The 72,089-nt window shown below is 31.9% G+C and overlaps 1 protein-coding gene across 1 annotated transcript; it reads right to left on the bottom strand.

Annotated features, from left to right (window-relative positions):
- Positions 1-29,074: 29,074 nt before the first annotated feature.
- On the bottom strand, positions 29,075-55,458 carry LOC139870572 (uncharacterized). The gene is made up of 2 exons (XM_071858354.1): positions 55,389-55,458; positions 29,075-29,502 (listed from the first exon to the last, which is right to left on the bottom strand). Exons 1-2 carry the CDS (start codon positions 55,456-55,458, stop codon positions 29,075-29,077), a joined length of 498 nt encoding a protein of 165 aa, XP_071714455.1.
- Positions 55,459-72,089: the final 16,631 nt, after the last annotated feature.

The raw sequence follows: 72,089 nt of genomic DNA, 5'->3' as shown, positions 1-72,089 counted from the left end.
GTGAAAGAACCTGTCGAAATTATGGATCATGAGATCAAAACTTTGAAACGCAACAAGATTCCGATCGTCCGAGTACGATGGAATGCCAAATGAGGACCTGAGTTTACTTGGGAACGAGAGGATCAAATGATGCTGAAGTATCCTCACCTTTTCCCAACTCCTCCATCTACCTCAACTTAAAATTTCGGGACGAAATTTTCTTTAACAGGTGGGTAATGTAACGACCCTGGATTTTCCAACGTTTATTTATTAATAATTGTTATTATTAATACTTGTGATTTAACGAATGTATGTTATTACATTTGCTTGATCATACTTAACTTTTGAATGCCCGAAACGTCTTTGTGACACGCGAAACTTACACGAATAATATTTTCAAGTATTATTTACATTCATGATTAAGTTTTATTAATCATTTTAATTAACTAAGGTTATTAGTTAATTACTTGGGCTTTAATTGGATTAATTTGTTAATTAATAGAACTTGGGCTTTTATTAGTGTTAGTGGACTTAAGAGCCCACCCTACTTTCTTTAATGGATTAATTAAGCCCATTACTTCATGTAAGTAATCCATTAAGGCATAACTAGTTAGTTTAAGACTTATGGAATCTAGTTACACACCATTCCCATGAAAACACCCTTAATAACCAACTTTTATGACACATACATGCAAGGACCTTGTGAGTAATCTCCTTCCCCCCCCCCCCCAATGCTTGGCCAAACCGTCAGCCATATTGGCCTTGGGGAGTGTTTTGGTTTTCAAATTTTGTTACTTACTCACTAGTAACCTTCACACTTCTCTCATTCCAAACACACACACAAAAAATACTTGCAACTTTTCTCTCATTTCTCTCTCAAGTGTGAGTTTCTCCAAGACTTCTTCTTCTTTTTCTTTGTGTTAAAACCGTAGCCTATAGCTACAAGATCATCATCATCTTTAGTTTTTTTGTTGTTGTTTAATCTCTAGTAGTTGTTAGTTGTTGTTGTTTACTTACTAATTATTAAGAATCAAACTTGTTAGTTTGATTCTTCATATCAACTTGTTCTTACAAGACATACAAGAACATAAAATTTCTAGTTATGTTCTACACTTATTGTTTTTTTAAAAGATTAAAGTTCATGTGTTGAAAGCATACTTGTGTTCATGAAGCAAACTTAAAGTTTACTTCCTTAAAGATCAAGACTTAGGCTTGAATCTTTAAAAGTATGAAACCCATGAACTTATTACTTGTTTATTTAGTTTGTTACTTCATTTCTTGCATCTTTAAATTTGTGATTTATGTTGTTCTTGGTCAAATGTTACTAGTTAACTTTGATCTCATTTTTCTTGAACAAAAGTTAACTTTAAAGGTTCAAGAACATGGAAGTGTAACTATTTAGTTATAACTTCATACACTTGTGTTAGATTTAACTTAATAACTTTAGATCTAGACCTTTGGGTCTTGGATCTTCAAGATCTAACTATGAACTATGTTCTACATCTTAAGATCTTGATTAGTTAGTTTACTTTCAAGTTTGTAGTTCAACATTACTTTTATAGTTCATATATGTGTTAAATCTAAGACTTTGATGTAACTTTGGTTCATCAAAACACTTGCAACACTTAAATGAGTTGTGCTACATGTCTTGGACTTACACAAGTGTTATGATGGTGAAACCTTAGTTAATATGATGCAAACACATCAACGAGTTGTACACTTGAAGCTATATGCATCAAGGATGAGAACCGTGATAAGCATCGAACACCAAGACCCACCGGAACCTACTGTTTTACTGTTATGGGTCTGATCAGTACTACCTGGGCTACTGTAAGGATGATTTTAAGTTAGCTCTGTTCGAGTAGATAACTTTTCATTTAGGACTCTTCTTAATCCGAGTTACGGTTTAGGATTTATGGCCCTCCGAGTGTCACTATGTCTTTTAACGTTGTGCTGAAAATTCTGACCTACTCGCACTTAGACCGTCGCCACGGTCAAACTAAGACGAGTTTGCTTCTGGGATTTTTACCACAATTAGAGGACTCATATACGGAGCCATGGCCACTGGTCTCACCTTATTTCAGTAGGTATAGAGGCCGTGGTGACTGACCGAAGTCAGCCTTTGTTTTAAACTTCTTTCATGAACGAAACTTACTTTACACCTTTTGTTTGATGATGAATGATGATGACCTTTAAGACCTAATTTACATACATTTAAACCTTTTGGGATGATTTACTGACTTAGTACTATTTGACTTAGGTTGAGGACTTTCTGGACCTACACACTTGCTTATTTCCCGAGTCATACTTTACCGCTACATTATCATTGTGAGTTATAGCATCCCTTTTTACTTTAACTATTTTGGGAACTAAGAATACATGTACATTTTACGTTTTACATACTAGGCACGAGTACTTAAACTTTATATATGTGTGGGTAATACAACGGCATAAACATTCCCTTTAGCCCGGTAATGTTTAGTCATTGGTTTTTGAACCGGTGAACGCGAATCTTAGATATGGATCCATAGGGTTTGACATTCCCACTCGGGCTAGTCGCGCTAGCATTTAACGAGTGTGTAATACTTCGTAAACATACGCACTTTCCAAGTGTACTTTCAGGGGGTATAAACGTTAAGTTAGTTACCAAGTGCCCACGGTTAAACATATACTTTATCATACTGTTTTGAAACGCTCTTTGTAGCACTGAAATCTCGTGGCCTACCTTACATTACTGTTATACTTAAACTATAGCTTACCAACCTTTGTGTTGACGTTTTTAAGCATGTTTTTCTTAGGTGCTTAAGGTTAGCTGCTTCCGCTGTGTACTAGTCTTGCCGTAGACACCCGCTGCTCTAGAGTTATCACCGCATGAACTGTTTATCTTGCATTCATAACTTTAATACTTTTGAACTATGATTTGTAACGACCTGAGGGTCACGTAACGTCACCTTTTATCATGAATGCAAACTTGTTTTGAAAACGCATATAGTGTTTGACCTTGTAATGATCCCGTTGTTGATGATTCGTACACGATGGTTTTGTACGGGGCATCACACCAGAACTCACATGCAAGCAGTGTGGATTTATCAAAAGTTAATTCAGTTTAATAGGTTTCATACTTTTTTCCGTTAAAATCGATAGCTAGCGTTAAAATCGCATAAACATTAGAGCATCAACGCGCGAACCCTCAATTCTTGTTTATACTAAATATGGTTGGCTCTGCCACCTAAATAATATATGGTCGGTTATACCGCCTAAATAATATATGGTCGGTTATACCACCTAAGTAATATATGGTTGACATTGTCTCCTAATTATCATTTATATTTATTAACATTTATTTCTGTATACTAACATTTACATTTATGTATACTAACATTTATATTTATGTTATCTAACATTTATTTATGCATATAACGATTATTTATTTATTCCATACTAATTTTTATTCTTAAAACTATTATTTATGCATAAAACGTTTATTTCTGTTAGTCATACCTTAATCTCCGTATTTATACTAAATACATTTATAGTAAACATATTTATATTAAATTCCTTTATTAAAATCATTTTTAATACAACGGTCATATATACATAAAGGTTGTTAACGTCAACTGACGACGTTACAACGACTATATTTTTTTAATATAAAATGAACATCTCCGTTCTCACATTTTCACAAATCAATCTTCATTTTCTTAGATTACCACTCTCAAAAGTTTTTGGAAAGATGATTCGCTCGAGGATGATTTTTCCTACTGTATTGGTAATACTAACTATCATCATTGTTGCTAATATACCACGGGGTGAACCTATATTCTATCATGCCCTTGTAGTTTTAATATTTGTAATCATACCATTATTCTGTTGTTTGATACTTATGAATTTAAACTGATTCTAATTTCATGTTATTATTTATCTATGAATAGAAATCGATTATGATTCTGATTTATGTTGTTCATCTTTCTAAAAGTATAAAATGTCGAACTTATCAAAGCTTGAGTTTGATGCCCTAGACGTATCGGGAACAAACTACACATCATGGGTCATGAATGTAGAAATAAATCTTGGATCATTGGGTATTCTAGAAACTTTAAAAGAAAACAATGTTGGAGGTTTTATTAAATTCTTTCGTGTAGGGTAAAATAATCGATAGCCGGATAAATCACTGAATCGTGGTATCACTTTCCGAAAGTAATTATTCGACCCTTATAGCCTGGGTTACACGAATATCACTTTGGGATAAGACAGAGATTAAATTCTTGTTTTGGCAGAAACAAGAATTCCTTTTGCAGAAGAATATTTTGGTGTTCATAACTTGTGTATATTTCTCATGCATATTGGTTAATATATTTATATACACCCTTAATCATGAAAGAGTCTTTTATTAAAATCAATTGGCCGATTGATTAATAAAAGTATCTTCTATAATATATTCAAAAGTGGTTACAGGAAGAATATTTCTATAAACAAATATTATCACTTCCATCATTAAAGTAAAAGTTGTTACTTTTACAATAAACAAATATTATATTTTACAACTATCAAAGCATGAGTGATCACTTTATAATAAACAAGTATTATTCCTTCAACCACTAAAGCAAAAGTGGGTGCAAGAATAATTCTTCCGTAATCACTCAAAATTGTGTTAAGTGTTTTCTTACTGCTGTCTCTTAAGAACCAGCACTGCAAAAGGACCAGCAGCGCAAAAATCAGCAAACAGGACCAGCAGCGCAAAAGTCAGCAAACAGGACCAGCAGCGCAAAAGTCAGCATACAGGACCAGCAGCGCAGAGGAACCAGCAAACAGGACCAGCTGCGCAGAACAACCAGCACAGGGACCAGCTGCGCAGAACAACCAGCACAGGGACCAGCTGCGCAGAACAACCAGCACAGGGACCAGCTGCGCAGAACAACCAGCACAGGGACCAGCAATGCAGAACAACCAGCACAAGGACCAGCAATGCAGAACAACCAGTACAAGGACCAGCAATGCAAAACAACCAGCACAAAACACTTAGCCAAATTTCAGCTTACTAAGAAAACTTAGTACTGAAAATACTTAGAAAAATTTCAGGTAGACCAAGTCATGATAGTAAATAATGGAAAACCACTTTTGGGTTCGGGTAATCTATCACTTAATGGGTGTACACTCCGTACCTCCAAACCCATTTACAAGTGTAGATTAAAACCCAAAATTACACTAAATTTATAACAATCCTCCCCAATTTAGTGCAATTCGTTTCATGAAAATTAAACAAATTAAAACAAAACTCATGCATAAATGAAAATATCTTGAAGATTGAATTTTCACCTTAGTACATTACACATTCCAAATATTCGAGAATCGGGGTGTTCTAAGAATTGAACCCTTCAACCCATTTGAATAACTGAAAATAATATACACATAAGTTTTCAAATACTCTAAAGCTATCCTGACACTTTACAAGCCATGTGTCCATATCCTTTCATGAATGTATCCAAAGCTAAAAGTCCAAGCTTTGTTGAAGCGGAAAAACTTCACATTCACATAGGTAGTTCACTTCAGTCATGCACCTGCTCTTGCACTTTTTCAAATGAACTGTTAAGAAGCTAGACTTCAACCTCACCTTCAGCAGGTCCGAGTACATTCCTTACCTTGGGATGATATAAAATTTATGTACTCCAAATTTCTAAATATAAGCCTTCCGCATTGAATTCAACTTCTAATTTTCATTGGAAGGGAATTGGGTATCTTATAATTAGAAATTTATGTGGACTTTAAACCCATCCCCACAGCAGACTTGTCAACCAAGTCTCTTGCCAATCCCTTCGTCAAGTGATCAGCTAAATTCTGTTGTGACCTCACGAACACTATAGAAATCACCCCATTCATGATGAGTTCACGAATCATGCTATGTCTGACACCTAAGTGTCTAGATTTTCCATTGTACATCTGGCTATAAGCCTTTGCCAATGTCGCGGCACTATCACAATGGATAGACATGGGTGCTATAGGTTTAAGCCATAATGGTATCTCATGGATCAAGTTTCTAAGCCATTCTGCTTCTTTACCAGCAGCAGCTAAAGCAACAAACTCAGATTCTATCGTTGAGTTGGTAATACATGTCTGCTTCTTAGAAGCCCATGAAATAGCACCTCCCCCAAGCAAGAACACCCAACCACTCGTTGAAGAATGATCTTCAATATTGGTTATCCAACTTGCATCAGAATATCCTTCTATTACCGAAGGAAATCCACTGTAAGATAAACTATATGCCATAGTTTTCTTTAAATACTTCAGTACCCGCCTAATTGCTTGCCAGTGATGAGTACTAGGATTACTATTATATCTACTCAGTTTTCCCACAGCAAAAGCAATATCCGGCCTTGTACAAGTCATGGCGTACATCAAACAGCCAATCACCTGAGAATACTCAAGTTGTGATACAGCTTCACCTTGATTAGGCATAAGCTTCTCACTTGGATCAACAGGGGTACTCACAGGATTACATTCAAAGCAATTGAACTTTTTCAACACCTTCTCAATATAATGAGATTGACAAATCGAAATTCCTTTACTTTCACGTTTGATCCTAATGCCAAGGATAACGTCAGCCTCCCCCATATCTTTCATGGAGAATTTTGATGACAAAAATTCTTTTGTTAAATCAACCTGACTTTGGTCAGTCCCAAAGATTAACATGTCATCAACATATAGACAAATTATAACTCCTTTACCAGAATCATCAAATTTACTATATACACATTTATCTGCTTGGCTTAATTTAAAACCACTAGATAAAATCACTTCATCAAACTTTTGATGCCATTGCTTAGGTGCTTGTTTCAAACCATATAAGGATTTCACAAGTTTGCACACCTTGCCTTCATTTCCTGGCATGACAAAGCCCTGAGGTTGGTTCATATAAACCTCCTCATCCAATTCACCATTCAAGAATGATGTCTTCACATCCATCTGGTGAATAACTAGATTGTGAATCGTAGCCAAAGCAATCAGCAGTCTAATGGTAGTGATACGTGCCACGAGAGCATAAGTATCAAAATAGTCAATTCCAGACTTTTGTCTAAAGCCTTGAATGACTAACCTTGCCTTGAACTTTTCAATAGTTCCATCCACCTTCATCTTCTTTTTGAAAATCCATTTGCAACCCAAAGGTTTGCAACCAGGAGGTAGATCAGCTAACACCCAAGTGTTATTGCCCATGATAGAATCTATCTCATCATTAATTGCCTCTTTCCAGAATGCAACATCCTGAGACCTCATTGCTTCATCATATGTTTTAGGATCATCATCAACATTGAAACAATACGAATATTGGGTAGAAACATCATCCCTAGAACCTTCAACTAAGTATAGTTGAAAATCTGGTCCAAATGATTTAGGTTTCCTTTTTCTTTTGCTTTTCCGAAGCTCAAGTGACTGATCAACAGCCTTTTCAGAGACTTCATCATTACAATCCTTATTGATTCCATTGTTACTTGGAATCATATCCTTTGGTCTAGGTATAGATGAAAATCGATTTTCATCAAAGATTGCATCCCTTGAATCAATCACAGAATTGATTGAGACAAACTCATTAGGCTCTATTACATAGAACCTATATGCCTTGGAATGTTCAACATATCCAACAAATATGCAATCTATACCTCTTTCACCTAAACTTTTCTTCTTGGGATCAGGTAGTCTTACAACCGCCCTATAGCCCCATACCCGAAGATAATTCAAGTTAGGTTTCCTTTTATTCCAAAGTTCATAAGGTGTAATCTTGTTTCTTTTGTTAGGAACTCTATTAAGCAAATAACAAGCTGTTAACATAGCTTCCCCCCAAAATCCTTCACTTAAACCCGAATAGGATAACATGGAATTAACCATTTCCTTAAGGACCCTATTCTTCCTTTCAGATATACCATTTTGTTGTGGAGTATAAGGAGCTGTGGTCTCATGGATAATACCAACGGATTGAAAATACGATTGGTCAATGTATTCACCTCCCCTATCTGTTCTAAGTCTTTTAATCAAAGCCTTTTGTTGTAATTCTACTTCAGTTTTAAATATTTTAAATTTATCTAATGCTTCATCCTTAGTATGTAACAAATAAACATAGCAAAATCTAGAAGCATCATCAATAAAAGTCACAAAATATTTCTTGTTCCCTAAAGTAGGAGTAGCATGCAAATCACATAAATCACTATGTATTAATTCCAAAATTTCAGTATCACGATGTACATTTTGAAATGGTTTCTTAGTGATCTTTGTTAAAATACACGTTTTACACTTTTCATTGTTCATGTCAAAAGCCGGTATTAATCCATCTTTAGACATATCTTGCATTCTTTTAAAGTGTATATGTCCTAGTCTAGCATGCCAAAGTGTAGAATTATTTATGCTAGAAGTAGATATAAAAGCAAAATTAACATTCAAGTGATTAATGTTAAGTCTAAACATTCTATTGCATAAATAACCAAAACCAACAAACATACCATGTTTTGACAAAACAAACTTATCAGATTCAATCACTTGTTTATAACCACAACAATTTAACACACTACTGGAAACCAAATTTTTTCTTATTTGTGGTACATGCAAAACATCAAACAAACAAATAGTTTTTCCAGAACTAAAACACAAATCCACACTTCCACGTCCATGAACAGAGGCTGTTGACTCATTTCCCATATGAAGAATTGATCCATCAGTCACGGACTCGTAAGTCTTGAACCAAAATCTATCCTTGCATACATGGGTGGTGGCTCCCGAGTCAACCCACCACGCGACATCATCATCCTGCACAAAATAAGCCTCAGATATATATGAAACATAATAATTCTCATTTGAATTATTAAATATATTCTGACCTTTCGAGTTGTGGTTGTTTAAACCATTTCCCGAACCGCTTGTGCTAGATCCTTTGGCATTATTATTACCAAAAATAACCTTGCAATCCTTTTTCATGTGTCCAGTTTTACCACACTTCCAACAAGTCAATTTAGACTTCTTGTTCGGATTAGCCTTGTTATAACCTTGATGTTTACGTTTGCCCTCTTTGTCATTATTACTAGTGAACTTTTTATGTTCCACCATATTGACAACAGACGTACCAGCAACTTCGTTGCTCTTTGGCTTGTCATTATCCTGCAACCTGAGGGATTCCTCAATACGCAGATGACTACCCAACTCAACAAGAGTTAACTCCTCCTTCTTATGTTTCAAAGAATGTTTAAATTCTTTCCAAGATGGAGGTAGTTTATCAATTATGCTTGAGACTTGAATAGACTCATCCATGTTCATCTTATGTTGTGTGAATTGACCAAGTATACGAATGAGCTCATTGTATTGTTCCAAGACTGGTCTAGAATCGACCATCTTGTAATTATTAAAATTACTCACAAGGAACTTTTTACTAGAAGCATCCTCAGACATATACTTGGTTTCTAAACAGTCCCATAGTTCTTTAGAAGATTCAACATTTAGGTAAATATCAAAAAGGGAATCAGCCATACCATTGAGGATTAAACCTCTAGCGATGTAGTCATCGTTCTCCCACTTGCACCTTTTCCGAATTTGTTCAATAGTGGCATCATCACCATGATCTTCAGGAATTGGTGTGCTGAGTACGTACACCACACTCATGCTGCTCAGAAAGAAGTGCATCTTCTTTTGCCATCTCCTAAAATCAATTCCCTCAAACTTATCAAGTTTGGAGAAATTCACCGTCATGTGTTTCATCGTAGCCGCCATCGAATATAAGGGTCGAATAATTACTTTCGATTGTTGGAGGTTTTATTAAATTCTTTCTTGTAGGGTAAAATAATCGATAGCCGGATAAATCACTGAATCGTGGTATCACTTTCCGAAAGTAATTATTCGACCCTTATAGCCTGGGTTACACGAATATCACTTTGGGATAAGACAGAGATTAAATTCTTGTTTTGGCAGAAACAAGAATTCCTTTTGCAGAAGAATATTTTGGTGTTCGTAACTTGTGTATATTTCTCATGCATATTGGTTAATATATTTATATACACCCTTAATCATGAAAGAGTCTTTTATTAAAATCAATTGGCTGATTGATTAATAAAAAAATCTTCTATAATATATTCAAAAGTGGTTACAGGAAGAATATTTCTATAAACAAATATTATCACTTCCATCATTAAAGTAAAAGTTGTTACTTTTACAATAAACAAATATTATATTTTACAACTATCAAAGCATGAGTGATCACTTTATAATAAACAAGTATTATTCCTTCAACCACTAAAGCAAAAGTGGGTGCAAGAATAATTCTTCCGTAATCACTCAAAATTGTGTTAAGTGTTTTCTTACTGCTGTCTCTTAAGAACCAGCACTGCAAAAGGACCAGCAGCGCAAAAATCAGCAAACAGGACCAGCAGCGCAAAAGTCAGCATACAGGACCAGCAGTACAAAAGTCAGCATACAGGACCAGCAGCGCAGAGGAACCAGCAAACAGGACCAGCTGCGCAGAACAACCAGCACAGGGACCAGCTGCGCAGAACAACCAGCACAGGGACCAGCTGCGCAGAACAACCAGCACAGGGACCAGCTGCGCAGAACAACCAGCACAGGGACCAGCAATGCAGAACAACCAGCACAAGGACCAGCAATGCAGAACAACCAGTACAAGGACCAGCAATGCAAAACAACCAGCACAAAACACTTAGCCAAATTTCAGCTTACTAAGAAAACTTAGTACTGAAAATACTTAGAAAAATTTCAGGTAAACCAAGTCATGATAGTAAATAATGGAAAACCACTTTTGGGTTAGGGTAATCTATCACTTAATGGGTGTACACTTCGTACCTCCAAACCCATTTACAAGTGTAGATTAAAACCCAAAATTACACTAAATTTACAACAAACAATGCTTGTTCTGATCAAGATAAATTAAAATTAATTACTTTTATTCGTAAACATATTGATATCACCTTAAAACATATGTATCTCACTATCAAAGATCCACATGTTTTATGGGAAAGTATTAAGAGTAGATTCGATAATCAAAAAGAAATATTACTCCCAGCTGCGAGGGAAGAATGGAGAAATCTAAGATTCCAAGACTTTAAAAAGGTAAGTGAATACAGCTCAGATATGTTCAAGATCCGTTCAAAGCTGCAATTTTGTGGTCAAGAAATAAGTGATGCTGATATGATGGAGAAAACTTTCTCCACAATGCATTCTGCAAACATAACTGTACAAGAAAATTTGATATTACAGAATTACAAAACTTTTTTCAAACTTTAAACTTATATCCTAATTGCAGAAGTGAATAAAGAATTACTGATGAAAAATCAAGAATCTCGTCCTGCGGGTGCACTAGCATTCCCTGAAGCTAATGCTTTTAACAATAATAATAATAAAATAAGAAATGCACATGGACGAGAACGTGGACGAGGTCATGGTCATATTGGCCAAAACCATCATCATGGAAATTACCATAACAAGAATAAAAATCATAACTATGTTCAAAATCACCCTTATGGTAATGGTCGTGGTGGTGGTCATGGTCGTAATAGTTATGGTAGTCGTGGTCGTGGACAAAGAAATAATAATCTACAAAATTATAAATCCCAACCACCATACAATCTCACAAACCACAATGTTGAAGGAGGCTCTTCAAAGAATATTGAAGATTCTTGTTATCGATGTGGTAAAATTGGCCACTGGTATAAAAACTATCGAACAAATCAATATTCTGTTAATCAATATCAAGAATCCCTAAAGGGAAAAGGAAAAGAGGTAAACCTTGTGGATGACCTTGATACAAAAATCACTGAGCCAACAAGTGACTACTTTAATGAATAAATTTCTAGAATATATATATATATATATATATATATATATATATATATATATATATATATATATATCCTATTATATGTCCTATCAAATAAATGGATGTAGATTTTCGATCTATACCATATCTACTCTACTATATGTTTCCTTATTATGTACTTTCATTTATAACATATTTTGAATGTAATATACTGATGAATTATGTACTCATTATTTGTTTCTCATATTTTGAAGTTCATGATGTACACTACTGGAGTGCAAAATCAGTCAAATGATGGGGATCTTTGTATTGCAGACAGTGGTACCACACACACTATACTCAAATCTAAAAAATACTTCACTGATTTTAAAGCAACAGAAGGAACTGTACATACTATATCAGGTCCTTCGGACTTAATAAAAGGAATGGGAAAGGTAAAATTAATGTTACCAAATGGTACAAATTTTTTGATAAATAATGCCTTATTTTCTCCCATGTCAAACAGAAATTTGTTAAGCTTCTCTGACATATACCAAAATGGATATGATTATCAGTCAGTGACAACAGAAAATGATAAATATTTAAGTATCACTGACAAGAATCATGTGATTGAAAAACTACCAAGACTTAGTTCTGGTTTACATTATACATATATAAATGTACCAGAAGCACACATGGTAGTTAATGAAAAGGCATGTGATCATGTAATGATCAATCTGTGGCATGAGAGATTAGGCCACCCAGGATCAACAACGATGAAAAGAATAATTCAAAATACACATGGACATCCATTGACGGATCAAAAGATCCCTCATGATGCACTTATCCCATGTACATCATGCTCACTTGAAAAATTGATAATAAGATCATCACCTCTTAAGGTTGAAAAGGAATCACCAATGTTTCTTAAAAGGATTCAAGGTGATATATGTGGACCAATTCATCCACCATGTGGACCATTTAGATATTTCATGGTCCTAATAGACACATCTAGTAGATGGTCTCATGTTTGTCTATTATCAAGTCGAAATGTGGCATTTGCAAAATTTCTTGCTCAAATTATTAAATTGAGAGCACATTTCCTTGATTATACTATTAAAAGGGTGAGGCTGGATAATGCTGGTGAGTTTACGCCTCAAGCATTTAATGATTTTTGCATGTCTATTGGGATTGTTGTTGAACATCATGTTGCCCATGTGCATAAACAAAATGGTTTAGCTGAATCATTAATTAAACGATTGCAGCTAATAGTTAGACCATTGATAATGAGAACAAAACTCCCAGTATCTGTATGGAGTCATGAAATTTTGCATGCTGCATCATTGATTCGCATTAGACCAAGTGCAAGCAATACATATTCTCCCTTGCTACTAGCTTTTGGCCATCAGCCAAATATTTCCCACCTTAGAACATTTGGTTGTGCGGTTTATGTTCCTATCGCACCACCACAACGCACTAAAATGGATCCTCAAAGAAGGATGGGAATATATGTTGGATATGAAACGTCTTCAATCATAAGATATATTGAACCCATGACGGGTGATGTTTTTACAGCACATTTTGCTGATTGTCACTTTAATGAAACATTGTTCCCTAAATTAGGGGGAGAAATAAAAAGTAAAGAAAATGATGTTTCATGGTGTGAACCTCAATTAATGTATCTTAATTCTCGCACAAAAGAATGCGAGACCGAAGTTCAAAAAATAATGCATATGCAAGAACTTGCGAATAAATTGCCTGATGCATTTACTAATACAAAAAGAGTGACTAAATTATATATACCAGCAGCAAATGCTCCAGCTCGAATTGAAATTCCAAAAGCTGGCAATAATGTCACTCTTGAGTCTTTGTCATGCCAGAAACGTGGAAGACCAATTGGTTCCAAAGATAAAAATCCTCGAAAAAGAAAATCAACTGATAATGAAGTAAAAGAAAGTGTTCAAAAAGAACCACAAATCAATACTCCTTTTGTAGAGGAGATTGATGACGTCAATACGGAAATTGCAATCAATTATGCACATTCAAAAATATTATGGAACCGAAATGAAATGAAAAATCTCGATGAGATATTTTCATATAATGTTGCATATGACATCATGAATGATGATGATGATCCAGAACCAAAGTCTGCCATGGAATGTCAAAATAGACATGATTGGGATCATTGGAAAGGAGCAATATGAGCTGAATTTGAATCGCTCAATAAAAGAAAAGTTTTCGGATCTATCATGCTCACACCTAAAGATGTGAAACCTGTGGGGTATAGATGGATTTTTGTGCGAAAAAGAAATGAGAAAAATGAAGTTACAAGGTATAAAGCTAGACTTATTACTCAAGGTTTTTCTCAGAGACCAGGAATTGATTATGAGAAAACTTATTCTCCTGTTACGGATGCAATTACTTTTAGATACTTAATCAGCCTGGTAGTTTCTAAAAATTTAGAAATGCATCTCATGGATGTTGTTACTGCTTATCTATATGGATCATTTGATAGTGATATATATATATAAAGATACCTGAGGGATTTAAGGTATCGGAAGCATCTACTGCAAAACCCAAAAAAATGTACTCAATTAAATTACAAAGGTCTTTATATGGATTGAAACAATCGGGTCGCATGTGGTATAACCGATTAAGTGATTACTTGATAAGCAAAGGGTATACAATTAATCTTATTTGCCCATGTGTTTTCATTAAGAAAACAACATCCGGATATGTGATCATAGCTGTTTATGTCGATGATCTAAACATCATAAGTACAAATAAAGAGATCCATGAAGTCATTCAACTTCTAAAGAAAGAATTTGAAATGAAAGATCTCGGAAAAACTAAGTATTGCCTTGGTTTACAAATTGAGCATATGCCCAATGGTTTACTTGTACATCAAACAACTTATACTGAAAAGGTTTTAAAACGTTTCTGTGATGACCCAGGAATTTCCGACTAAATTTAAACTTAATCTTTATATAAGCTCGACATGATAAGCGAAGTCTGTAATGTTAAAGTCTCAAAATCCTTTGAGCTGCGTTCATGTATACATTTGACCTTTGACCATGTCCGGCGATTCACGAACAATTGTTTGTAAATAAATATGTATATGTAAATATAAGTATACGTATATTAAATTGAAATTATAAAATATAATTTAAACATTTGAATTAAATACGTAAAATAGAATACAAAGAAATTGAGTGTAAATTTAAAATGAATCTATATATATAACTATAAATTCTATGATTAATTATTATTATATGTGTATTATAATATAAATAATAAATATTCATTAAAGGCTATCATATTATATCATGTAATTAATAATATAAAATACAATTTAAAACATAGTTGTTGTATTAAAATCAATATCTTCACTATCAATATAAATATTAATATTAATTTTAATATTAATAACAGTATCATTAATGTTATTATATGAAATCTGGTACATTTGATTTATGAATATTATTTAATAGTATTAATAGTATTATAAATATTATTGTTTTAATAAGAGATTTGATACATGTAACTTGATATGTCTTAATTATTATTTGTAGAATTATCAAATATTATTAACACCTAAATCATTAAAAATCATTATTTTTTAACATTAATAATATTATTATTATCATTTTATTATCATACTTACCATGATTTATTTTAATCATTATTATTAATATAATAATTATTAATATTAGTATTATTAATATTTATTATCACTATTTCTATTATTACCATTAGACTTAATTTGATTAATAATATTATTATTATTATTTTTTATTATACTTATCAGTATTTTATAACATTAATATATTTATATTTAATAACTATTAACCTTATTATTAATTATAAACAAAATAATATACAGCATGATTTTCGGGTAGGCATCATAATCAAACTGTTTTATATTTTTGTTTATATCTCAAACCAGTACGTAATACACGAATTTATCAGATAGGGTTAAAAATCGTTAGCAGTGTATCAAGCTTTATATCTTTTTATATTCTTATTTATTTTGTCTGATTGAGAAGAATTTTAATCACGGGCCTTCATATAAACGATCAATTATGTTAGAACTGAACCACTTCAATTCCTTTTCACTATCATTATCGATTACCAAATATAATAAACTCAAGTTATTGAATTAGAATAAAAACAGAAACCGTATACAGCTCGGTTCCCTGTTTTTATACAAATTTTTGAAAAATTTCAAAAACGATTTAATTCTCAAAATGTATAAATGCAATTATGTTGGAAACCTTCTACTCAAACTATCTGGAAAGATTCAACTCTCAATTTTTCATATCGAATCTCAATTTTGGAGTCAAAGTTCGAATTTCAAAAGTCAAAGAAATTGTTCTTGGTAAAATTCGAAATCCCTGTTATGTGTTAAGCTTAATTGATGATCTAGAAAGTTTATAGGAGTCATTTAAAATCTATTTCATGTTGAAATTGTTATCTAAAACAATCTAGAATTCGATATTTGATTTTGAGTTAGTGTTCTTGAATTTTTAAAAAACAAATACTCAAATTTTAATCATATTTCAAAATCTATTAATGTAGTCTTTTTAGGAATGTCTTACTCAATCTTTCTGCAAAATATCAAGTTCCAATTCCTAATATCGAGTTCTAATTTCGAAGTCAAAATCTTTGAAATAAAAAGTCAAATTTTGTTCTTCAAACGAATTCGAGTTACTTGTTATGTTTTTGTTAAAATTGAAGAGTCAGAAAGATTATACAAACCATTTAGAAACTAATTCGTGTTGTAACATTTCTCTAAAAAGCTTTCAAAATCGAAATCACAATATATTTTTTTGTTAAAAAAAAGCAACGGCAGTAGCAGTGCAGTTTTTTTTTTTATTTTCTCTGTTTTAATTAATTTTAATCCACCTATAATTAATTTAGTATCATTTATAACTCCTAAAACATATAATGGTTTAGCTGTTAGGATTATTGTTTGCTTTTTGGGTCGACTGGGTAATTGAAGTAGAAGAGGAACAAAGTATTACGGGTTATAATAAATAGAAGGTGTTATAAATCAGATAAATTGAAATGGTTCAATGGTGAGAGGATGTTTCGGGTTATCAGATGGTCTCGGGTTCAAACCCTGCGAGGGACATTTTTTTTAAAGGGCCTGCTTGAAGGTAGTTTTACATATTAAAGATCATTATTTTTGTTATTATAATTATTGTTATTATTGTTATTATTTGTATTATCATTATAAGTAGTATTATGACTATTAGTAGTATTATGTAACACATATTAATATTATTATGACTAAGTAAGTTACTCCTAATATTATTATTACTAACATTATTATTACAAAGTATTAACATTTAGTATTATTATTACTATTGTTATTATTAGTATTATAATTGTTATTATTATCATAATGATAATCATTATTTTGTATTAGTAATATAGGTATTATTAATAATATAAGTTATTATCGTTATTGTTAAAATCAACATTTTTAGAAGTATCGTTATCATTAATCAAACTAAAAGTATTATCATTATTGTTATTTCTAATATAAGAATTATAATCAATTAGGATCATTATTATTATTATTATTATTATTATTATTATTATTATTATTATTATTATTATTATTATTATTATTATTATTATTATTACTATTATTATGAAAGTAATATAAATTATTATCATTTTCTTAAATATTAGTATTAATATTATATATTTTTTTTATAAATAATAAGAGAGTTAATATTGACATAAGAAATATTAATATTATCACGTATATTTTATGTAAGTACTAAAATCATTATCATGACTATCATTAACAGTAAAATCAATATTATTACAAGTATTATTATTAATATCACTATTATCATTTCTATGATTCTCATTATAATTATTATTATTATATTATTATTATTATTATTATTATAATAATAATTATTATTATTATTATTATTATTATTATTATTATTATTATTATAAGTAATGTTATTATTAATATAAACATTATAACCAAATACAACTTTTAATTGCTATATTATTAAGTGCATGAAAATATACTATTAAGTAATAACACCTATTAGTATGAATATATTATATTATCAAATTTATATACATATTCATAGAAAACAAATTAGATATTTTTAATGTATATATATATCTATGTAAATAATATTCATTTTCAAATATATATACAAATTAAATAAATAATATATAAAATTATAATATATGAAATTGATTAATTACGATCATATGTATTAATGAATATACAAATGATAATAGGTTCGTGAATCTGAGGCCAACCCTATACTTGTTCAATGTCGTTCAATGTATTTTTACTACAAAATACATTAGGTGAGTTTCATTACTCCCTTTTTAAATGCTTTTGCAATATATATATTTGGGACTGAGAATACATGCGCTGCTTTTATAACTGTTTTACGAAATAGACACGAGTAAATGAAACTACATTCTATGGCTGGATTGTTAAACCGAATATGCCCCTTTTTAGTCTGGTAATCTAAGAATTAGGGAACAGACACCCTAATTGACGCGAATCCTAAAGATAGATCTATCGGGCCCAACAAGCCCCATCCAAAGTACCGGATGCTTTAGTACTTCGAAATTTATATCATGTCCGAAGGAGGATCCCGGAATGATGGGGATATTCTTATATGCATATTGTGAATGTCGGTTACCAGGTGTTCAATCCATATGAATGATTATTTTTGTCTCTATGCATGGGACGTATATTTATGAGAAATGGAAATAAAAATCTTGTGGTATATTAAAATGATGGAAATGTTTATTTATGTTAACTAATGAACTCACCAACCTTTTGGTTGACACTTGAAAGCATGTTCATTCACAGGTACGAAAGAAATCTTCCGCTGTGCATTTGCTCATTTTAGAAACATTACTTGGAGTCATTTATGGCATATTTCAAAAGACGTTGCATTCGAGTCGTCGAGTTCATCAAGATTATTATTAAGTCAATTATAGTTGAATATATTCTGAAATGGTATGCAGGCCGTCAATTTTCATTGTAAAGAAAGATTGTCTTTTAAATTTGAATGCAATGTTTGTAAAATGTATCATATAGAGGTCAAATACCTCGCGATGTAATCAACTGTTGTGAATCGTTTATAATCGATATGGACTTCGTCCGGATGGATTAGGACGGGTCTTGACAGGTGGTATCAGAGCGGTGGTCTTAGCGAACCAGGACATGCATTAGTGTGTCTAATCGATAGTCGTTAGAATGCATTAGTGAGTCTGGACTTCGACCGTGTCTGCATGTCAAAAGTTTTGTTTATCTTTTTTGTCAGAAATCATCTGCTTATCATCCTTAGGAAATTACCTGCTCATTATTCTTAGTCTAGACACGTTTTACTGAATTGACTGCATGAATAGTGTATAGACAGAATTCATATCTTAGCGTATCTGTTATTGTAGACCTTGCCTGATATCTCTCGTAAATTTCTCTGTAATTTAAGGGATCCTGGTACTATATATATCTATGCATATTATGCATTAAGAATACATTCAACTATCAATTACTGTCACTAAACTCTTCATATCAAAAATCTTTTCTGTGATCGCGTAAGATGGTCTCTACGAATCAACCACGTTCATCTGACTCCGAAGACAGCGTGACAGGAGCACATCAACCAATCAACTATCGTGATTACTGGATAAAATGGGGGTGGGTTCGCGACATACTCACCCTATGGAGAAGGGAAGAAGGTACTCCATATCATGAACCGAATCTACCACCTAACCTTGGAGTACTCGACCCGCTCACCGGCGAACCTGTTCGCAACACCGTTTATACCCTTTTTGCTAGAATTTTTTGTCTTGAGGCTACCATTAACGGAACTAGAGAAGATATCCGACCTCTACCTCACACTGATAACCAACCAGGGTTAGTAGAAGAAGTTAAAGAACTCCGAGCTCGAGTGTTAACTTTAGAGAGCACGATACACAATTTGCAAGCACAAGCAGTATTACCAACACCAGTAACATCACCAGCCTCAGCACCAACAGCACTAGTACCACCAATAACAACATCCGCGTCACCAGCTTCAACATTTCATTCTGTACCTCGAGTATAATCATCGTTCTATATGACGTTCTACATCATTTTTTCTTCGTTCGACATAGCGATTATGTAACCTCTAATGTTTTAGAGATTATATATTCTTGTTTTAACGGTAAATCAGATGAGTTAATATCATATTAACTCATTAAATCCATGATTGCATCTAAAGAAAATATATATGTATATATGTTTTCATAAAGATTGTAATTAAAAACTCTTTTGTACAAACTGTTAATGGTGAAAATATTTTAACGGGTAGATAATACCCGAGGAAATATTTAACTTTCATATTAACATGTTATACTGTACATTCTTCGAAGCTGATTCAATAGTCGTTTACTATCCTACTTACATCCACCGATATACAAATTCGTTCACCACAGAATAACCATATTCATCCAATTTCATATTGGGATTTTGATTTATCATAAATCCAACAAGTGGCATAATGAAGAAAACATTTGACGAAATAAAATTTGTTAGAAACAAACAAATTAACTATGAGGAATTTTGTTAAGAATCCACGCTAACTGTTCCTAGCTAATTGTTCCTAGCTAACTGATTACATTTTAATTATCGCAATTTATTTATCGCAATTTAATTATCGCAATTTATTTTATCGCAATTTTAATTCTCGCAATTTTATTTATCCTCATTTAATTTCTATTATTTACTTTACGCATTTTATTTATCGTCATTTAATTTCTGTATTTATTTTACGCACTTTAAATATCGGGACACGTATACAAGGTTTTGACATATCAGATCGATGCATATATATATATATATATATATATATTATTTGGAATAACCATAGACACTCTATATGCAGTAATGATCGAGTTCTCTATACAGGGTTGAGGTTGATTCTATAATAATATATATACTTTGAGTTGTCATCGAGTCTGAGATGAATACGGGTCACGATACGTATTAATTAATTCGAATATTATATATTAAACTATATATGAATTATTGGACTGTCAACTGTGGACTCTCGACTGTGGACTAATGATATTGGACAATTAAAATGAATTAAAATATTGATTATAACATATGAAACTAAACAATTCTTCAAGTTTGCCACTTGATTTCATCTTAAACCTCATTTGTATCTTGATGATTACAATCTGCGTTCAAACCTTTCATGATTCTTGAAAACACCTCAATCGAGAGGATGAACCAACCGCACTTCATATACGGAAGAAAAGATTGATGCATATAGTTATGCACCTGAAAAATTCTCTAAATCTGAGTAAACGTTTAACACGTATCTGTGCTAGCTCTTTTGGTATTGTTATCACCGAAAATAACTTTGCAATTCCTTTCTAAATTAGCCAATTTTGTCACAGCTTCAGCAATTCAACTTCGATTTTTTTCAATCGAATTAGCCTTATTATAATCTTGATATATAAGTTGTCTTTTCGCTTTCGTTACTGGGAAACCGTTTATATCTAACTACATTAGCAGTAAACTTACCAGCAACTTCATTGATCTTTGACTTCATGAAAAGTTATTATATTCATTGAAATCCTATCATCTACTCATCTACATCTGATAACGAGAATTGTCGTACCAAATACCGAGAATCAGTAATCAGTATTTTGAAATCTCGCAGCATGTCTACATCAACAGTTATATGTAAACATATAACATTTATCTCTTAGAATTATGATCTTCCATTCTGAAATTCTGAAAAGCACCCAGTCTACAAATCAATACCACAAATTCTGAAGAAGCTGAATACAGCAGCACAAACTGTACACGACCTTAACCATCGAAAGTTTGATAATAAAGAATGGAGTATTGGAAACACTCAATAGAAAATTTAGTACCGAAAAGCGGATTATGCGAAACTATGAAGGAAGCCGTTGACAAATCATAAAGAATAAGTTTGACTTCAAAGAAATCCAAATGATTCAATGCCTGCCGAAGTCTTTAGCGAATATCTTTCTCCTTACTATAAACCCTTGCGGACAATAGTTTCCATCATCCTCTGATCTTAGATATTCAAAGATATTATCGTATCTTTCATTATAAATATCCTCGATATTTCTGAATATATTTTCATAACTAATCTTATCTGAAATCATTTATCTCTTTGAGCTATCAGTGTTACATCATATAGAAACTGTTAGTTTCTATATTCTGTAAACTTTCGAGCTTAAAATATGAATGTTATTGAAGTAATGTTGGGAACTGATGCATGCGTTAGTATAATATAATGACACTTGATCAACGTGATTATATTACAGTAAGTCATGCTGAGTTTCTAATGAGACATGATGATTCACAGATCATAACGTCATCATGTGTCATGTTACAAAACCCTTTCATTCTGTTTAACTTCGGAACATATCAAGAAAATATATTCTTGATAGTTCTATTCTCAGTGATTCTGGTAATTTGACAAATCGAATCGTTCTAATATGTTCTTTCATGTTTAGAGCACTAAGTTTATTTGAAACTCCATACTTACGAATTCTGGACAATTACTCGCTTTACTAGAGGTCGAGAAGAGAATAAAAAGGTAAAGAACTCTAAAATATAAGAGAAAATATAAGCCCAATAACAACACAGAGGTCACAAACCGTAGATATTAATACGAATAGCAAAATAAAGACACGGTATAATTAAGAATATTATAATCCCAAGGGCAAAGTAGAAGAAAGCAGATTTCTCTGGTGGAAGTTGGAAAAGGAGAATGATTATTGCGATAGTAAGGATGAGAACAAGGGTCAGAACTGGATTAAGCATTTTCAGAATCTTTTGGATGTATGAAACAAGAAGGAAAGTATAGGAATAGTGAGAATAATGGAACGGAAGAGTTTAATTTATAATGGAAATATCAGACAGAGTAGTCGAAGCAGATCACCGTATTTAATTAGAGAGATCTTAATTTCCTTATTCACCGAAGAATTAAATCTTTTAGATTTCGAAGATTTTCTTCATATCCCTTGAATTCCGGAATTCAACCAAGACAACGTCAAAAGTTAAGACACACCTTATTATCCAAATTCAACCCTGTTTACGACAAAAGCTAAGGAAATCTTATTTTCTCCAATTCACTCTTTTGCGATAGCTTCACTCGTATTCTTAGAATAATCGAATTATTTTATCATTATTATTCAATAATGATAAACCTCTAATTATCAACTCATATTGATCATGAAAACATTTTTATTGTAAGCCATGACCACCTCACTCAAATTTTGGGACGAAATTTCTTTAACGGGTAGGTACTGTGATGACCCGGGAATTTCCGACTAAATTTAAACTTAATCTTTATATAAGCTCGACATGATAAGCGAAGTCTGTAATGTTAAAGTCTCAAAATCCTTTGAGCTGCGTTCATGTATACATTTGACCTTTGACCATACCCGATGATTCACGAACAATTATTTGTAAATAAATATGTATATGTAAATGTAAGTATACGTATATTAAATTGAAATTATAAAATATAATTTAAACATTTGAATTAAATACGTAAAATAGAATACAAAGAAAGTGAGTGTAAATTTAAAATGAATCTATATATATAACTATAAATTCTATGATTAATTATTATTATATGTGTATTATAATATAAATAATAAATATTCATTAAAGGCTATCATATTATATCATGTAATTAATAATATAAAATACAATTTAAAATATAGTTGTTGTATTAAAATCAATATCTTCACTATCAATATAAATATTAATATTAATTTTAATATTAATAACAGTATCATTAATGTTATTATATGAAATCTAGTACATTTGATTTATGAATATTATTTAATAGTATTAATAGTATTATAAATATTATTGTTTTAATAAGAGATTTGATACATGTAACTTGATATGTCTTAATTATTATTTGTAGAATTATCAAATATTATTAACACCTAAATCATTAAAAATCATTATTTTTTAACATTAATAATATTATTATTATCATTTTATTATCATACTTACCATGATTTATTTTAATCATTATTATTAATATAATAATTATTAATATTAGTATTATTAATATTTATTATCACTATTTCTATTATTACCATTAGACTTAATTTGATTAATAATATTATTATTATTATTTTTTATTATACTTATCAGTATTTTATAACATTAATATATTTATATTTAATAGCTATTAACCTTATTATTAATTATAAACAAAATAATATACAGCATGATTTTCGGGTAGGCATCATAATCAAACTGTTTTATATTTTTGTTTATATCTCAAACCAGTACGTAATACACGAATTTATCAAATAGGGTTATATTCTTATTTATTTTGTCTGATTGAGAAGAATTTTAATCACGGGCCTTCATATAAATGATCAATTATGTTAGCACTGAACCACTTCAATTCCTTTTCACTATCATTATCGATTACCAAATATAATAAACTCAAGTTATTGAATTAGAATAAAAACAGAAACCGTATACAGCTCGGTTCCCTGTTTTTGTACAAATTTTTGAAAAATTTCAAAAACGATTTAATTCTCAAAATGTATAAATGCAATTGTGTTGGAAACCTTCTACTCAAACTATCTGGAAAGATTCAACTCTCAATTTTTCATATCGAATCTCAATTTTGGAGTCAAAGTTCGAATTTCAAAAGTCAAAGAAATTGTTCTTGGTAAAATTCGAAATCCCTGTTATGTGTTAAGCTTAATTGATGATCTAAAAAGTTTATAGGAGTCATTTAAAATCTATTTCATGTTGAAATTATTATCTAAAACAATCTAGAATTCGATATTTGATTTTGAGTTAGTGTTCTTGAATTTTGAAAAAGCAAATACTCAAATTTGAATCATATTTCAAAATCTATTAATGTAGTCTTTTTAGGAATGTCTTACTCAATATTTCTGCAAAATATCAAGTTCCAATTCCTAATATCGAGTTCTAATTTCGAAGTCAAAATCTTTGAAATAAAAAGTCAAATTTTGTTCTTCAAACGAATTCGAGTTACTTGTTATGTTTCTGTTAAAATTGAAGAGTCAGAAAGACTATACAAACCATTTAGAAACTATTTCATGTTGTAACATTTGTCTAAAAAGCTTTCAAAATCGAAATCACAATTTATTTTTTTGTTAAAAAAAAGCAACGGCAGTAGCAGTGCTGTTTTTTTTTTTATATTTTCTCTGTTTTAATTAATTTTAATCCACCTATAATTAATTCAGTGTCGTTTATAACTCCTAAAACATATAATGGTTTAGCTGTTAGAATTATTGTTTGATTTTTGTGTCGACTGGGTAATTGAAGTAGAAGAGGAACAAAGTATTACGGGTTATAATTAATAGAAGGTGTTATAAATCAGATAAATTGAAATGGTTCAATGGTGAGAGGATGTTTCGGGTTATCAGATGGTCTCGGGTTCAAACCCTGCGAGGGACATTTTTTTTTTAAAGGGCCTGCTTGAAGGTAGTTTTACATATTAAAGATCATTATTTTTGTTATTATAATTATTGTTATTATTGTTATTATTTGTATTATCATTATAAGTAGTATTATGACTATTAGTGGTATTATGTAACACATATTAATATTATTATGACTAAGTAAGTTACTCCTAATATTATTAATACTAACATTATTATTACAAAGTATTAACATTTAGTATTATTATTACTATTGTTATTATTAGTATTATAATTATAATTGTTATTATTATCATAATGATAATCATTATTCGTATTAGTAATATAGGTTTTATTAATAAAATAAGTTATTATCGTTATTGTTAAAATCAACATTTTTAGAAGTATCGTTATCATTAATCAAACTAAAAGTATTATGATTATTGTTATTTCTAATATAAGAATTATAATCAATTAGGATTATTATTATTATTATTATTATTATTATTATTATTATTATTATTATTATTATTATTATTATTATTATTATTATTATTATTATTATTATTATTATTGTTATTATTATTATGAAAGTAATATAAATTATTATCATTTTCGTAAATATTAGTATTAATATTATATATTTTTTTATAAATAATAAGAGAGTTAATATTGACATAAGAAATATTAATATTATCACGTATATTTTATGTAAGTACTAAAATCATTATCATGACTATCATTAACAGTAAAATCAATATTATTAGAAGTATTATTATTAATATCACTATTATCATTACTATGATTCTCATTATAATTATTATAATTATTATTATTATTATTATAAGTAATGTTATTATTAATATTAACATTATAACCAAATACAACTTTTAATTGCTATATTATTAAGTGCATGAAAATATACTATTAAGTAATAACACCTATTAGTATGAATATATTATATTATCAAATTTATATACATATTCATAGAAAACAAATTAGATATTTTTAATGTATATATATATATCTATGTAAATAATAATCATTTTCAAATATATATACAAATTAAATAAATAATATATAAAATTATAATATATGAAATTGATTAATTACGATCATATGTATTAATGAATATACAAATGATAATTGGTTCGTGAATCCGAGGCCAACCCTATACTTGTTCAATGTCGTTCTATGTATTTTTACTACAAAATACATTAGGTGAGTTTCATTACTCCCTTTTTAAATGCTTTTGCAATATATATTTTTGGGACTGAGAATACATGCGCTGCTTTTATAACTGTTTTACGAAATAGACACGAGTAAATGAAACTACATTCTATGGCTGGATTATTAAACCGAATATGCCCCTTTTTAGTCTGGTAATCTAAGAATTAGGGAACAGACACCCTAATTGACGCGAATCCTAAAGATAGATCTATCGAGCCCAATAAGCCCCATCCAAAGTACCGGATGCTTTAGTACTTCAAAATTTATATCATGTTCGAAGGAGGATCCCGGAATGATGGGGATATTTTTATATGCATATTGTGAATGTTGGTTACCAGGTGTTCAATCCATATGAATGATTATTTTTGTCTCTATGCATGGGACATATATTTATGAGAAATGGAAATGAAAATCTTGTGGTCTATTAAAATTATGGAAATGTTTATTTATGTTAACTAATGAACTCACCAATCTTTTGGTTGACACTTGAAAGCATGTTCATTCTCAGGTACGAAAGAAATCTTTCGCTGTGCATTTGCTCATTTTAGAAACATTACTTGGAGTCATGTATGGCATATTTCAAAAGACGTTGCATTCGAGTCATCGAGTTCATCAAGATTATTATTAAGTCAATTATAGTTGAATATATTCTGAAATGGTATGCAGGCCGTCAATTTTCATTGTAAAGAAAGATTGTCTTTTAAATTTGAATGCAATGTTTGTAAAATGTATCATATAGAGGTCAAATACCTCGCGATGTAATCAACTGTTGTGAATCGTTTATAATCAATATGGACTTCGTCCGGATGGATTAGGACGGGTCTTGACAGTTTCAATATGGATAAGGCAAAACCATTAAGTACTCCTATGGTGGTTAGATCACTCAATGTCGACATTGATCTATTTCGTCCCCGTGAAGATTATGAAGATGTTCTTGGACCAGAAGTACCATATCTTAGTGCAATTGGAGCTCTTATGTATCTTACAAATTGTACAAGACCTGACATTTCTTTTGCAGTTAATTTGTTGGCAAGGTTCAGCTCAGCTCCTACCAAAAGACACTGGAATGGTATCAAACACATATTTCGCTACCTTCGAGGAACTGCTGATTTAGAATTATTTTATTCTAACGATTCAAAACAAGATTTAGTTGGTTATGCAGATGCAGGTTATTTATCTGATCCACATAAAGCTAAATCTTAAACTGGATATGTATTCCTAAATGGAGGTACCACAATATCATGGCGTTCTCAAAAACAAACACTTGTTGCAACATCATCAAATCATGCTGAAGTGATTGCATTACATGAAGCTACTCGGGAATGTTTTTGGTTGAGATCAATGACACAAATCATTACTGATTCTTGTGGACTAGAACGCGATAAAAGTCTAACAACTATTTATGAAGATAATGAAGCTTGCATAGCACAAATGAAAGAAGGGTATATCAAAAGTGATCGAACAAAACACATACCTCCTAGATTCTTCTCATATACTCAAAATCTCATTAAAGATAACCAGATTGAAATGAGATATGTTCAATCCAGTAACAACTATGCCGACCTTTTCACCAAAGCACTCCCAACTGCTACTTTCAGAAAACACGTTCACGATATTGGCATGAGGCGTGTTCAAAATATGTAACAACTCAGCGATGTCTACTTCAAGGGAGTCAACTCTATGCTGCACTCTTTTTCCCTTAGCTAAAGTTTTTTTCCCACTGGGTTTTCTTTAGCAAGGTTTTTAATGAGGCAGTACAAGTTGATCTCTAACGAAGCAAAATTGTCTTCCAAGGGGGAGTGTTGTGAAACAATAAATGCATATACACAAAAGTCATTGTGGAATGACAATTTAGTGTATTCATACTATTCCATCTATATTTCCACAAGTTGTAAATGAAACGAGTAAATGTACAGTAATTTAATGTACTATAAATATGCATAAAATGCATGTAATGAGATGTACCATTTTTGAGTTTAGTGAACACACTTTTCTAATATATACACCTCTCATATACTCCCTCTGATAATCATCAGTAGTCAATAGTCAAGAACTAGGCCACTAAAGGTAGTAAGAACTACTTTTTCTTAACAGAAAGAAATTTTTATTCATTTAATTAAAGTTTGATTTATTCTAATATATATTATTATATTATATATATTATTATTACTTAACTATAAATTATATAATAAATGTTTGTTTTTTTGAAAGGCAAGCAAGAATTACTATTAAAAAGAAATGTACATGTGCAAAGGATCAAAAGGATCTGTAACACACAACACACTTAGTTTGCGAGAGAAGCAAACCAATTACAATACAAATTCACACTAGATATTCAAATACACACTAGGAATACTTAACCACGTGAGCCACTCTAGATTCCTTCCTTTAGATCTATTTGAAATCCAATCAAAGGATTTAACTTGAATCTCACTTAACACCACCGGGATGTTCCAATTCTTATCTCGAAAAACTTTGTTGTTTCTATTCTTACAAATATAATATACACACACCCATTCGACCGCTTGCCAAATTTTGTTACCAAAATTGGACGTTTGAGCTGAAGTATTACCTCGTAAAATCTCGTTGATGCTAAGATTTGAAGAATTGCCCAAGTGCCACCATTCAAACACACGATTCCAAAGATCCAAAGAATGCTTGCAAAAAAATAAGTGAGTGCTCCATCGTCTCTATGTCGTCATCACATATTGGACATCTAACAGAGTGCAAGTCAATGCCCTTTTTATCAAGCTCGATTCTAACGAGGAGTCTTCTTTTTAATGCACGCCAAACAAAAATCTCAACTTTTATTGGAACTAGGTTGTTTCGTAGAGTTTCTATCGGGTTACTGGTACTTGACAGAATCTGTTCATCGATACAATTGGACATCGTCTTGACCGTGAACCTTCCATTGGTCGAAAGGCTCCACGACCATCGGTCCTTCTCATGATGGTTGAACGAAAACCCTACAATAAGAGAAACTAAAACAGTGAGTTCAGCAGCAGTACGTCCAGAAGGCGAACGCTTCCAGCTCCAAACTGATGTTGCTGCGTCTGATGAAAAGGTGATCCAATCACTGATAAGCACTGAAATGTCCCGTTCTTATTGATTAAAAACGTTCCATATTAATTGATTTCGTTGCGAGGTTTTGACCTCTATATGAGACGTTTTTCAAAGACTGCATTCATTTTTAAAACACCATCACCTTTATAAAGGTTTAAAAAGCTTTACGTAGATTATCAAATAATGATAATCTAAAATATCCTGTTTACACACGACCATTACATAATGGTTTACAATACAAATATGTTACATCGAAATCAGTTTCTTGAATGCAGTTTTTACACAATATCATACAAACATGGACTCCAAATCTTGTCCTTATTTTAGTATGCAACAGCGGAAGCTCTTAGTATTCACCTGAGAATAAACATGCTTTAAACGTCAACAAAAATGTTGGTGAGTTATAGGTTTAACCTATATATATCAAATCGTAACAATAGACCACAAGATTTCATATTTCAATACACATCCCATACATAGAGATAAAAATCATTCATATGGTGAACACCTGGTAACCGACAATAACAAGATGCATTTTTAAGAATATCCCCATCATTCTGGGACACCCTTCGGATATGATATAAATTTCGAAGTACTAAAGCATCCGGTACTTTGGATGGGGTTTGTTAGGCCCAATAGATCTATCTTTAGGATTCGCGTCAATTAGGGTGTCTGTTCCCTAATTCTTAGATTACCAGACTTAATAAAAAGGGGCATATTCGATTTCGATAATTCAACCATAGAATGTAGTTTCACGTACTTGTGTCTATTTTGTAAATCATTTATAAAACCTGCATGTATTCCCATCTCAAAAATATTAGATTTTAAAAGTGGGACTATAACTCACTTTCACAGATTTTTTACTTCGTCGAGAAGTAAGACTTGGCCACTGTTGATTCACGAACCTATAACAATATATACATATATATTAAAGTATGTTCAAAATATATTTACAACACTTTTAATATATTTTGATGTTTTAAGTTTATTAAGTCAGCTGTCCTCGTTAGTAACCTACAACTAGTTGTCCACAGTTAGATGTACAGAAATAAATCGATAAATATTATCTTGAATCAATCCACGACCCAGTGTATACGTATCTCAGTATTGATCACAACTCAAACTATATATATTTTGGAATCAACCTCAACCCTGTATAGCTAACTCCAACATTCACATATAGAGTGTCTATGGTTGTTCCGAAATATATATAGATGTGTCGACATGATAGGTCGAAACATTGTATACGTGTCTATGGTATCTCAAGATTACATAATATACAATACAAGTTGATTAAGTTATGGTTGGAATAGATTTGTTACCAATTTTCACGTAGCTAAAATGAGAAAAATTATCCAATCTTGTTTTACCCATAACTTCTTCATTTTAAATCCGTTTTGAGTGAATCAAATTGCTATGGTTTCATATTGAACTCTATTTTATGAATCTAAACAGAAAAGTATAGGTTTATAGTCGGAAAAATAAGTTACAAGTCATTTTTGTAAAGGTAGTCATTTCAGTCGAAAGAACGACGTCTAGATGACCATTTTAGAAAACATACTTCCACTTTGAGTTTAACCATAATTTTTGGATATAGTTTCATGTTCATAATAAAAATCATTTTCTCAGAATAACAACTTTTAAATCAAAGTTTATCATAGTTTTTAATTAACTAACCCAAAACAGCCCGCGGTGTTACTACGACGGCGTAAATCCGGTTTTACGGTGTTTTTCGTGTTTCCAGGTTTTAAATCATTAAGTTAGCATATCATATAGATATAGAACATGTGTTTAGTTGATTTTAAAAGTCAAGTTAGAAGGATTAACTTTTATTTGCGAACAAGTTTAGAATTAACTAAACTATGTTCTAGTGATTACAAGTTTAAACCTTCGAATAAGATAGCTTTATATGTATGAATCGAATGATGTTATGAACATCATTACTACCTTAAGTTCCTTGGATAAACCTACTGTAAAAGAGAAAAATGGATCTAGCTTCAATGGATCCTTGGATGGCTCGAAGTTCTTGAAGCAGAATCATGACACGAAAACAAGTTCAAGTAAGATCATCACTTGAAATAAGATTGTTATAGTTATAGAAATTGAACCAAAGTTTGAATATGATTATTACCTTGTATTAGAATGATAACCTACTGTAAGAAACAAAGATTTCTTGAGGTTGGATGATCACCTTACAAGATTGGAAGTGAGCTAGCAAACTTGAAAGTATTCTTGATTTTATGAAACTAGAACTTTTGGAATTTATGAAGAACACTTAGAACTTGAAGATAGAACTTGAGAGAGATCAATTAGATGAAGAAAATTTAAGAATGAAAGTGTTTGTAGGTGTTTTTGGTCGTTGGTGTATGGATTAGATATAAAGGATATGTAATTTTGTTTTCATGTAAATAAGTCATGAATGATTACTCATATTTTTGTAATTTTATGAGATATTTCTTGCTAGTTGCCAAATGATGGTTCCCACATGTGTTAGGTGACTCACATGGGCTGCTAAGAGCTGATCATTGGAGTGTATATACCAATAGTACATACATCTAAAAGCTGTGTATTGTACGAGTACGAATACGGGTGCATACGAGTAGAATTGTTGATGAAACTGAACGAGGATGTAATTGTAAGCATTTTTGTTAAGTAGAAGTATTTTGATAAGTGTATTGAAGTCTTTCAAAAGTGTATAAATACATATTAAAACACTACATGTATATACATTTTAACTGAGTCGTTAAGTCATCGTTAGTCGTTATATGTAAGTGTTGTTTTGAAACCTTTAGGTTAACGATCTTGTTAAATGTTGTTAACCCAATGTTTATAATATAAAATGAGATTTTAAATTATTATATTATCATGATATTATCATGTATGAATATCTCTTAATATGATATATATACATTAAATGTCTTTACAACGATAATCGTTACATATATGTCTCGTTTAAAAATCATTAAGTTAGTAGTCTTGTTTTTACATATGTAGTTCATTGTTAATATACTTAATGATATGTTTACTTATCATAGTATCATGTTAAGTATATATATATCCATATATATGTCATCATATAGTTTTTACAAGTTTTAACGTTCGTGAATCACCGGTCAACTTGGGTGGTCAATTGTCTATATGAAACATATTTCAATTAATCAAGTCTTAACAAGTTTGATTGCTTAACATGTTGGAAACATTTAATCATGTAAATATCAATCTCAATTAATATATATAAACATGGAAAAGTTCGGGTCACTACAGTACCTACCCGTTAAATAAATTTCGTCCCGAAATTTTAAGCTGTTGAAGGTGTTGACGAATCTTCTGGAAATAGATGCGGGTATTTCTTCTTCATCTGATCTTCACGCTCCCAGGTGAACTCGGGTCCTCTACGAGCATTCCATCGAACCTTAACAATTGGTATCTTGTTTTGCTTAAGTCTTTTAACCTCACGATCCATTATTTCGACGGGTTCTTCGATGAATTGGAGTTTTTCGTTGATTTGGATTTCATCTAACGGAATAGTGAGATCTTCTTTAGAAAAACATTTCTTCAAATTCGAGACGTGGAAAGTGTTATGTACAGCCGCGAGTTGTTGAGGTAACTCAAGTCGGTAAGCTACTGGTCCGACACGATCAATAATCTTGAATGGTCCAATATACCTTGGATTTAATTTCCCTCGTTTACCAAATCGAACAACGCCTTTCCAAGGTGCAACTTTAAGCATGACCATCTCTCCAATTTCAAATTCTATATCTTTTCTTTTAATGTCAGCGTAGCTCTTTTGTCGACTTTGGGCGGTTTTCAACCGTTGTTGAATTTGGATGATCTTCTCGGTAGTATCTTGTATAATCTCTGGACCCGTAATCTGTCTATCCCCCACTTCACTCCAACAAATTGGAGACCTGCACTTTCTACCATAAAGTGCTTCAAACAGCGCCATCTCAATGCTTGAATGGTAGCTGTTGTTGTAGGAAAATTCTGCTAACGGTAGATGTCGATCCCAACTGTTTCCGAAATCAATAACACATGCTCGTAGCATGTCTTCAAGCGTTTGTATCGTCCTTTCGCTCTGCCCATCAGTTTGTGGATGATACGCAGTACTCATGTCTAGACGAGTTCCTAATGCTTGCTGTAATGTCTGCCAGAATCTTGAAATAAATCTGCCATCCCTATCAGAGATAATAGAGATTGGTATTCCATGTCTGGAGACGACTTCCTTCAAATACAGTCGTGCTAACTTCTCCATCTTGTCATCTTCTCTTATTGGCAGGAAGTATGCTGATTTGGTGAGACGATCAACTATTACCCAAATAGTATCAAAACCACTTGCAGTCCTTGGCAATTTAGTGATGAAATCCATGGTAATGTTTTCCCATTTCCATTCTGGAATTTCGGGTTATTGAAGTAGACCTGATGGTTTCTGATGCTCAGCTTTGACCTTAGAACACGTCAAACATTCTCCTACGTATTTAGCAACATCGGCTTTCATACCCGGCCACCAAAAATGTTTCTTGAGATCCTTGTACATCTTCCCCGTTCCAGGATGTATTGAGTATCTGGTTTTATGAGCTTCTCTAAGTACCATTTCTCTCATATCTCCAAATTTTGGTACCCAAATCCTTTCAGTCCTATACCGGGTTCCGTCTTCCCGAATATTAAGATGCTTCTCCGATCCTTTGGGTATTTCATCCTTTAAATTTCCCTCTTTTAAAACTCCTTGTTGCGCCTCCTTTATTTGAGTAGTAAGGTTATTATGAATCATTATATTCATAGATTTTACTCGAATGGGTTCTCTGTCCTTCCTGCTCAAGGCATCGGCTACCACATTTGCCTTCCCTGGGTGGTAACGAATCTCAAAGTCGTAATCATTCAACAATTCAATCCACCTACGCTGCCTCATATTCAGTTGTTTCTGATTAAATATGTGTTGAAGACTTTTGTGGTCGGTATATATAATACTTTTAACCCCATATAAGTAGTGCCTCCAAGTCTTTAATGCAAAAACAACCGCGCCTAATTCCAAATCATGCGTCGTATAATTTTGCTCGTGAATCTTCAATTGTCTAGACGCATAAGCAATCACCTTCATTCGTTGCATTAATACACAACCGAGACCTTGCTTTGATGCGTCACAATAAATCACAAAATCATCATTCCCTTCAGGTAATGACAATATAGGTGCCGTAGTTAGCTTTTTCTTCAATAACTGAAACGCTTTCTCTTGTTCATCATTCCATTCAAATTTCTTCCCTTTATGCGTTAATGCAGTCAAGGGTTTTGCTATTCTGGAAAAGTCTTGGATGAACCTTCTGTAGTAACCAGCTAGTCCTAAAAACTGGCGTATGTGTTTCGGAGTTTTCGGGGTTTCCCACTTTTCAACAGTTTCTATCTTTGCCGGATCCACCTTAATACCTTCTTTGTTCACTATGTGACCGAGGAATTGAACTTCTTCCAACCAAAATGCACACTTTGAAAACTTAGCGTACAATTCTTCCTTCCTTAATACTTCTAACACCTTTCTCAAATGTTCACCGTGTTCTTGGTCATTCTTTGAGTAAATAAGTATGTCATCAATGAAAACAATGAAAAACTTGTCAAGGTATGGTCCACACACTCGGTTCATAAGGTCCATGAACACAGCTGGTGCATTAGTTAAACCAAACGGCATGACCATAAACTCGTAATGACCGTAACGTGTTCTGAAAACAGTCTTTGGAATATCATCTTCTTTCACCTGCATTTGATGATACCCGGAACGTAAGCCAATCTTTGAATAAACAGACGAGCCTTGTAGTTGATCAAATAAGTCGTCGATTCTCGGCAGTGGGTAGCAATTCTTGATGGTAAGTTTGTTCAACTCTCGGTAGTCGATACACAACCTGAATGTACCATCTTTCTTCTTGACAAACAAAACAGGAGCTCCCCACGGTGATGTGCTTGGTCGAATGAAACCACGCTCTAAAAGTTCTTGTAATTGGCTTTGCAGTTCTTTCATCTCGCTGGGTGCGAGTCTGTAAGGAGCACGAGCTATTGGTGCAGCTCCTGGTACAAGATCTATTTGAAATTCAACTGATCGATGTGGGGGTAATCCCGGTAATTCTTTCGGAAATACATCGGGAAATTCTTTTGCTACGGGAACATCATTGATGCTCTTTTCTTCAGTTTGTACTTTCTCGACGTGTGCTAGAACAGCATAGCAACCTTTTCTTATTAGTTTTTGTGCCTTCAAATTACTAATAAGATGTAGCTTCGTGTTGCCCTTTTCTCCGTACACCATTAAGGGTTTTCCTTTTTCTCGTATAATGCGAATTGCATTTTTGTAACAAACGATCTCTGCTTTCACTTCTTTCAACCAGTCCATACCGATTATCACATCAAAACTCCCTAACTCTACTGGTATCAAATCAATCTTAAATGTTTCGCTAACCAGTTTAATTTCTCGATTCCGACATATATTATCTGCTGAAATTAATTTACCATTTGCTAATTCGAGTAAAAATTTACTATCCAAAGGCGTCAATGGACAACTTAATTTAGCACAAAAATCTCTACTCATATAGCTTCTATCCGCACCCAAATCAAATAAAACGTAAGCAGATTTATTGTCAATAAGAAACGTACCCGTAACAAGCTCCGGGTCTTCTTGTGCCTCTGCCGCATTAATATTGAAAACTCTTCCGCGGCCTTGTCCATTCGTGTTCTCCTGGTTTGGGCAATTTCTAATAATGTGGCCCGGTTTTCCACATTTATAACAAACTACATTGGCATAACTTGCTCCGACACTACTTGCTCCGCCATTACTCGTTCCGACACCATTTGTTCCTTTCGTTCTATTAACCCCTGGTCCGTAGACCTCACACTTCACCGCGCTATGACCATTTCTTTTACACTTGTTGCAAAATTTGGTGCAGAACCCCGAGTGATACTTTTCACACCTTTGGCATAGCTGCTTCTGATTGTTGTTGTTGTTGCGGTTATTATTGTTGTTAGGATGATTGTTGTAGTTGTTGTTGTTGTTGTTGTTGTTGTTGTTGGGCCGTTTGTTGTAGTTGCGATTGATGTTGCGATTGTTGGGATAATTGTTGCGATTATTGTTGTAATTGTTGTTGTTGTTGTTGTATTGGTGATTCTTATCACCGTTTTCCTCCCACTTTCTTTTGACTTGCTTCACATTGGCCTCTTCAGCAGTCTGTTCTTTAATTCTTTCTTTAATCTGGTTCACTAGTTTGTGAGCCATTCTACATGCCTGTTGTATGGAGGCGGGCTCATGTGAACTTATATCTTCTTGGATTCTTTCCGGTAATCCTTTCACAAACGCGTCGATCTTCTCTTCCACATCTTCGAATGCTCCAGGACACAATAGGCACAATTCTGTGAATCGTCTTTCGTACGTGGTAATATCAAATCCTTGGGTTCGTAACCCTCTAAGTTCTGTCTTGAGCTTATTGACCTCGGTTCTGGGACGGTACTTCTCGTTCATCAAGTGCTTGAATGCTGACCACGGTAGTGCGTACGCATCATCTTGTCCCACTTGCTCTAGATAGGTATTCCACCATGTTAACGCAGAACCTGTGAAGGTATGCGTAGCGTACTTCACTTTGTCCTCTTCAGTACACTTACTTATGGCAAACACCGATTCGACCTTCTCGGTCCACCGTTTCAATCCGATCGGTCCTTCGGTTCCATCAAATTCCAAAGGTTTGCAGGCAGTGAATTCTTTGTAGGTGCATCCTACACGATTTCCTGTACTGCTAGATCCAAGGTTATTGTTGGTATGTAGCGCAGCCTGTACTGCAGCTATGTTTGAAGCTAGAAAAGTACGGAATTCCTCTTCATTCATATTCACGGTGTGTCGAGTAGTCGGTGCCATTCCTTCAAAATTATCAAATGGAACAAGTTAATCATACAGAATATTAAGAGTAGTTAATAGTATTTCGTAGCATAATATGAACTCATTTATAAAAGCTTTTTCTTCATATTAGCGTTTTATAAGTTTAAATTCGGGTAGTACCTACCCGTTAAGTTCATACTTAGTAGCTAATATACAATTCAACTACTACAATTCTATATGAAAAACTGATTATAATAATATTTCGCGTTCAAACTTTTATACAATATTTTACAAACTTACAATACCGCTTATTTTACATAAAGCATGAAATATAGCACACAATAACTTTGATACAAGATAGTTGTGAAGATAATTCTAGCTAGTACACAAGTCGTTCAGCAAAGGCAATAAAGACACGTAATTCATACGTCCAGAAACAAGTCATGCATTCTGGTTTTACTAGGACTACTTCCCATCCTTGGTCTTGTGGAACATAACCGTTATGGGCGTTGATAAGACAGCGTGTTGTAACGTCGTCAAAGGGACGAGGGTTACGTAATGTCCAACAGTCCCGTAACAATCTAAAAACCTCATTTCTTACCCCAATTACCGACTCCGTCACTTGTGGGAATGTTTTGTTTAATAGTTGTAGGCCGATGTTCTTGTTCTCACTTTGGTGAGAAGCGAACATTACTAATCCGTAAGCATAACATGCTTCTTTATGTTGCATGTTAGCCGCTTTTTCTAAATCACGAAGTCCAATATTCGGATATATTGAGTCAAAATAATTTCTTAACCCATTGCGTAAAATAGCATTTGGGTTCCCCGCAATATATGCGTCAAAGTAAACACATCGTAACTTATGGATTTCCCAATGTGATATCCCCCATCTTTCGAACGAAAGCCTTTTATAAACCAAGGCATTCTTGGAACGTTCTTCGAATGTCTTACAAACTGATCTCGCCTTAAATAGTTGTGCCGAAGAATTCTGACCGACTCTAGACAAGATTTCATCAATCATGTCTCCGGGTAGGTCTCTTAAAATATTGGGTTGTCTATCCATTTTGTGTTTTTATACTGTAAAATAGACAAGAGTTAGATTCATAAAAAAAAATTACTTATTAATACAAGCAATTTTTACATATATCATAAAGCATAAGCACACTATATTACATATATTACACCACACGAATACAACTATCTTATTCCGACTCGCTCGTTTCTTCTTCTTCGGTTTTGGTTCGTTTTGCCAAGTTTCTAGGGATATATGATGTTCCCCAAATACTAGCTGTTATTTTCCACATTGGTTTAGAAAAACCTGGTGGTTTAGAGGTTCCCGGGTCATTGTTACAACTTAAGGACTTCGGGGGTTGACGATACATATAAAGTTCATCGGGGTTGGAATTAGATTTCTCTATTTTTATGCCCTTTCCCTTATTATTTTCTTTTGCCTTTTTAAATTCAGTTGGGGTAATTTCTATAACATCATCGGAATTCTCGTCGGAATCTGATTCATCGGAGAATTGGTAATCCTCCCAATATTTTGCTTCCTTGGCGGAAACACCATTGACCATAATTAACCTTGGTCGGTTGGTTGAGGATTTTCTTTTACTTAACCGTTTTATTATTTCCCCCACCGGTTCTATTTCTTCATCCGGTTCCGATTCTTCTTCCGGTTCCGATTCTTCTTCCGGTTCCGACTCTTCTTCCGGTTCCTCTTCGGGAACTTGTGAATCAGTCCACGAATCATTCCAATTTACATTTGACTCTTCATTATTATTAGGTGAGTCAATGGGACTTGTTCTAGAGGTAGACATCTATCACATAATATCAAACGCGTTAAGAGATTAATATATCACATAATATTCACATGTTAAAAATATATAGTTTTCAACAAAATTTGTTAAGCAATCATTTTTCAAGTAAACACGGTCGAAGTCCAGACTCACTAATGCATCCTAACAAACTCGATAAGACACACTAATGCAAAATTCTGGTTCTCTAAGACCAATGCTCGGATACCAACTGAAATGTCCCGTTCTTATTGATTAAAAACGTTCCATATTAATTGATTTCGTTGCGAGGTTTTGACCTCTATATGAGACGTTTTTCAAAGACTGCATTCATTTTTAAAACACCATCACCTTTATAAAGGTTTAAAAAGCTTTACGTAGATTATCAAATAATGATAATCTAAAATATCCTGTTTACACACGACCATTACATAATGGCTTACAATACAAATATGTTACATCGAAATCAGTTTCTTGAATGCAGTTTTTACACAATATCATACAAACATGGACTCCAAATCTTGTCCTTATTTTAGTATGCAACAGCGGAAGCTCTTAGTATTCACCTGAGAATAAACATGCTTTAAACGTCAACAAAAATGTTGGTGAGTGATAATGCTAAAAACGAACATATATTTCATAGCATTATTCCTCAAGAAAGACAAGCTTTTAGTTGCAATTGTTCTATTTACAAGTGATATTCGTTTAAATAATAAAAGGTGAAGACAAAAGACAGATTCGACGATTTGAAGACGCAAACGACCAAAAAGCTCAAAAGAACAAAAGACAATCAAAAAGGTTCCAATTATTGATAAGAAACGTCTCGAAATCACAAGAGTACAAGATTCAAAACGCAAAGTACAAGATATTAAATTGTACGCAAGGACGTTCGAAAAACCGGAACCGGGACCAGAGTCAACTCTTAACGCTCGACGCAACGGACTAAAAATTACAAGTTAACTATGTATATAAATATAATATAATATATAATTAATTATATTAATTATATATATATTATATATATATATTAAAAACTATCGGCAGCCAGAAACTCCAAGGGAGTAAATTGAAAATACCTCTCCGCGACTCGCGGAGTTTGAAGGGCTTTTTGCCGCGAGTCGCGGAGCCCCAAATTTCACTCCTGGCTATAAATCAACCCGAATTCTGATCAAAAATATCATATTTATCAATCTCTCTCTCAATATATACGTAATATATATATATTTATATTTTAATTTTAATTTTAATTATAAATTCTAATAATAAGGGTATGTTAGCGAATGTTGTAAGGGTGTAAGTCGAAATTCTGTCCGTGTAACGCTACGCTATTTTTAATCATTGTAAGTTATGTTCAACCTTTTTATATTAATGTCTCGTAGCTAAGTTATTATTATGCTTGTTTAAAACGAAGTAATCATGATGTTGGGCTAATTACTAAAATTGGGTAATTGGGCTTTGTACCATAATTGGGGTTTGGATAAAAGAACGACACTTGTGGAAACTAGACTATGGGCTATTAATGGGCTTTATATTTGTTTAACTAAATGAAAGTTTGTTAATGTTAATATAAAGATTTACAATTGGGCGTCCCTATAAATTACCATATACACTCGATCGGACACGATGGGCGGGGTATTTATATGTACGAATAATCGTTCATTTAACCGGACACGGGAATGGATTAATAGCCACTAGAATAATTAAAACAGGGGTGAAATTACATTCAAGGGTAATTGGTGTAATTGTTAACAAAGTAGTAAAACCTTGGTTTACACGCAGTCGATAACCTGGTGTATTCATTAAACAAAGTATTAAAACCTTGTTACAATTCGAATCCCCAATTAGTTGGAATATTTATCTTCGGGTATAATAATAATTTGACAAGGACACTTGCAATTTATATTTATGACTGATGGACTGTTATGGACAAAAACCAGACGGACATATTGAATAATCCAGGACAAAGGACAATTAACCCAAGGGCATAAAACTAAAACCAACACGTCAAACATCATGATTACGGAAGTTTAAATAAGCATAATTCTTTTATTTCATATTTAATTTCCTTTATTTTATATTTAATTGCACTTCTAATTATCGCACTTTTATTTATTGTTATTTTATTTAATCGCACTTTTAATTATCGTACTTTTTAATTATCGCAATTTAATTTTATCGCATTTTTATTCGCAATTTCATTATCGTTATTTACTTTACGCTTTAATTTAAGTCTTGTATTTATTTAATATTTTACATTAGGTTTTAACTGCGACTAAAGTTTTAAAATCGACAAACCGGTCATTAAACGGTAAAAACCCCCCTTTATAATAATAATATCACTTATATATATATTTGTATTTTTAATAAAAGTAAACTAATATAGCGTTGAGCTTTGTTTAAAGATTTCCCTGTGGAACGAACCGGACTTACTAAAAACTACACTACTGTACGATTAGGTACACTGCCTATAAGTGTTGTAGCAAGGTTTAAGTATATCCATTCTATAAATAAATAAATATCTTGTGTAAAATTGTATCGTATTTAATAGTATTTCCTGCTAAAATTATAAACTATTTTATATACACCTCGCGAAACATCAAGTATTTTTGGCGCCGCTGCCGGGGAACTCATCTTAAAAGCCGGAAGCGCAACGCTAATAATAATAAAAAAAAAAAAAAAATTTTAGTTACTTTTATTAAAAGTCATTTTTGTAAAATTACGTTTTAATCATTCAAAAATAGAAAAAGAAAAACAAAAATATAAGTATTTTTAGGATTTTGTTAAATATTTAAGTTTTATAAGTTTCTTTATCTTTATTTTAATTTATAAAAATATAAATTTTATTAAAAATCGTTTATTTAAATTAAAAACAGAAAACAGAAAAATAAATAAAAATAAAAAAAAAAGAAAAACGCGTAAAAAGTACTACCTGTCAACAGAATTCCTGAACCCCGCGACTCGCGGGGTTTTCCTCTTTATTCACCGCAACTCGCGGAGGCCCTCTGACACACGGACAAAACCCTAATCACGGGTTTTAATTTATTATTATTATTATTAATTACTTAATTATTATTATTATTATTAATTTTAGTTTTTTTTTTTACTTTTTACTTTATTTATGTATTTTAGTTTAATTAGTTTTATTAAAATTGTAAAATTAGTAGTTTTATTAAATAAATAATATAAAAATAATATTTTTATAAAAATTGTACCTTTTACAACTTTTTGTATATTTTTATATTTTGTACCTTTTTAATCGTTGTAGCGTAACTTTTGTATTTTTTAGCTCATAATTAATTTTAAACTTAGTTTTTGCTATAGTTATTTTTACTCCTAGATTTTTAGGCTTTGCCGTAGAATTCCTTAAGTGCTTTTTCTTTAGACTAAGATTTAGGTGCTTTAGAATTTTGCGACGCCTTTTTAAGTTTTAGTTTCTTTTTAAGTTATTTCCATTTGGGATTTAGTTTTTCCTGTAAGCTTTAATATTTTTAGACCTTTTACTATGTATCAATTATCATTCCAATTAGTAATTTCAATTTGCGATTATAATTTTAAGTTAGTTGTAGTAATAAGGTTAAATTAGTTAAGTATTTTTAAGTTTTTATAAGTTTCTTTTATTTTTCCGTCACCTTTTATTTTTCAACCATTTCTTTTTCGACATTTTGCGACGAACTCTTTGTCTTTCTTATTTCTCGCTATTCTAGTTTTAGGACTTAGAATTTTATTCTACTTCTTATCTAAATTTCTTAAAATTACGAAAATTTATTTTAAGTGGTTAAATTGATAGACATCAAAATTTTCTGGTTCGTAGTAATAGTTGGATTTGTACGTGGACCGGGTTATTGGAGCCAAACAGTCCTCAATTATATTGAGACCAAACGAATCCTGCCCCTCTGCTGCATCTTTTGGCTATTCGAAACGTGGGCAAAATCAGAAAAGTCTATTGGTTGGATAACTTATTATAATTTTTCTTTCCTTTTTAAAACTAATAGGATATTCAGTGAATGCACCGAGCAAGACGTTCACCACCTTTTGTACGTTCACCACCTGTAACTAGATCAAGACATTTAACAAATATAACCGCCGTTGATTTCTCTTTAGAATCGTCATCCAGTAGACCAAGTACTTTAGTTCAAATTTCCGATAATCCATTTTTTTGAACCCGACTTCACAATTAAGAACCCGGAGCATATTCAAGGACAATTCCAAGATCCTGAACCACTAATTATTCCTCCTGAGCCACAAACCATTAAATCAGAATCCTCTAGTGATTCGTATTCAACAAATTCAATTATGGAAGTAACGGAACCTCTAAGTATGGAAGATCGAATGAGAGCTACACGCACGGGCCAAGGTCACGCCATTATTAAGCCAGAAGTTAATGCTCCAGATTATGAAATCAAAGGACAAATCCTACATATGGTGACTAACCAATGCCAATTTAGTGGTGCGCCGAATGAAGATCCGAACGAACATCTTCGTACGTTTAAAAGAATTTGTACACTATTCAAAATCCGAGAAGTGGAAGACGAACAAATCTATCTCATGTTATTTCCCTGGACTTTAAAGGGAGAAGCCAAAGATTGGTTAGAATCGTTACCTGAAGGGGCGATTGATACATGGGATGTTTTAGTTGAAAAATTTCTTAAACAATTCTTTCCGGCATCCAAAGCCGTGAGACTTCAAGGAGAAATTGTTACGTTCGCGCAAAAGCCAAATGAAACATTATATGAGGCGTGGACAAGATTCGGAAGGATGTTGAGAGGATGTCCTCAACACGGATTAGATACTTTTCAAATAGTGCAAATCTTCTATAAAGGCGTAGACATCGCCACACGAAAAGACATCGACATAACAGCTGGTGGTTCCATTATGAAGAAAACCGCAACTGAAGCTTACAAAATTATTGATAACACAGCCTCACACTCTCATGAGTGGCACCAAGAGAAAGATATATATCGTTCATCTAAAGCGGCTAGAGCCGATTCTAGCCATAACTTTGATTCCGTTTCCGCAAAAATAGATGCTTTCGAAAGACGAATGGAAAAGATGAATAAAGATATTCACGCAATACGAATCAGTTGTGAGCAATGCGGTGGACCACACTTATTGAAAGATTGTCACATTGAACCAACGATGGAACAACGTGAGAATGTTGTCTACATGAACCAAAGGCCTGGAAATAATTATCAACCGCCAAAGCTAAACTTCAATCGAAATCAAAACATTCTTTACAATCCAAAAGGACCCGAAAATAACTGGTATAACCAACAAGGTCCGAATAACCAACCAACTCAAAACAACACTTTCAATCAACAAAGACCTGGCTTATATAAACCACAACAACAAACCGAAGAGAAAAAGTCAAATATGGAAGACGTGGTATTCAAGCTAATTGAATCTCAAACACAATTCATTACATCTCAAACCCAAACGAACGAGAGGTTTGATCAGTCATTAAGAACTCAACAAGCTTCCATTTTGAATCTTGAAAAACACGTAGGTACTCTTGCTAGCATGATGAGTGAGAGGGAACAAGGAAAGCTACCGAGTAATACTGAAGTAAATCCTCGGAATGAGAATGTTAATATGGTGTCAACGAATTCTGAAAAACCAGCACCAGAAGATGGGAAGGTTTTAGATGAGAGTAACAATGAAGAAGTTACACCACCACCACCCGAGTATGTAAAGCCAGTGGTGGCACCATACAGACCACCCATCCCGTTTCCAAGAAAAGGAGTTGAGTATGAGCAAGTGATAGGTAATAAAGATTGTGATACCTCTGGAAAGAAAAAGAAGAAAAAGAATAAGAAAGTGCAAGAAACAAAAGCCGTAAATATAAACCCGGTGAAGACAGTTCCACCAAAACCTCCACCTAGGGTAGGTGATCCGGGTGAATTTATTGTTCCTTGTCTACTTAGTGATTGTGTCATGTATGATGCACTGGCAGATTTAGGTGCAAGTGTGAGTGTTATGCCTCTTTCCTTATATAAGAGATTAGGTGTAGGTGAGTTAAGTCCAACGGATATGAGTGTTCGACTCTTTGATCAAACCATTAAGCACCCAGTTGGAATTGCTGACAACCTACCCATTCAAGTAGGTAATTTAACCTTTCTAGTCGAATTTATTGTCATTGACATAGAAGAGGACCCAAACATTCCTCTAATTTTAGGTCGACCATTCTTTGCGTCCACCGGGGCGTTATTTGATGTAGGAAATGGAAGAATGACACTTAAAAGTGGTAACAAATCTATCACCTTTATGATTCGAAAGTCTAAATCTCCACCAGCCAAAACCGTTGAACCAGTAAAAACGATTGGTAATAACCATGTTGTTTTACCAACTCCAACGGTAGTGCTTAGCAATAATAAAACGCCTAAGTGTGGGGAAAATGAAGTAACACCTAATGATGACATGATAACAAAGAACCCCGTTGTTGATACGAAATTAAATGACCCCGTTATTAATAGTTCAATGAAGAAACTTATTAAACGGATTCGCGATGCTAGAACCAAGGGGAACTTTAAGTTATGTAACCGGTTAGTATCCAATCTATCACCTAAAGAAAAGGAGAAACTAGTTGAAATTGTGGATATTACACAGGAATCCGACCAATGGCTTAAAGAAAAAGTCACGGATATGCAAGTTGATTATGGACCAAGAGAAATTAACGATGAAGTTAATCACAATTTCGACACCACATCTACCTAAGTGTGAGGAGATTCAAATATTCTAAAAAGAAAATGCTGTTTGTAGTTAGTTGTTCTGTTCTCGTGTAGTTCCGAGAATGGAATTCGATTGGTCTTTTCCGCTAGCAGACACTAAAGAACTAGTTTTCTCCCCCCATTCTGAATTTTTGTTTTTTTTAGGTTTTATATGAAATTAATATGCTTTTAAGTTTTGTGTGATTTTAAAAACAAAATTTACTTTAATTCATTAAGTTTAAAAAATGATTTCTAAACTCGTCGTGAGTTAAAGACTAGGTCGTTGAGCCGAAATTGCTTTACCCGAGGGCGGGGCGACAAATTTTGTTATCATTTAATTTTATTGATCTAAAGTATGTAAAAAAAAAAATATATATATATTATATTAATTTTTGAACGTAGGGATTATATACCAAACTTCAAAAATATGTATATATGTTTGTATTTTATGTTATGTACACAACAGGGTAAAACAGCGCACTTTCAAAGACTGTCATTAAGTTCAACAAAAAGCTACTAATTTTGATGACAAGGCGCAAAATATCAAATGTGATGTAAAATAATATGCTTACAAACTGGGTATTTTTAATCACTTTTCTACACTAATCACCCTCATGAATTTATAATTATAGTCTGATTTCATGCAAATGAGGGCATTGCATGATCTCAAGTGTGGGGAAGGGTTATAAATTCTCTCGGGTTTACACTTAGTTTATTTGCCAAATTTTGTGAAAATTTGAAAAAAATTTCAATTAAATGAACTCAAAATCATGTTTATACATATTTATGAACGATGAAAACTAGGTGATAATACCGAAATTATCGTTACCTCGAAAAAGACATAAATTGAGAAACACCCTAAAACGCTTGAATTCATTTAAAATGAAATAGAAGAAAATAAAAAGGCAAAGAAAGAAACTAAGTGTGGGAAGAATGTACCAAGTTATTCAATTTAAAACATATATCACATATTTTTGTACAAGATTATTGCAGGTACTTTTGCTTTGGACGATACTAATCAGTTTTACCCGGTTTACTGTAATACATTTGAAAGAAAGATGGATCTACACGATGAATCAATTCCATCATTTGAAGGAAGTAAAGTCTTCCGAAAAAGACACGCGCTTCTTGATTTAGGTCATGAAGTTGTCGTCCAGACCAGCTGTAGGTTGACGAAAAATCTAGAAAAGTCATCTCTAAAATCAGCAGGAAATCCACGGACCTCAGCATCAAACAGGGTCGCCAAGTGGTCAGATTTATCCTAACCATGAGAAGGATTTATCTCGTATAATGGGGGGGCACCGTGCAAATTAGCTTGATAAGACTAATGAATCAGATCCCCAGAAAGGATAATCTCCTTAAAGATTAAAAATCAGCTTTTAAGACTGATATTACTCAATCCTAGAGATTGACCTTAAAGATTGAGAATTCAAACTCATGGAATTCAATGATATCTAAACTCGAGCTTGAACGAGAAAATATTTTGATCAAAAATACAAACCGATTTGTTTTCTGAAAACCCATTTTCAATGCGTTCATTACCATTGAACGTAAAATCCTAGGAATTCACCTGGAATTCATTAGGTCACCTGAACCAAATCGGGTGTCAACCGTAAGAACGGTGGTTGCATAACATGGTCAAAGACAGGACCTTGTGCCAGACCGAAAAATCATAGGATGAGCTTTACTATTGCTCCTACCAAGGATAGTAATTGCGTCCGACACGTTATAGACCATAATCATCTGCATGTCACGGGACATTGCCTTAACAGTTGCTTGTTCAACGCTTTCCTTTACAACCGGACGGTAGTTTGCCGAAAGGTAATATACGGAACAAGTAAACTGGACGTGTTGCTTTCCAAATACAAGGTTAGCAAGTGGGTGACACAAAACCGCAAGTTTTGAGCTAAAATTTTCAAATCTGAAACCCACCAAACCCACAAAAATATTTTGCAAACACCGGTAAAGGGTTATTCCGGAAAACTTATCTAGGGTAAAAACTAGATTTAATTTTCAAAAGATCAAATGTTTTCATAAAGATCCAATTTCCTTAATGGATCTAAATTTTTATAGTCATGTGGGACTGTAAACCATATCGTTACTACCATTGTTTATACCGCCGTATAGAATTCACTGATGTACAAAGTGTGAAGAATAAAGAAGTGATTCTAGTATTTCAAGACAATATTGCTTGAGGACAAGCAACGCTCAAGTGTGGGAATATTTGATAATGCTAAAAACGAACATATATTTCATAGCATTATTCCTCAAGAAAGACAAGCTTTTAGTTGCAATTGTTCTATTTACAAGTGATATTCGTTTAAATAATAAAAGGTGAAGACAAAAGACAGATTCGACGATTTGAAGACGCAAACGACCAAAAAGCTCAAAAGAACAAAAGACAATCAAAAAGGTTCCAATTATTGATAAGAAACGTCTCGAAATCACAAGAGTACAAGATTCAAAACGCAAAGTACAAGATATTAAATTGTACGCAAGGACGTTCGAAAAACCGGAACCGGGACCAGAGTCAACTCTTAACGCTCGACGCAACGGACTAAAAATTACAAGTTAACTATGTATATAAATATAATATAATATATAATTAATTATATTAATTATATATATATTATATATATATATTAAAAACTATCGGCAGCCAGAAACTCCAAGGGAGTAAATTGAAAATACCTCTCCGCGACTCGCGGAGTTTGAAGGGCTTTTTGCCGCGAGTCGCGGAGCCCCAAATTTCACTCCTGGCTATAAATCAACCCGAATTCTGATCAAAAATATCATATTTATCAATCTCTCTCTCAATATATACGTAATATATATATATTTATATTTTAATTTTAATTTTAATTATAAATTCTAATAATAAGGGTATGTTAGCGAATGTTGTAAGGGTGTAAGTCGAAATTCTGTCCGTGTAACGCTACGCTATTTTTAATCATTGTAAGTTATGTTCAACCTTTTTATATTAATGTCTCGTAGCTAAGTTATTATTATGCTTGTTTAAAACGAAGTAATCATGATGTTGGGCTAATTACTAAAATTGGGTAATTGGGCTTTGTACCATAATTGGGGTTTGGATAAAAGAACGACACTTGTGGAAACTAGACTATGGGCTATTAATGGGCTTTATATTTGTTTAACTAAATGAAAGTTTGTTAATGTTAATATAAAGATTTACAATTGGGCGTCCCTATAAATTACCATATACACTCGATCGGACACGATGGGCGGGGTATTTATATGTACGAATAATCGTTCATTTAACCGGACACGGGAATGGATTAATAGCCACTAGAATAATTAAAACAGGGGTGAAATTACATTCAAGGGTAATTGGTGTAATTGTTAACAAAGTAGTAAAACCTTGGTTTACACGCAGTCGATAACCTGGTGTATTCATTAAACAAAGTATTAAAACCTTGTTACAATTCGAATCCCCAATTAGTTGGAATATTTATCTTCGGGTATAATAATAATTTGACAAGGACACTTGCAATTTATATTTATGACTGATGGACTGTTATGGACAAAAACCAGACGGACATATTGAATAATCCAGGACAAAGGACAATTAACCCAAGGGCATAAAACTAAAACCAACACGTCAAACATCATGATTACGGAAGTTTAAATAAGCATAATTCTTTTATTTCATATTTAATTTCCTTTATTTTATATTTAATTGCACTTCTAATTATCGCACTTTTATTTATTGTTATTTTATTTAATCGCACTTTTAATTATCGTACTTTTTAATTATCGCAATTTAATTTTATCGCATTTTTATTCGCAATTTCATTATCGTTATTTACTTTACGCTTTAATTTAAGTCTTGTATTTATTTAATATTTTACATTAGGTTTTAACTGCGACTAAAGTTTTAAAATCGACAAACCGGTCATTAAACGGTAAAAACCCCCCTTTATAATAATAATATCACTTATATATATATTTGTATTTTTAATAAAAGTAAACTAATATAGCGTTGAGCTTTGTTTAAAGATTTCCCTGTGGAACGAACCGGACTTACTAAAAACTACACTACTGTACGATTAGGTACACTGCCTATAAGTGTTGTAGCAAGGTTTAAGTATATCCATTCTATAAATAAATAAATATCTTGTGTAAAATTGTATCGTATTTAATAGTATTTCCTGCTAAAATTATAAACTATTTTATATACACCTCGCGAAACATCAGTGAGTTATAGGTTTAACCTATATATATCAAATCGTAACAATAGACCACAAGATTTCATATTTCAATACACATCCCATACATAGAGATAAAAATCATTCATATGGTGAACACCTGGTAACCGACAATAACAAGATGCATTTTTAAGAATATCCCCATCATTCCGGGACACCCTTCGGATATGATATAAATTTCGAAGTACTAAAGCATCCGGTACTTTGGATGGGGTTTGTTAGGCCCAATAGATCTATCTTTAGGATTCGCGTCAATTAGGGTGTCTGTTCCCTAATTCTTAGATTACCAGACTTAATAAAAAGGGGCATATTCGATTTCGATAATTCAACCATAGAATGTAGTTTCACGTACTTGTGTCTATTTTGTAAATCATTTATAAAACCTGCATGTATTCTCATCCCAAAAATATTAGATTTTAAAAGTGGGACTATAACTCACTTTCACAGATTTTTTACTTCGTCGAGAAGTAAGACTTGGCCACTGTTGATTCACGAACCTATAACAATATATACATATATATTAAAGTATGTTCAAAATATATTTACAACACTTTTAATATATTTTGATGTTTTAAGTTTATTAAGTCAGCTGTCCTCGTTAGTAACCTACAACTAGTTGTCCACAGTTAGATGTACAGAAATAAATCGATAAATATTATCTTGAATCAATCCACGACCCAGTGTATACGTATCTCAGTATTGATCACAACTCAAACTATATATATTTTGGAATCAACCTCAACCCTGTATAGCTAACTCCAACATTCACATATAGAGTGTCTATGGTTGTTCCGAAATATATATAGATGTGTCGACATGATAGGTCGAAACATTGTATACGTATCTATGGTATCTCAAGATTACATAATATACAATACAAGTTGATTAAGTTATGGTTGGAATAGATTTGTTACCAATTTTCACGTAGCTAAAATGAGAAAAATTATCCAATCTTGTTTTACCCATAACTTCTTCATTTTAAATCCGTTTTGAGTGAATCAAATTGCTATGGTTTCATATTGAACTCTATTTTATGAATATAAACAGAAAAGTATAGGTTTATAGTCGGAAAAATAAGTTACAAGTCGTTTTTGTAAAGGTAGTCATTTCAGTCGAAAGAACGACGTCTAGATGACCATTTTAGAAAACATACTTCCACTTTGAGTTTAACCATAATTTTTGGATATAGTTTCATGTTCATAATAAAAATCATTTTCTCAGAATAACAACTTTTAAATCAAAGTTTATCATAGTTTTTAATTAACTAACCCAAAACAGCCCGCGGTGTTACTACGACGGCGTAAATCCGGTTTTACGGTGTTTTTCGTGTTTCCAGGTTTTAAATCATTAAGTTAGCATATCATATAGATATAGAACATGTGTTTAGTTGATTTTAAAAAGTCAAGTTAGAAGGATTAACTTTTATTTGCGAACAAGTTTAGAATTAACTAAACTATGTTCTAGTGATTACAAGTTTAAACCTTCGAATAAGATAGCTTTATATGTATGAATCGAATGATGTTATGAACATCATTACTACCTTAAGTTCCTTGGATAAACCTACTGGAAAAGAGAAAAATGGATCTAGCTTCAATGGATCCTTGGATGGCTCGAAGTTCTTGAAGCAGAATCATGACACAAAAACAAGTTCAAGTAAGATCATCACTTGAAATAAGATTGTTATAGTTATAGAAATTGAACCAAAGTTTGAATATGATTATTACCTTGTATTAGAATGATAACCTACTGTAAGAAACAAAGATTTCTTGAGGTTGGATGATCACCTTACAAGATTGGAAGTGAGCTAGCAAACTTGAAAGTATTCTTGATTTTATGAAACTAGAACTTTTGGAATTTATGAAGAACACTTAGAACTTGAAGATAGAACTTGAGAGAGATCAATTAGATGAAGAAAATTTAAGAATGAAAGTGTTTGTAGGTGTTTTTGGTCGTTGGTGTATGGATTAGATATAAAGGATATGTAATTTTGTTTTCATGTAAATAAGTCATGAATGATTACTCATATTTTTGTAATATTATGAGATATTTCTTGCTAGTTGCCAAATGATGGTTCCCACATGTGTTAGGTGACTCACATGGGCTGCTAAGAGCTGATCATTGGAGTGTATATACCAATAGTACATACATCTAAAAGCTGTGTATTGTACGAGTACGAATACGGGTGCATACGAGTAGAATTGTTGATGAAACTGAACGAGGATGTAATTGTAAGCATTTTTGTTAAGTAGAAGTATTTTGATAAGTGTATTGAAGTCTTTCAAAAGTGTATAAATACATATTAAAACACTACATGTATATACATTTTAACTGAGTCGTTAAGTCATCGTTAGTCGTTATATGTAAGTGTTGTTTTGAAACCTTTAGGTTAACGATCTTGTTAAATGTTGTTAACCCAATGTTTATAATATAAAATGAGATTTTAAATTATTATATTATCATGATATTATCATGTATGAATATCTCTTAATATGATATATATACATTAAATGTCTTTACAACGATAATCGTAACATATATGTCTCGTTTAAAAATCATTAAGTTAGTAGTCTTGTTTTTACATATGTAGTTCATTGTTAATATACTTAATGATATGTTTACTTATCATAGTATCATGTTAAGTATATATATATCCATATATATGTCATCATATAGTTTTTACAAGTTTTAACGTTCGTGAATCACCGGTCAACTTGGGTGGTCAATTGTCTATATGAAACATATTTCAATTAATCAAGTCTTAACAAGTTTGATTGCTTAACATGTTGGAAACATTTAATCATGTAAATATCAATCTCAATTAATATATATAAACATGGAAAAGTTCGGGTCACTACAAGCACGTTCTCTGAGGAATCTAATCTGAATAGCCGAGGGAATTTATCGCGAAGAGTGAAATCTCTAATCCAACTGAAAGGACCCGTTCATACCGATTATAAACGATTCACAATAGTTGATTTAATTGCGAGGTACTTGACCTCTATATGATACATTTTACAAGCATTGCATTCATTTTTAAAAGACATACTTTCATTACATCGAAAGTTGACGGCATGCATACCATTTCATAATATATCCAACTATAATTGACTTAATAATAATCTTGTTGAACTCAATGACTCGAATGCAACGTCTTTTGAAATATGCCATGAATGACTTCAAGTAATATCTCTAAAATGAGCAAATGCACAGCGGAAGATTTCTTTCATACCTGAGAATAAACATGCTTTCAAGTGTCAACCAAAAGGTTGGTGAGTTCATAAGTTTTCGTAAACAATAAAATTCATCATTTTGATAGACCACAAGATTCAAATACAGTACACCTATCTGGTGTACGAAACCATTTTTCATAATGCTTAGCAGAGTATGTTCGTATCCTTTTCTCCCCCGTAGGTTGCCTCGCGATTTTTAAGTAATAGTGCACATATCCCGTGCACAAAACTAATACACATAACCTGTGTATAAAAATCATTCTCTCGATACATAACATTCATTTCGATTTTATTGCTCAACATGGTAACCGACCTTAACATATAATGCGCATCAATAATATCCCCAAAACAGAACATCTCGTCCGTATAATAATTATAAACTTCGAAGTACTAAACACCACGCCCACTAGCTCTTTCGTCTAGTGAACATTCTGGGTGGGGGTATTAAACCCGGTAGCTACCTTTAGGATTCGCGTGAATTAGGGCCATACCCGATTCTAATTCTTAGGTTACCAAGCAATAATAATCAGGGAAAAAATATTCACATCAATTGGTGGCAATTATCATGTCCACATAATTCAATAATAATCCACAGAAATTCTGTCTGCATAATAATTCATTCGAGGAATGTTTTCCTTGTGTCTATCTCATCAAATATTTATAAAAGCATCTCAGTTCAAAAATATAGTTTTCAAAGGCATTTAATAAAGCAGTTGTAAAAACCGCTCATGTATTCTCAGTCCCAAAAATGTAAAGAATAAAAGGGAGCAAATGAAACTCACAATACGATATTTTGTAGTAAAAATATGCATACGACGGAACTGAACAATGCAGGGTTGACCTCGGATTCACGAACCTATATCATTTATATATATTAACACACATAATTGTAATCGAACAAATTTATATATATATGAATTTATTAGTTATATCATTTTTATATTAATAAACTATATGTTTCATATATCTATTTTATATATTTAAAATAAATAAAAATATTTATTTTGTTATGTTATATGTATTAAATATATTTGTATATATATACATCATTTGTTTGTAAAAATTATAATAATACTAAAATAATATTAGTAATGATAAAAATAATAATAATGATAATAGAGTTAAAAATGATACTTTTAATATAATTGATGAAAATGATAACTTTAATAAAAATGATACTTTTAATAAATATGTAAATTTTAATAATAATGAATACTAATAATAATAATTATACAAAAATAATGATTTTACTAATAATAATAATAATGATACTAATATTTATATTAAAAACTATAATGATAACAATACTACTAATAATAATATTAATACTTATGATGATAACAATATTTTTAATTACAATAATATTAATAATAATCATAATTGTAATGATAATAATAATAAATGATAACTAATACTTATGTTAGTAATAATAATAATAATAATAATAATAATAATAATAATAATAATAATAATAATAATAATAATAATAATTATTATTATTATTATTATTATTATTATTATTATTATTATTATTATTATTATTATTATACAAGTAATAATATCAAGAATTAATAATAACAATACTAATAATAACAATAATAATAATAATAATAATAATAATAATAATAATAATAATAATAATAATAATAATAATAATAATAATAATAATAATAATAATAATAATAATAATAATAATTTATGGTAATGAAAAACTACCTCAAAACAAGCTTTAAAAATAAGATGTCACCAGTAGGGATCGAACCCGCGACCTCCCATTCACACACAAACACTCCTGACCAACTACTCTGTTTCCATTTTTCTAATTTAATTTAGGATTTACTTCCATATAACCCATTCATATGATCAAACCCAAAAGCAATTAATGGCCCAACAGATGATTACAGTTTCGGCCCAACTGCAAAATACAACCTCGGCCTAAAAGCAAAATCATGGATGATTGCTGTGATATCGTCCATTAATAAAATTTAGAAGGGTTTCAGTTTAATTAAAAAAAATACAGGAACGAACTAGAAGTGGAAAGTGGGGCAGCAGCATTAAAACAACGACAATATCACCATCATCTTACTTTCTATCATCATCATTCGAATAATCATCTTTATGATAACCATCTCATTATCCTCGCCATCATTGATCATCATACTAACATCATCGTTATGATCAATCTCGCTATATTCGAATCATTAGTTTAGACTCATCATCATCATCGTTATTTCACAGAAACAAGATCGTATAGCATTTCATAATTATGACATCGATTATTCATCATCTTCTTTGTGGGTTTCTTGTCGATTGAAAATGGAAAATAGAAAGCAGTTGCAGCAGCTGATTGCCGGTGGTCTCGATGGTGAGTGTTTGCAGTTTCGAGGTAATTAAGTGATGATAGAGTGGTGGGTTTAATGATGGTGGTCATAAAGAAAAAGATAACGGTGGTTGTGCTAGTGATTCATGGGTGATTGTTTGATCAGTTCAGCGAAAAAACTATAGCAACAACCCTTTTTGGTTTTGGATTTATGGATTTGGTTTACATGGTTCTCGAATGGAAACAAAAAAAATATAGTGTAGCAGTAGCAATGATTGTGGCGGTGATTGAATATAGTGGTAGTTTGGTGTTGTTTTTCGACTAATAGTAGGAATATTAGCTCAAGGTGTTTGTGTTGGTAATTCGAATGGAAATGTTGAAATGGGTTCACTGATGTCGGTTATTGTGATCGAAAGTGGTGGTGTGTTAATGATTATGGTTCAAGGTGGTGTAAGAGGGTGGTGAACATATATCTGTGGATGTAAGTAGGATAGTAAATGACTGTTGAATCATATTCGAAGAATGTACATTGTAACTTATTAATGTGAAATCTAAATATTCCTCGGGTATTACCTACCCGTTAAAATATTTTCACCATTAACAGTTTGTACAAAAGAATTTTTAATTATAATCTTTATGAAAACATATATACATATATATTTTCTTCAGATGTAATCATGGATTTAATGAGTTAATATAATATTAAACTCATTTGGTTTACAATCAAAACTAAAATACATAATCTCTAAAACATTAGAGATTACATAATCGCCATGAAGAACGAAGATAATTGATGTAGAACGATACGTAGAACGATGATTATACTCGAGGTACAGAATGAGATATTGAGGCATGGATTGTTGATGGTACTGTTGGTGCCGGTGATGTTGTTGAAGCTGGTAAATTTTGCACCATATTCTCCAAATTGATTACTCGAGCGTGAAGTTCGTTGACTTATTCTATTATTCCGGGATGATTGTCAGTCGAAACGAGCGGATGAATAAGGTTTAGAATTTTAGATAGAATATAATCGTGGTGAGATATTCGGGAAATGAGGGTGAAAATGGTGTTTCAGACTGGTTCACCGGTAAGTGCTTTAGGTTCTTTGCCAAGAGGTGAATTCGGTTGGTGGAAAGGATCGCCTTCTTCTCGTCTCCAATGTTTAAGTAGACTACGAACCCATCAGATGAATTGGGGATGGCTAATTGATTGAATTCATTCTGGTGACGCTGCTTCCGGAGCTTAGGTGAACATCCATGTCGGAATAGCTGTCGAAATCCGAGGGACTTGAACTAGTGGCGAGTTCCATTTCGTACGATTGAATAAAGAATTTTTCGATATGAAATGATTTCCGACTATCGAATGATATTCTAATTACATAGAATATCTATATATAGAACAAAAGATTCGTAGATTGCGGAGGAAGTTACGGAATATGTCAGGCAAAGTTTACAGTAACATATACGCTAAGATATAAATTAGCGGATACGATAAGATATGAATTTCGTCTATACACTGTTCATGCAATCAATGCAGTAAGATGTGTCTAGACTAAGAATGATAAGCAAGTAATTCTCTAAGAATGATAAGCAGGTAATTTTCGACACGAAATGATAAGCAAAACTTTTGACATGCAGACACGGTCGAAGTCCAGACCCACTAATGCATCTAAGCAACTATCAGTTAGACACACTAATGCAAGACCTGGCTCGCTAAAACCACCGCTCTGATACCAACTGAAAGGACCCGTTCATACCGATTATAAATGATTCACAATAGTTGATTTCATTGCGAGGTACTTGACCTCTATATGATACATTTTACAAATATTGCATTCGTTTTTAAAAGACATACTTTCATTACATCGAAAGTTGACGACATGCATACCATTTTATAATATATCCAACTATAATTGACTTAATAATAATCTTGTTGAACTCAACGACTCGAATGCAACATCTTTTGAAATATGCCATGAATGACTCCAAGTAATATCTCTAAAATGAGCAAATGCACAGCGGAAGATTTCTTTCATACCTGAGAATAAACATGCTTTAAAGTGTCAACCAAAAGGTTGGTGAGTTCATAAGTTTATCGTAAACAATAAAATTCATCATTTTGATAGACCACAAGATTCAAATACAGTACACCTATCTCGTGTACGAAACCATTTTTCATAATGCTTAGTAGAGTAGGTTCGTATCCTTTTCTCCCCCGTAGGTTGCCTCGCGATGTGACCAAATGTTGATGACTTCGTCCAGATGGATTAGGACGGGGTACGACACCAATGATCCTTCCAAAAGGACGTTGATGACCCATCTCCAATGCTCTTGACAAACAAGTTCCGGAATGGAACATTAAGATCTTCAATTTGATGACCTGATGCAATGATGTTACGCTAAAGACCCGAGATTGAAGAGTGATTTACATCAGCCTCCAATCTCATGCCTCCACAATCACCACAAATGCTACGTATTATTTTGACCCAAAAAGACCCGATTTCGGTTTTAAACCTCCACCACCATTTACCCAAAAGAGCAAGATTTTTACTTTTTAAAGACATAATGTTTAACACCCCCCCCCCCCCCAAAAAATTCCCGTAAGATGACAAAACAAGATCCCACTTAACCCAAGCCATTTTCAAACTCGAAAGAGACCCGCCCCCAAAAAAAAATCGCCTCACACTCTCTAGGATTTAATAAATGTTTGTGAATTTTCATTAGTAAAAAACCAAATAACCACAAGAAATCACTATTGCAATAATGGCCATAAGTATATCATTATATATCTATATCTATATCTATCTTTTATATATATATATATATATATATATATATATATATATATATATATATATATATATATATATATATATATATATATATATATATATATATATATATATATTCTATATGTATGGGGCAGGATCAATGGGAAGTAACCAATCGGGGGGAAGCAAAAAAAAATATTCGTTTTTTGAAAAAACTTTGTACTCGAACATTATAGATTGGATGAAAATATGAGGAACACTTAAAAAGGATACTTCGTGATGAATGTTATTATTTAGGAGGGAAAACGATCGATAAAAATAACATTCAAGATAATATTAATCGTGAAGAATGTTAATGTTTTTTTTCATTTTTATAAAGTAAAATTTAGCCCGAATTAGAGTTTAGGGTTTAGTGTTTTGGATTTAGTCCCTAAACCCTAAACCCTAAACTCTAAACCGTTCGTGTTAAAAACTAAATCTAAACCCTAAATCTAAACCCTAGATTTCTAAACCCTATAAACCCTAATATCTAAACTCTAATATCTAAAACCTCAACATAGGCTTGAAAAATACGATAATTGTTATATATTAATTTTTCGAGCGTTTTCCCGCCAAAATAAAAACATTTATCACAAAGTGTCTTTATTAAATGTTCATATTTTCATCCAATCTATAATGTTCGTAAACAAAGTTTTTTCAAAAAACGAAAAAAAAAAATTGCTTCCCCCCGCTTCTCCTCGATTGGTTACTTCCCCCTTGATCCTACCACCTATATATATTATCTATAATAATTGAGTTCTAGAATCATAAGTATGGTGTATTAAATACGGTTAACTCAATAAAATTATCCATCTAATTTAATAGACTAGTAAAAAGTTAAATATCTATAGGAATTGAGTCCTAGAATCATAAGTATGGTATATTATATACTGTTAACTCAATAATATTTACCCATGTAATTTAATAGACTGATAAAATAGGTTAAAAATTATTATGGTAAAAAAGTAAAAAAAATATATTAAATAAAAACGGCATAAATAAATTTTAAGTAATTAATGATTAATAAATATACAAACCTTTCATCATCTAAGTAACGTAAGCTATTTTTTTAGCCTATAAATATATCATCTACATAACATTTTTCCATATCAATCATATAAAAGAGCACACCGTATTACTAAATGTATTCTCGATTTTTTTAAGATGAAAAGAAAAGAAATGATATATAGATTATTATAGTAGATATAGTGTATGATATATATATATATATATATATATATATATATATATATATATATATATATATATATATATATATATATATATATATATATATATATATATATATATATATTAAATGTAATATATGTTTGTTTATTTTTGTAGGTATTGAAGAAACATCAATTTCAAAAAATTGTAAACCGCGGACAAGGCAAGAAGAGACATGGTTGACTCTATGTTGGATTGATTCGTCTGAAAATTCTCTTTTTAATGTTAATATTATAATTATTATATTGTATATTTGTGTAACTTATCTATTACTACCTAAAAAGTGATACCCTGTGTCATAAATTAGCCCTAATAAATTCTATCTTATTTAATCATTTACAAAAAAAAAAAACATTTTTCCTTATTTCTTACTTAATTTTATAATAAGGTAATAATTATAAAAATAAAAGAATTAGAAAATTCATTAATAATAATATTTAAGTTTTAATCCTTTCATTTTCCATGTATTAAATTGATTAATTTCAATCCTTTCATTATTCTTATAATAAATAAATAAGTTTTAACCTTTTCATTTTCCTTATATTAAATAAGTTATTATAATATTACCTATAAATACTCATTATTCATTTTCACAATACACATTTTTTTTATTTCACCACATACATTGTAAATACTAATTAATAATTGATAGAGTTTTATATATGTTAGTTCTTAATCATCATCATCATCATCAATTTAGTAAGATTATTTCCTCATGTAATGTTGTTTATTCATCTATCACACGAACGTTAGACTTATGCTACGGTATGACTTTATTAACAAGTTATTGGTGTATATGAGTATTTTTCTATTATCATGTGAAATTTATACGTTATGATAGTTGTTTAGAGTTCATATATATATATATATATATATATATATATATATATATATATATATATATATATATATATATATATATATATATACACACTTTTACGTCAATTATAGATCTTCGTCAATAATGTATTTGTTGTGTTTTTAATTATTTATTATTATTATTATTATTATTATTATTATTATTATTATTATTATTATTATTATTATTATTATTGTTGTTGTTGTTGTTGTTGTTGTTGTTGTTGTTGTTTAGGTTTCTTTTATTGTTAATATGTAGTGATGTCAACATCTTACTCGGACAAGTTTCAGATATTACAACATTAAGGGACAAAGCATTGTGGAGTATTTCCTATTGCGAATATGTACATATATTAGAGAACACAAATTGTTTCATTTTTGTATTGGATTATAAGTATGATTTATTTAATTTAGCTTTTCTCTTGATGTTCAATATTTTCTTTTAATGTTGTATTATTAAATATTTTCTTTAGCAATTATTTGCATCATATAGTTCTTTGATAATGGATAAAGAAATTATGCCTTCTTTTTGTATCATATTTGTTATGGATGTAAGTTACAAATATTAAAGAATGCACATTTTTTTACTATTCTATTGAATTGTATGTACATTTTGTTTGATTTAACTTTTTTCTTGATTCTTAATATTTTTTTATGTTTTATTATTAAACGTAATCTTTTAGCAATCATTTACATCATAGAGTTCTTTGATAGATAATATGATAAAAAAAATTATGCCTTCTATACATGGATAATACTTACTTCATATGATGATGAATAACAATATAACATTATTATTATGATAAATTATAGTAAAATGATTATTAATGTAATTAACGATGGTAAAAGAAATTGATTCTTGAATAACAAAGATAATTTAACATGTATTTGAAGGTATTTCATATGCCCGAGAGACATATTAAATTAATGTGGCTAACATGTTATGATCCAAGTCGGGTCATACCCAATAACAAGCTTACCAACACCTTATTCGTATTTGATCTTAGCGAATGGATCGTTGATTAAATACGCGACACTTGAACTTTAAGAAAAATGGTTTTCTTAATTATTACTTGATGTGTATATATATATATAAATTATGGAATAATTTATATAATATGGATTTAATTATTTATAGGTTAAATAATTAATAATGTTATGTTACATTTTATATATAATTGGTTTTATATAAAATGTATTTATAAACATATCTAATTATGGAAGTTTATAAAAGAATGGTTTTATAAAAACTAATACTTTTATAAAACTAATCTTTTTTTAAACTAAAGGGAAGTGGCATGGGAGTTTGAGTTCTAGTGTTAAGAACTTGTGCATTTGACCACTTTTTCCTTATATCCATATACACATGCAACTACAACTCAAGGAAAGTGAAAAAAAAAAAAATTCTGCACTCTTCATTTGAGAGTGCTGCTGCCGTGAGCTACCTTGGTCACAAAGGAGTTCATTTTATTTTTTTTCAAGCCAATTTCAAGTGTCTAAAATCCTAACCAACTTACTAAAGGTGTTGGTGATTAGCTTGGGGTATAACTACTTGAGGTTTCATCCATTTGAAGCTCTATTCTTCATCATCATCTTCATAACTCTCTACCTAGCTTGGAGAAAGTATAACCTCTTATTCTTGCTTGTAGTTTGTAAGCATGTATCACAACTTGATCCTATTTGGGATTTAACTTTAAAAGGTTAAAGATATACATGTTCTAAAATGGTAATTAACTTGCTTCCGCTTTGATATGATTCTTAAAATGGTTTAAGTGTTTTGAACTTGTTAAATCCCAACAATGGTATCTAGAGCCGAAGTTGTTGAAATATGCTTCGAGATGATTTATTAAACTCACTATAATTTTGCATTTTATGTACATGCATAAAAGTAAAATGCAAGATATTATATGTTTGGGTGGGTTTCATGTTTGGCCGAATTTTGGGAGGTTTCAAATGGGTTTGGAACTTGCCATTTGGTCATATTTTGTTGTATGTTGTTGTTCACAATCAAGACTTGGCCTTGTGTTTGAATGGTTGCATGTTTGGTTGATTTAATTTATTCATTTGGCATGTAATATTAATTCATTCATGTGGTTGTATTATTCATGCAATTTGGTTTGTAATATTATTATTTTGGTTAAGTAATTTATTTTATATTTGGTATGTAAAATAGATTAGGTTGTAATTTCATTTTTAGACAAAATGTATTAGGATATATTTTGTAAAATGATGAAGATGTTGAAGACTTGAAGAACACAAGAAGATTGTATTTGGATGCAAGATTTAGTGGGAGATGTAAAATCTCCTACTTTGTGTTATGACCCATTACCCGGTGGCATTTTGTTTTCGGCTAAACAAAATGCTTACCAAAAGGCTTGATTGTGAACATAATTGTTTTGCATGCATGGTTGTGTTGTTTGATTATGATTTGTATGTTTGGATACTACAAGTTATCACACAAGTTAACAACAAGCAAAACTACATTTAATTGGTTAAATTACAAATAGTTAACAACATGCAAAACGACAAATTTAATTGGTTAAATTAAAGGTGGCAAAAGACCTTAATAAATGGTTATTAAGAACAAGAAAATGATCACATATATAAAATGGTTTATATCAAGTAATTGGCTAAATTACATAATATGAAAAATGGATTTTCACATGAACCACACACTAAATGCATGTTAGTGTATGGCACAAATGTTTTCTCAAACTAGAATTAAAGGAAATTTAAAACCCTTTACACTAGGTCAACAAGTTCAAACGCCATCCTATTGTATGACACTTAAAAATATTAGGGAACTCATAATGGGATAAAGGTCACCTAACCGTTATAAGCAAACTAATATGGTTAAGGTAAAATTCACATGCTTGTGGGATAAAGGTCACCTAACCACTTGCATGTTAATTTTACATGTTTACACAAGTAGGACGACTTGATTTGGGAATCATGAACTTAGGGTCACCGAAGCATGAGGAACAAATAGGCGTTGATGGGATAAATATGCCATGCAAAAGGATTGCATGATCCCATAATTTAGAAGTTGCAAAAGGATTGCAATTGTCATATAAATGACTACCTAGCTAAATCAAATAATGGGATAAAGGTCACCTAACCGAAATTTGATTTACCGTTGGATTCTAATATTTAATAAGACAATTATAATATAAAAGGGTATTGTTTATTAAATTTGAAATCAATACTTAAATGAACTTTGTTAATTTTGTAGATGGCCGCTAATAACAAAAACAACATGCAAAACGCACCACTTAACCTAAACAACCTATCGTTAAGGTCTCTCCTTGAGAAAGACAAACTCAACCATACGAACTTTATGGATTGGTTCCGTAATCTTAGGATTGTCCTCAAACTCGAGGATAAAGCGTATGTGTTGGAGGACCCCATTCCCGATCAACCCGACATGGATGATACGGAGGGCATGGCCTACTATGACAAATATTGTGCCGATTCGGAGCAAGTTGGTTGCCTAATGCTTGGGACTATGATACCCGAACTCCAAAAGGATTTCGAACATCATAGTGCATATGACATGATAACGCAATTGAAGGAGATGTTCCTTCAACAAGCACGTGTCGAGCGCTTCGAAACGGTTCGAGCGCTACATGCATGTCGTATGGATGACACCCAATCCGTCTCCTCCTATGTCCTCAAAATGAAAAGCCTCATTGATCGCGCAAACCGTCTTAACCTCAACATTTCCAATGAGCTAGCCACCGATCTTATCCTAAACTCCTTGTCAAAGAGGTTTGACCAATTTGTAATTAATTACAATATGAATGGGATGGATAAGACCATCGGTGAGCTTCATGGCATGTTAAGGACGGCCGAAACAAGCATGGGTAAAAGGGCTTCACCCGTGCTAATGATCAATGATGGCAGGTCAAAAGGTAACAACACCTCTAAGCCTAAGGTGGCTAAGAGAAAAGGACCCACCCATCAAGGCAAGGGAAAGGGGAGGATGGTTACCCCAACCAAAAACAAGAACAAGAAGCAAAAGGTTGCCGGACAAGCAAACCCCAAGGAAGACCCGTGCTTCGGTTGCGGTGAAATAGGTCACTGGAAACGCAATTGCCCAGTCTACCATAAGGAGTTGAAGGAAAAGAGGGATGCGGGGCAATCCTCAGGTAACATATATATGGTATATATAGAGCTTAGTATTACTTCTTCTAATACATGGGTATTAGACACTGGATGTGGAACTCACATTTGCAATTCTTTGCAGGGGTTCAAAAGAAGTAGCAAGCAAACGGGAACATCAAGTCTCTTTATGGGTAATGGAGCCAAAGTGCAAGTGAAGGCTCAAGGAGACTTTGTATTAAAACTTCCAAGTGGTTTGGAACTTATTTTGAACAATGTTTTGTATGCACCGGATTTATGTCGAAACATTATTTCAGTTTCCCGTTTAAAACAATGTGGTTTTTATCTTAATTTTGTTAATGATGATATCCACGTTTATTTAGATAATGTATTTTATTTTAAGGCTTCGCCTTCAAATGGAATTTATGAATTGGTTCATGATGACACATCATCTAGTAGCTCAATATACCATACTAGCACCAAGAAACTCAAAAGGGATTTGAGTGATTCCTACTTATGGCATTGTCGCCTTGGTCACATAAACAAGAATCGAATGCATACACTCCAAAAGAATGGCCTTTTGAAATCAAATGAACTAGACTCGTTTGATGTATGTGAATCTTGTTTACAAGGCAAAATGACTAAAGCACCTTTCAAAGGGACCTACGAAAGGGCTAAGGACTTATTGGGATTAATACATTCGGATGTATGTGGACCCTTTAAACCCATAGCTAGGAATGGTGAAAGATACTTCGTTACTTTCATTGATGACTTCAGTCGTTTCGGATATGTCTACTTGTTAAGACATAAAGACGAAACTTTTGAAGCATTCAGAGAGTATCAAAACGAAGTACAAAATCAACTCAATAAGACAATTAAGGTACTTCGAACCGATAGAGGAGGTGAATACCTAAGCGATGCCTTCCAAGATCATCTTAGAAGTTGTGGGATTATCTCGCAACTTACTCCACCCGGGACACCACAGCTTAATGGTGTGTCCGAAAGGAGGAACCGAACCCTAATGGATATGGTTCGATCTATGATGGCTAGAAGCTCGTTACCTCTATCATTCTGGGGTTATTGTCTATGCTCAGCGGCTCGTATTTTAAATATGGCCCCAACCAAGAAAGTGGAACGAACACCTCATGAGATGTGGTTTGGAAAACCTCCATCTCTATCATACTTAAAGGTATGGGGATGTGAAGCTTATCCTAAGCGTTACGTCCCTAATAAGTTGAATGCTCGATCCACGAAGTGTATCTTCATAGGATATCCCAAGGATGATATGGGATATTATTTCTATGATCCATCCGAGCAGAATGTATTTGTTGCTCGAAAGGCTGAATTTCTTGAAACTAAGTTCCTAATGGAAGGCAAAAGTGAAAGGAAGATAGATCTTGAAGAGGTTCAAGATCAAGTAGATGATACACAATTGGCTGACACTAGCACTCAACATGAAAATGTTGAGAGTGATCAGATGGATGATCAAAATACACAAGACGTTCGCAGATCTGGTAGGATTAGTAATCCTCCTGAGAGATATGGGTTTCTCATGGATGGATGCTATTTGGTTGATTTGGATGAACCAATAAACTACCAAGATGCTTTATCAAGGATTGATAAAGATAAATGGCAGGAAGCCATGAACACTGAGATGCAATCCATGTATGACAACCAAGTTTGGGAACTTGTTGCGCAACCTCCTGGCTCTGGGCTAGTTGATTATAAATGGCTGTTCAAAATGAAAACCGACATACATGGAAACTTGGATACATATAAAGCTAGACTTGTAGCAAAAGGTTTCACTCAAACTCAAGGGGTTGACTATGATGAAACTTTTTCGCCTGTGGCGATGCTAAAGTCTATTAGGATATTACTTGCCATTGCTGCTCATTATGATTATGAAATATGGCAGATGGATGTCAAGACCGCTTTCCTAAACGGACATCTTGAGGAAGATGTCTATATGGTTCAGCCTGAGGGTTTTGTTGATCCGAAATATCCTAAAAAGGTATGCAAGTTAAAGAAGTCAATCTACGGATTGAAACAAGCATCTAGAATGTGGAATCATCGTTTTAATGAGGAGGCCAAGAAATTTGGCTTCATTAAAAATGGTGATGAAGCTTGTGTATACAAGAAAGCTAGTGGGAGCACTATCATGTTCCTTGTACTATATGTGGATGATATATTGTTATTTGGAAATGATATTCCGGCAATGCAAGGTGTTAAAACTTGGTTAAGCAAATGCTTCTCCATTAAGGATCTTGGAGAAGCACAATACGTTTTGGGGATTGGGATCTACAGGGATAGATCCAAGAAACTGATTGGTTTAAATCAAAGTGCATACATTGAAAAGATCTTGAAAAGGTTCAAGATGGAGGACTCTAAAAAAGGTTTGGTACCTATTCAAAAGGGAACACTTCTCAGTTCATCTCAGTGCCCCACCACGAAAGATGAACAGGAGAGAATGAAAAAAGTCCCATATGCTTCTGCCATTGGGTCAATCATGTATGCAATGATATGCACTAGACCGGATGTGTCATGCGCTCTTAGCCTGACAAGTAGACACCAGAATAACCCAGGAAACAGTCATTGGATTGCTGTTAAAAGTATATTGAAATACCTTAGGAGGACTAAGGATATGTTTCTGATCTATGGGTCTTGTGAGGAGGAACTCGCTGTAAAGGGTTACATAGACGCGAGTTTCCAAACTGATCGAGATGATTCTCGATCACAATCCGGTTATGTCTTCACATTAAATGGAGGTGCGGTCTCTTGGAAGAGTTCAAAACAGGATGTTGTTGCATTATCCACTACAGAGTCGGAGTACATTGCCGCCTCATTGGCAGCTCAGGAAGCTGCATGGATGAAGAAATTCATAGACGACTTAGGAGTGGTCCCATCCATTCAGGACCCTCTTGAGATCTTTTGTGACAACGAGGGTGCGATTGCTCAAATCAAAGAACCTCGTGCTCACCAAAAGACCCGTCACATTGAGCGGAGATTCAACTACATAAGGGATGAAGTTGAAAATGGAAAGATATGTATTCGCAAAGTTCACACAGATCTTAACATAGCGGATCCTCTCACGAAGCTCTTACATGGATCAAAACATGCTGGACATGTTTGTGCATTAGGGCTTCGATATTCTAGTGATTGGTCACGATCTGTTTTAGGTATTGTAACGGAACGAAATTGTTCAAACTCATTAATATAATTATGGTTTAATTTATTTTGAGTTAAGTTCCTATTTTGCATATTTTATCCATGAATAAGCAATTATTCTAAATTCCGTAGTTGATCACATTTGTGGGAACAAGTGTGAGGTTTAGACTATTATGAACTTGGATTGGTATACATTCACGGACTGAATGTGGGGCAAGGTTGCAACCAAGGTTCATAGATATTTGTGGGATACAAATATTGGAAGACCCGCCCTCAAGATTTACTAAATGGAGCCTTTGTGGTTGATCACATGTAGTCTTGAGTAAAGGCGAATATCATTGTATCCTCTGACCTGAGATACATATTGGGTTCGGATATTTACCAAGTATTGTGCCTTGATTCATTCCTTCGCTATTCTGAAATATGGTAGTTCATAAGGAAGAGCTCAGGTATAATACAAGGTATATATATTTAGGACGTATGTAGTCAAGATGGAATTTGTCCCTCTTATTCGTTGAGAGTCAGATGTCTAAGGCCTGATAAAGTTAAATCTAGAAGAGAGTGATCACTCTGTGTCTCTTGGATTTGACATGACATCTAGGACGAAAGGATATAATGAAAAGATTCACCTATTCATATTCAAGATGGGAACTCGAAAGGGATGATGTTATTGAATGGCACAAAGTCATAACATATTGGGGGTGATGGACGGTCGTTAGGTGGTATCCATCACTTGCATTAATTTCTTATGTTTCTCGTGCAAGTGGGAGATTGAAGGTATTTCATATGCCCGAGAGACATATTAAATTAATGTGGCTAACATGTTATGATCCAAGTCGGGTCATACCCAATAACAAGCTTACCAACACCTTATTCGTATTTGATCTTAGCGAATGGATCGTTGATTAAATACGCGACACTTGAACTTTAAGAAAAATGGTTTTCTTAATTATTACTTGATGTGTATATATATATATAAATTATGGAATAATTTATATAATATGGATTTAATTATTTATAGGTTAAATAATTAATAATGTTATGTTACATTTTATATATAATTGGTTTTATATAAAATGTATTTATAAACATATCTAATTATGGAAGTTTATAAAAGAATGGTTTTATAAAAACTAATACTTTTATAAAACTAATCTTTTTTTTAAACTAAAGGGAAGTGGCATGGGAGTTTGAGTTCTAGTGTTAAGAACTTGTGCATTTGACCACTTTTTCCTTATATCCATATACACATGCAACTACAACTCAAGGAAAGTGAAAAAAAAAAAATTATGCACTCTTCATTTGAGAGTGCTGTTGCCGTGAGCTACCTTGGTCACAAAGGAGTTCATTTTATTTTTTTTCAAGCCAATTTCAAGTGTCTAAAATCCTAACCAACTTGCTAAAGGTGTTGGTGATTAGCTTGGGGTATAACTACTTGAGGTTTCATCCATTTGAAGCTCTATTCTTCATCATCATCTTCATAACTCTCTACCTAGCTTGGAGAAGGTATAACCTCTTATTCTTGCTTGTAGTTTGTAAGCATGTTTCACAACTTGATCCTATTTGGGATTTAACTTTAAAAGGTTAAAGATATACATGTTCTAAAATGGTAATTAACTTGCTTCCGCTTTGATATGATTCTTAAAATGGTTTAAGTGTTTTGAACTTGTTAAATCCCAACAGTATTGAATAAGTCAACCATATTATACGTTATGTTTGATCGAGTAGCTATTACGGAGTAGTCTAATTAGCATATAATTGTTACTTTTACTACATCAAGTTTAATATTAACCAGCTTATGATTAAATATTAAGTGAATACTTACTATGTATCAAATATTTGAGTTTTCATGTAACTATAATTACTTAATTATTACTCATAATATATGTGTTTAAGAAAATAAAAATATACATATGGTAAAAATAGTTGATTAATTAATCAGGATAAGACAATTTAAAACTAAAAAATTAATAATAAAATGTTGCGTATAAAGTCTTTCAGTTTGATTATTGATATTAAGTTATTATCATACATTTGATCCTAAATATTTTTAATCATAACTAAAATTGATGCATGTTATGCATAATAACAATAGTTTTAAACTTTTCATTTTCCCTAAACATTCATAATAACTTTATGTTATGTCATAAATAATAACAATAGTTTTAACCTTTTCACTTACCTTATATATAGTACCTAATTAAATTGATAGTCATTGTTGTCTTCAAATACTATTTTTCATTTTTCACCGCACTACACTTTTCAAATGAAATAATGACAGTTTTCAAATGAACGACACAAATTGATTTACGTATGTTTATATTCAAATATTCCAGATTCGTATTGTTAACCGTCGACATTAATTGCTTCACGTACCAACATTACAAGTGCGATGCAACAACGCTTACCATATCCGTGCAACGCACAGGCAATGCACCTAGTATGATTAATAATTAAGATTATGATTATTATTATTATGATTATGATTATAACTCATAATTATATTTATGAATATGATTACAGTTATTATTTTTATTATTATTAATACATTTTAGTTATAATTCATATAACTATGATTACTATAGGTGTAACATTTTTTATACATGTAAATATAATTCATATAACTACATACCATTATCCAAGTGTATTAAGTATGCACATTTAATTTCATCTAAATAATTACTTCATTTATAAATATATTGTTTTTATTTATAGCTTTATATTTATATAATTAGATAATTAATATTAAAGTAATGATTTTAAAATATCAAAATCGTTATTATTAAAATACTAAATTGTTATCATAAATTTGATCGAAAATATTTTTAATAACTAAAATTAATGTCTCTCATACATAACATCAATTTTAATCTTTTCATTTTTCCTAAACATCATAATAAATTTATGTTTAACTCAATAAAATTTACCCATGCAATTTAATAGACTTGTAAAAAAGGTTAAAAATTATTATAGTAAAAAAGTAAAAAAAAAAACGTATTAAATAAAACTGTCATAAATAAATTATAAGTAATTGATAATGAATAAATATATAAACCTTTCATTATCTAATTAACGTAAGTTATTTTTTAGCATATAAATATGTCATCTCCATTCAATTTTTCCATATCAATTATACAAAAGAGTACATCATATTACTAATGTTGTATTCTTATTTTTTTAAGATGGAAAGAAGAAATGATATATATATATATATATATATATATATATATATATATATATATATATATATATATATATATATATATATATATATATATATATATAATATATGTTTGTTTATTTTGTAGGTAACGAAGAAAAAACAAATTTCAAAATATTGTAACCGCGGACAAGGCAAGAAAAACGTGATCGACTCAATGTTTGATCGATTCGTCTGAAACTTCTCTTTTTAATGTTAATATTATGATATGATGATTATGATTATTATATTGTTTATTTGTATCGATTATACGATTAATAACTAAAATTACAATTATTTTTTTAATATTCTTACATTTTAGTTATAATTTATATAACTATGACTATTATAAATGTAGCATTTCTTATACATGTAAATATATAGATAATGTTTATTTGATTAATTTATATAAATAATTATTCATAATTATATTTATGAATATGACTATGATTATGATTAATAATATTATTTTTATTATTATTATTATTATACATTTTAGTTATAATTTATATAAGTATGATTATTATAGGTGTAATGTTTTTTATTCATGTAAATATATAAATCATGTTTATTCAATTAATTTCATATATATATATATATATATATATATATATATATATATATATATATATATATATATATATATTATGAAAAATGAAAAGTTTGAAACTATTGTTATTATTATGTCATAGCTTAATTTTAAATTTATGACAAATTTATGATAAGGAAAATGAAAAGATTGAAACTAATCATATAATTTATGGCATATAAATTTTACTTATTATGAATGAATGTTTATAACTAAATTTAAATTAAGAAAAATAAAAAGATAATAGTTATGGAAAAGTTTATAACGTTTATTACTCTTAGAGCCTAAATTATGAATGGTCTAATATTATAACATTTATAACGTTTATTACAATCTCAATTATGAATCGTCTAATATTATGAATGACTCTTAGAGCCTAAATTAAATTTCAGACAGGATTTAAAACCCATGGAAATTTGATTTTACCATTTTCATGGCGTCTCAATTTTATTTTATTTTTTTTATAAAAAAATTCTACTTTTTGGCCGGAGGTCCACTCGGAAGCAATCTCTCTAT

The sequence above is a fragment of the Rutidosis leptorrhynchoides genome, chromosome 10, assembly GCF_046630445.1.
Source record: "Rutidosis leptorrhynchoides isolate AG116_Rl617_1_P2 chromosome 10, CSIRO_AGI_Rlap_v1, whole genome shotgun sequence".
Taxonomy (NCBI): domain Eukaryota; kingdom Viridiplantae; phylum Streptophyta; class Magnoliopsida; order Asterales; family Asteraceae; genus Rutidosis; species Rutidosis leptorrhynchoides.
This window is presented reverse-complemented; position numbering and strand designations above follow the sequence as displayed.

Excerpts from the sequence above, each read along its gene's own strand:
- LOC139870572 (XM_071858354.1), bottom strand. The coding sequence starts at position 55,458 with ATGATCAATGATGGCGAGGATAATGAGATGGTTATCATAAAGATGATT. Across the intron at positions 29,503-55,388 it reads TCGAATGATGATGATAGAAA|ACGCAGCAACATCAGTTTGG; the intron begins GTAAGATGATGG and ends CCTTTTCATCAG.